The sequence below is a fragment of the Peromyscus maniculatus genome, chromosome 12, assembly GCF_049852395.1.
Source record: "Peromyscus maniculatus bairdii isolate BWxNUB_F1_BW_parent chromosome 12, HU_Pman_BW_mat_3.1, whole genome shotgun sequence".
Classification (NCBI taxonomy): Eukaryota; Metazoa; Chordata; class Mammalia; order Rodentia; family Cricetidae; genus Peromyscus; species Peromyscus maniculatus.
This window is the reverse complement of record NC_134863.1, coordinates 77,902,001-77,974,089: the sequence shown is the minus strand read 5'-3', so window position 1 is coordinate 77,974,089 and position 72,089 is coordinate 77,902,001. Positions and strand designations below refer to the sequence as shown.

Here is a 72,089-nt window from a genome sequence, read left to right as displayed (position 1 = left end):
TTAATAGGGCAATTGCACATACAACCTGAACAAACTCAAGATAGACAAAATCTTAGCACAGAGAGGATAAGTGGCATGAAGTCCCACCTCCCCCTAGGAAGGTATTAGAAATTGACAGCTTCTGGGAAAAGAAAAGTTAGTTTTCTTAAGAGTGTGGTCCTTGGTAAGTCTAACAAGCTCCAATGAATGGCCACACACTCAAGAATCTATAAACAGTAGTTATGAGAAATGATGGGTTTAATTTTTGTTCCTTTAAAGGACATAATGTTGGGTGAGTATGGAAAAGTAGAAATGGAGGAGGGAAATAAATACTATCAAAACGCAATGCAGGAAATTCTTAAAATATTAATAAAATATGTAAGACAAAAATTGAGTACTCATACTCAGGAGCATAAGTAGAGCAGAAAGAGTGGAGGAGTATCAGAAAAGAAGTTACGAGTGTAAGTCTGAATTCGAGGTCTTATTCCATAACTTATGGGGAGTAACCTCATACAAATTAACAATTATGGTCTACATCCACTTCTACAGTGAAAAAATGTCACACACACACACACACACACACACACACACACACACACACACACACCAGACACAGCCACTCTTATTTCTATTCATATTTCTCAGAATAATTAGATGGTATTATACATGTCAAGTTACTGGTAGACATTTAAATGCATTTCTCTCTTTCCCTTCTGTCTGCCTTATTTGTGTTGCCTCACTGACTTTATTGAGAACATTTTTCTTTACCCAGGCAGCCCATTTGGACTGACATTTCTCAGCATAGTGCTACACTTGCTTTCTCCTCTGACCTTAGTTTTGTTAGTATCTGGCTGTTGCCTTTTTATGATTTGATATGATATCTATCTTCCTATAGCATCAAACTAGAGATTAAAGGAGGTGATTCAGAGAGAAATCTCAGAAAATTGCTAAAACATTTTTGTTGACATTGAAGTTTAAGTCTAGGCTGGTAGCATGGAGCAGATCTGAGGCACTGATTTTTCTGGTCTGGGTTCATCATACTTCGACAACGGAGAAATTGAAATTTATTATCAATAATGAACAATAAGATGCAAAAATATGTCTAGAGGATCAGAAAAAGCTATGGTGAAGCATAGTTTCTGTTTTATTTCTTTCCTTTTAAGGATATACAATGATGACATCATAATTGAGAGTTAAATAGAATAAATTATGCACTGAGATGTTTAGCACAATGCTTGGTCCATAGAAACTGTGTTAAATATTATCCATTGTTGCTGTTATTTCATTAAGGTAGAAAATTATGATTCTGTATTCTGCTCTAAAATTAAGCATTAGACCATTAAATCTATTTCACTTAAGTTTTTGGAATAATGAGGAGAACTAGAAAGAATTTTAATAAAAGGTTTTGGCTTCTTGGTAGCTCTTCAGAACTTTCAAACTACCTTGAGGGAGTTAAATTTAGTGACATCATAGTTAAGAAGTTAATAATAGCCAGAAGTTCAGTGGTGAAAACTCACATTGTATGGTAAATACAATTCTCAACTTTAACTGAACAAATATTTCCTAAGGAAATGTGGCTTCTCATTACTAAGATCTACTGTCTCATGCATCAAGTCAAAGAGTCCTCAGAACTATTACCATAAACATTTCAATGCTTTATGAAATCAATATGTGCTTTCATGTACATAAATTTTGACAGAATCTCAGCATTACATTGAAGTATAGAACATTCACCAGCTTAGCTTGCATTCAATTGCACTGGTTAGTGAATACTTTATAATGATCTTTCTTATAAATAAGGCCTATGCTTTTCCCAGATGGTGTTTTTACCGTTCAAAGCACTGTGTTAATACTTACTTATTTTTTTTATCTTTCATGTGTTATTGAAACTTTTATTCTTTTACAATTTCTTACACCCCCTCCGAAGTACAGGGCATATTATGGGGGAGGGAGCAGGCAGGAAGACCATGAGCTAGAAGGTAGGGGAAGAATGCTATGAAATCACATCTTTCTGCCATAATGTGACCGTTGCACTCATAAACTCACAGCATCGATGGCCACCTGCACAAGTCCCGCAACAAGCTTGGGCCTGCCATTACCCATAGCAAAGAGACCCCTGAGGCTCCACACCCCCTCAAGGATGACTGGCAGTTAATAGTTGCTATGGCAGTGATGTCCTTCTCTTCAGCACTGGATGGCCACTAGGGTGTTGTCTATACCCCAGTAAATACCCCTCCTCTATTCAGCAAGGCTCATGCAAACCCTGAAGATTTTCAATTGTCTAAATAAGAGTTAATATGGGATGATGCAAAGATACAGAAATATCTGAATGTTATTGAACCAAAATGAAGAAATAACCCAACAAAAGAGGGTGTAGTAGAATGACAATAATATTTTTCTAATAAAAGTTACTTGTAAAACTGTTTGTTGCTGAAGTTGCTGACACTGAGTAACCTTACCACCTGTCATGGCTTAACTATCATGTATGCATGACTTAATCTGTCAATCAGCAGGGAAAATGCCTCTGTAAATCTAATTCTAAAATATGACTTGCTTTTAAATCACTAGGCAATTACTAAGTCATTGTTGTCATTTATAACACACACCAGCCTTGAGTTCAAGACTCTCTTGCTTATGTCTCCTGGGTGCGGAACAGCACATGTGTGTCACTATACTTCATTTAAATTGCTAAGGTTTTGAGTAACATCGATTAACCTTCATTATAGTGTGAGCTTTACCCTATCGGTTTAGAAGCTGTGGGTGGGGCTGTTGTGTGTATTGTTTGTGCACATATGTGTAGGAGTACATGCCATGGGTGTGCATACAGAGGCCAGAGGAGAACCTCTGATACCTTCCTCTAGCACTCTCAATCTTATTTCTATTTCAGTTTTTTTTTAATTCACTTCTTTTGTTTTTTGAAATTGCAATACTATTATATCATCTCTCCTTCCCTTTCTTCCCTGCAAATCTACCTACTCTCCTTCATTAATTGTTGCAAGCACACATGTATACATGTATACCTAGAATAGTCTGTATAGTGTTACTTGTATGTATGTTTCAGGACTGGCCAAACCTGAAACTTGCTGGGTGGTTTAGCTAGGCTTTAGAGATTTGCCTGTCTCTGTCCTCTACTGCCAGGATTATGGGTTCATATGGCACATGTATCCTAGGGATTTGAACTCATGCCCTCCTGCTTTTACAGCAAGCACTATTATCCACTGATCTATTTCACTAGATGCAATTTAAAACCTTAAAAGTAAGACTCAGTGCTATAACAGAAACCTGCCAAGTCCCCAACCTTTCCCTCTGTTCCTAGCATGCTGGGCTGGCCTGGTTGGCAGATTTCATATTTGGCATCTCTACAAGTGCATTGCCAAGTCCTTAAAATGACTCTCTATACACACTCTCTCCTCCCCACCTCTCTCTCTCTCTCTCTCTCTCTCTCTCTCCTGCCTTCCTCTCTCTCTCTCTGCAGTGGTTTTCTTTTTTAGCCTTACAGGAGAATAAACTAATGCCATTTGCAGGAGATGGAGGCAACCAGAGATTAGGTGAATTAAAGTCATCTCTAAAAGACAAATAGTCCTTGTTTTTATGCTTGTGTATCCTAAATTGTATGTAGATACATAAAATCATGGCTGTATGTATGGCACGAATGTAGATGCAAACTGTCTTGGGAAGTAAAAGGGCTTACAGGAGGGGAAGAGGTGAGAGAAGGGAATTTGGATGCAAGAGAAAAATTTGCTCAACTTATATAATTGTAGCAGGAATCTTAAAAGTTCTTATTAATAAAATCAAACCCGGGCCAGGTATTGGGGTGAACTGGAAGATCAAAGAACCAGAATAAGCCACAGCTACCTCACCTTGCCGGATCCGTAGCTGGTCTTGTTTTCTCAGACTAGAGGCTCTGAGTCCTCACCCAGAATGGGTCTCAGCTGAACTGTGCTGCTCAAAACCTAAAAGCTCAACCAGCCAAATGCTTAACCAGGCCAAATGCTTCTAGTTTCTGGTCTTCATGCCTTATATATCTTTCCTTTCTACCATCACTCCCTGGGATTAAAGGCTAGCTTTCTGGGATTAAAGGCATGTGTCACCATGCCTGGCTGTATCCTTGAACACATAGATTTCTGCCTAGCTCTGCCTCCTAAGTGCTGGGATTAAAGGCATGTGCTACCACTGCCTATCCTCTATGTTTAACATTGTGGCTTTTCTGTCTCTGACCCCAGATAAGTTTATTAGGTTGCACAATATTTTGGGGAATACAATACCACCACATAAAATCATATAAAAAATCTTTTCATACTATAGAACCATGTACAGAGAACATGCACAATGCAACTTTTTCAAAAAAGAAAGAAAATAGCAATATGAGGCACAGTTGGAAGAATGTATTGAAAGAACTCATAATCAGCAATTTGAACCTTGCTTGTGTAAGATGTACTTCAAGGGCAAGTGCACAACCTGAATAGAAAAAGAAAAGACAAGGGATCTTAACAGACATAGATAAATAAAAAAAATATAGAAGAGAATTATCACATGAAAAATATACAGCATCATTAGTCTTCACACAAATGCAAATCAAAACCACTATAGTATGCCATTACATGTCAACTTGAAAAAAACCAAACAATAGTTGTATTATTATGATAATTATTTTGCTAAGCAAGACATTGAGGACTCAGAATAACGGGAACTTTGAGGCATTGCCATTAAGAACATGAGATGTTACATTCCTGTAGAAAACGGTCCCCCACTTCCTTATGGTGTGAAACATAAGGTTACCTTAGGAGTCCCCAATTTGCTTCTAGGTATTTGCCTAAGATAAGTAAAAGTGTATGTCTACAAAAATACCTATGTCTAACTATTTGTAGCATTTGCATCCATAGTAACTCAAATCAGGAAATCACTTAATGTTCATGTCATAATTAGTGTGTATCTATGTCATACAATGTATATCCAGTTAAGTAGCACTAATACAACAAAATAAACTACTGAAACATGCAACATGAAGATGGATCTCAAAATTATGCTGATGTTTGCAAGATCCAACCCAAAATATCTTCATGATTTATAATTCCATGCACTATGAAACTATAGGGGTAGGTATTCAGATACATCAGAACAGACACAAAGGAGCCTGAGAACATCTTTCAGTAAAGAAAATAATCTTTCTTATTTGGTTCTTGGTTATATAACTACATGTGCTTTAAAGAACACAGTGGTACATCTTTAAGAAGCTAAATTTTCCACTGGGGAGAAATCATTAAATTGCCTCACAATCAAGAGGACCAATATTCATTCACCAGATTCTATGCAAAAAGTTAGGTGTAGTGCCATGCACTTGTAATTCAAATGTGGGAGAGGCAGAGACAGGGTGAGTGGGAGGCTCATAGCCAGCCATTCTAGCTGAGTTGATGACCCCCAGGTTTAGCAATTGTCTCAGAACAAGATGGAGAGAGATTAAGGAAAACACTTGACAAGCATCAACCTCTGGCATCTACAAGCATGCAAACCCATATGCACTATAGGAGCATACACACACATACCACATATACATATTCATACACACACACACACACTCACACATACACACACATGCATACACATGTACATACACACATATACACTCAATCAATGGTGTTTTCACTACATGGGAATTATAGCTAAAGAAAACTGACTAAAAATAAAAGTTAAACAAGTGACTAGAAAAGCACACATAGGAGATACAAAGTCATAAAACAAATAACTGTCCTTGCAGAAGACCTGGAGTCTGTTACCAGAACCAACATGGTCATTTACAAGTCTGTCACTCCAGTTTCAGGATATTTGACACCCCTTCCTAGCCTCTAAGAGCATCAGGCATTCACACGACACATACATGTACATGCTGGCACATATGCACAAAAGAAAAATAAATATATCTTTTAAAAGGTAGGTATAAGGAAGGAGTGCATTTTTGGAAAAAATACTTAAAACTAAAAGAACAAAATCTCAGTCTTGTGTGATAGGGTCAGGGTTCAAATCAGCCAGCCTTAGTTCACGGCCAACATCCTTCTGTCAGCAACAACAAAAATATTTAAAATCACAAATACACAGTGATCTCACCCTGGTATATGTGGCTACCCAAAGCAGAGAAGACTGAGGCACTCATGCACAAGCACAATCTAAAACAGTGGAAGTCAAAACCAGTAGGTTGATAAAAGTGTAAAACAAGGTGTTTAATGTGGGAGAACTCTATGTAGTAGTAGCTGGGAGAAGCTGATGCCTGCAATGCATCAAAGCAGTTCTTTGCACAGACTGCCAACATTTCAGTAACTGGGTTCAAATTCCATCTCTGCCACTAACTATACAAGTGACCTTGGGAAATTTGCCCAATCTGATTATGTCTCGACTTCTTCAAACAGAAAATAACAATAAAACAATATGCATCTTGTAGGATTGGTCATGGAAATTAAGCAGTGTGTGATTAATAATAAAATCTTAAGTGGTTACAGCTGATTCTTAAATATGCCAGTGTTATGATAACAAATAAATATAAAATATGTAAGTACATGTTTTAAGTATGCTTACAATAACTTCAATATGAAATGAGTTACATATGCATTCTAAATATGGAAGCATTATTATAAAGAAAACAACATTATCAACTGTATGAATCTATATATGCTTGTAAAATAATTTCCTAGAATAATGTACTGCTATTATTGTACCTTTGGAAGACTGAGAAAGAATCAGACTGAGGTTGACCTACACAGGACTACTTTCTTTAATGTCTAATCTATTTTGTTTAAAGGGGAGAGAGAAGATGAGGCAATTGAGATGAAACGCTGAAGTTTTGAGGAAATGATTTCCAGAAAACTAGACTTTGCTGTGTTACTCCATGGGATTTTATGTAGTCCTCTGAGTTTCTTCAAGTGACTTGCTTGATTTAAGTGTGGGCTCTTAGAAGCAGATGTGCAAAAAGAGAAGCTTGGAAACCAGTTACATTTTCATCTCAGACACAGTGGAGTGAGATTGAGGACATAAACAGAATCTGCTTGGAGCAAGAACAGCTACTGCAAGGACAAGGTGGGGGTGCCCAGGAGTATCTGAGAGGACCTCAGAGAAAGCCCAGGGTAGACCTGGGAGGGAGCACAAGGTCAGAGCCCGTGACCAGGCATCAAGACTTCTGCCTATGGTCCTTCATTCCATCTATGTCACCAGCTTGCAACAAATAACCCCTAGGGGACGAGCATGGAAAAAAACACAGTATGGAACCAGATGTGGTATGAGAAAGAACCTCTGGAGCCTGGGCAGCAAGATACTTCTCCAGGCCTGGAGAAGTCAGTTTTGAGGAAATAAAAGTGAACACAAGGGGAATACACAGGGATTTGAGCACAGATATTCTATTCTTTTCGTTATTGCAGAATTATGTTTAACTTGGAAGGTTTTTTTTGTTTAATTTCTAAATAATACTATAATAAGAAATTGTTGGATTGAAGGCTAAGTGGCTTGTGTAGTGATCTGGAAAACAACAATTTTGCAAATAGTTCAAATGACAAGCAATTTTCAACTAGGAGTACTGTGAAGCGTTTGATTTGGTGTAGTATATTGGTATTTCTCAAAAAACTGGGGGAAGGGTGAGGAAAAAAATGTTAACAGGGAGGGAGAGAGAAAAACAAAGCATTTTAATATTGCTCTTTATTCTCTGAGCATTTCATATTGCATACAATGTGTTTTTGATATATACTCCATCAGCCCTCCACTCCCCCAGACCGCCTTCCCCTATCCCCCTCTCAACATTATGTCCATAGTTACATAGTTAGATAGACAGACAGACAGACAGATCATTAAGTCCAAAATTAATGCTACCCAGATGTAGCATGTTCTCCTTACCTATCTAGAGGGGGATTGTTTTCCTTTAACATCTTGCCTGTGTACAGAGAAAGTGCAGAATGCTTTAGTGTTTCCAGGATCCGTTTGGGGCTCTTAAAGCCCCATTACTTAGTCCTGCCCTTCCCTCCATTCAGAAGGGCATATTTATTAGCACTTATGAGTTGTTTATTAGCATTTCTACCAAGTGTACATATAACTCTAATGAGAAATAATAATGTAATTACAAATGGGTGGAGGCAGCGGTAATTAGAATTGATTTATACCCAAGTAATCCTAGTGTTTATTCTCTGATATCTGTAGCTCCTTGGAAAGCAGGAACTTTGAGATATTAAGAATTCTCACAGAACTCATTCTCTCTCCTCTCCCTCTCTCTCTCTTTCTCTTTCTCTCATAACTTCTAATAAGAATAGAGAAATATTCTAGATCTAAAGGAGCTCACAGTTAGCGTGGGAAGGAGGGCCGCATGCTGAGAATGGTGCTCATTGCTTTGGGAAATACAACAGGTGTCCATTCATAAAGCACAGATTATTTCACTTAAGTGAGTCAGAATGATGGTCTAAGCATTGCACAAGGTCACTTTGCGTGATGCATGCCAACCTTTGGATTCTGCATGGGAGAGATAATCATAAAACAAAGTAAGTAAGTGCTCTGAAGAGTGTGCGTGCTTGGCATAAAGCAAGTTAATTCCCAGGCATTTAAGGGGCCTTCTACACAATGACAGTTGGGAATGTCATCTCCCTTAGTTAAGCCCCATAAAATGCCAGGCTCAGAAGAAGAAGAATGGATATGAAGCAAACAGGAATCCTGTGTCCCCATTAATCTGACTATGGATTTTCCGGTCATTTTCTGGCCGTACCTAGAAAATCAACTGTTCTTGAAATGTATAAAAATAACTTAGGCATTAGAATTCCCCTGTTGGACATGATTCAATGCAAATATTACCAGGAAAGGTAAATAAGGTTTTATATGTTAGTATAATCAAGCTTAATAGTTTACACTTTAAGACAAATGAGAGTTGAATCTTCAGAGCTTGAAGACTGGCTCGGCTTAAGGAAGCCACAGTTAAGGATTAAGTCTTCTGCCGTGCTGAGATGCCAGGCAAGAATAGTTCAGCTATTCAAAAACATGGTTAGCCAGACTTTGCTTGAATATCTACTTGGCTCTAAGAACTGACGTTAGTAATTTTAGAAAAGAAATAGCAGTCTCTAAAATTGCACTTTAAGTATACATAAATGATGCCATTCAAGAATGTTCCCTTCCACCAAAATAATAAAATAAAACAAATTTACACAGGCATATACATGATTAAGATTAAGGTTATAAAACTAACAAAACAGGCTCATCAGAAAAATCTATGAAGACATTTCCCTTTAAGTCCCACTCAAAGAGTGGTCTTTATTGTTTCTTAAGTGAACATGGTGTAAGAAAGCTCTACATTGAGGAAGATCATTGATAGAAATTCCACATCAAACCACAGCAAATTCCAGGGCAAAGAAACTATGAGCATCTTCTTACTATGTGCCACAAGTGATTAAAGTGCAATTAATGTATGAATGTGTGATAAATTAAATGTAATAACCCAGGGAAATATTTTCAGGTAAAGGGTGAGGAAGGTGAATGGAGCCAATGGAATGTGGACACACCCAACATAAGAGGATATATAACTTGAAGTTCAGACCCATGTCATTCAGACTCACTGCATTGTCCCATTGACACCCAGCTTATCTCCATCTCCTCTCAATATGTCCTACAGCTGCTGTTCTGGAAGCTTCTCCTCTAGATCCTATGGGGGCCAACTACACTACCCCTACTCTTCCTGTGGTTCTTCCTACCCCCGTCACCTGATCCACAGCACTAACTTCTGCTCTCCCAGAACCTGCCATCTGGGCTCCTCTCTCCACAGTGGCTGTCGTCAGAACTGCTTCCAGCCCATCAGATGCCAGACTTCTCATGTGGTGCACAGCTCCTGCCAGCGGCCTTGCTGTCGCCCACAGGTCTCCAGCTTCTGCAGCCCCTGCAGAACCACATACACTGGCTCTCTGGGTTTCGGGTCCAGCAGCTGCCACTCCCTGGGCTATGGGTCAAGGAGCTTCTACACTTCAGGATGTGGCTCCAGTGGCTTCAGACCTGTGAGTTGTGGAGTCTGCCACTACCCTTCCATTGGTTATGGTTCTGAATTCTGCCACCCAACCTATGTGACTTCTAGAAACTTCCAGTCTTCTTGTCACAGGCCCATCTGTGGCTCAGCCATCTAGAGATAAAGCTGCTGAACTTCCTGATTATAAGAGAATTGTATGAGTTAACATAGTGCTTTTCCAATAAGACTAATTAATCTCTCTCTGCATCCTTTCTCTGGCAACACTAGGTCTATTCAACTAAGAAATGAATGAATAACCAAATACAAATTCTAATGTCATTTGAACCAGTTGATTACATATTCACAAATTCTCGGACTGTGTATGGTAGTACAGTTATATTTGATCTAATAAAATCATTTTTCTTGCATATAATACAGTCTCTTGATTTTTTTGTTGACTCTCAAGTTTTGATTTGTGATCTATCTTTGAGACTAGGACCTTTCAGACTACCTTCCCTAGGAAATCCATTTACACAGGACGGTATATCTAGTACACAGAGATATATCTCTGAGCATTCCACTGACTAGAAGCAGATGGGTAAAAGCCTACTGGAATTTTTAGCAATATCATTGAAAATATGCCCACAGAAGAGTCAGCCAACTCATATTTTCAATGAGACATTATGCTGGCAATCAGAGTATACTTTTAGCTTACATGTTCTACACAACATTGATTTAGAGTTTCTCCAAGAAGCGATGGACTAGATAGTAAAATCTTAAAAAAAAATTAAAATATGAAACACAATGATGTATTCACATGATAAGACAAAACACCTAATGTAGGCAGTAGAAATGATTGTGTTTATCTTTAAATATACGAGAAAAAAAGAGTTTGCCAGGGTGTGAGAGACAGAGATAGACAAAGACAAGACTGACATAATGGTAAAAACTGACTAGGGAAGAATTGAATGGAGGCATATTTTGTCTTGGAGCAGAGAAGTCTATGCAGCTGTCCCTCAGTATCTGTGGAAGATGGGTTTCAGGAATTTAAATTTATTAGGGTACACAATATTTTGGGGAACACAATACCACCACATTTCCTCTTTTTTTGTCTAAATAAAAAAAACTTATAACTAATACAAGAAAAACTATCTTCAATAAGTATATGCAATATACAGTCAATATTACATTAACAATGTCTAGTCCATTAACATTTGACAGATTCAGACAAAAAACTCCATTATATATATTAACATTGTCCAGTCCAGTAACATCTGATAAACTCAGACCAAAAAAATTTCATTACTTATCTTATTTAAAACAAGTAGTTCCTTTTTAAAAGTAGATTCCATAATCTCCCTTTTTATTTTATCAGATCCATATTCTCTCTTTTTTCTTTTCATAATAGATTCAGTAGTCTACCTTTTGTCATTTTTATATATCTTCCCCTTTTTCTTCAGTGTAGATTCAGTGATCTACCTATTTATCCTATTATTTCTTTATCTTTTTTCTCAGAGTAGATTCGATGAATCCCCACAGGTATCAAAATACATTCATGATGATAATTCTCAAATAAAATGACGTTGTGTTTTCATAGAACACATATAGTTTTTCCCATTAACTTTAAATCAGATCTAGGCTATGCATAATACCCAAATGAAATAATATTAGTATACTTTAAGAAATTTATACAAGAAAAAAATTTAAGTATGTTTAACAGCAATGCATTTTTACATATTTAAATCCATGATTTTAAGATTCCATGAATATGAGACTCCCAGATATGGTAGTTATATTTAGAAATTATAAGTGTATACAATCATTATGATTTAAGTTTGTTTGGGGGTTATTGTGCCCCTCAGAACTGAGATGAATGGTTCACTCTGTTTCTGATTGTGTTAGGAGTAATATTGGATTACTTTTGATATTCTAAATCTAAAAAGTTGCCTATATCTCTCTGAGATCTACTTGGTCACAGCAATGAGAATAAAAATAAATAATTTTAGCACACTCTTGACATCTGAGTAACATCCTAATGATCCCTTTAACTTTAGGCAAGTTGTTCCTCCAGCTAAGCATGATGGGAAAATGAAATTGAAAGATTCCCTTGCTAGAGTTGTAATGTTATTCAGAGAGATGAATGGTATTATCAATAAAAAATCATTGACTATCTTGTGATTATTTACTGATTTGCCTTCTCTAACATAATTTCTTTAACCACTTCTAAATGGATCTTAGAAAAGAGAGCTGATTTTCTTTAATAGTAAGACAATAACAGGATAAGCACACAAACAAACAGAAGACAGAGACCAAGAGAGAGGACCATGACGACAGGAGTCTCTGCTTCCCTTGGCCCTTTCACTCATTTTTCATGGGTTTGGGTTTTTTGGGGGCCCAACAAACTCTTCCTTTCTTTTAAAATAATAAAAATAAGAATTTTCCAGTCACAAAGAGTTATATTTAATAAAATACGCTGATCAGTTTCTCATTGACTTTTCTGAAAATATGCAGTTCAAACTAACCCAACTAAGACAAATGAACAAGCCAAGGTCTGCAGAGTCTAAAGGATTGTCATCAGCTGTAGCTAGAGTTTTCCTGACTTGCCCACAGTCAGGACAAATCTTTGTCACCCGCCAGTCCCACAGCCACTCAGACCCAACCAAGTAAACACAGAGACTTATATTGCTTACAAACTGTATGGCCGTGGCAGGCTTCTTGCTAACTGTTCTTATAGCTTAAATTAATCCATTTCCATAAATCTATACCTTGCCACATGGCTTGTGGCTTACCGGAGTCTTCACATGCTGCTTGTCATGGCGGTGGCTGGTAGTGTCTCTCTGCCTCAGCCTTCCGCTTCCCAGAATTCTCCTCTCTCCTTGTCCAACCTACTTCCTGCCTGGCCACTGGCCAATCAGTGTTTTATTTATTGACCAATCAGAGCAATTTGACATACAGACCATCCCACAGCAATCAGCAGTGACTATGAACTAAAGCTCCCTCTTTAATGTACAAGGAGTAAAATCCGGAGCAAAGAAATATTTCGGGAAAACGAACTCAAATGTTTGATGTTAGATCATCACTGAAAAAGTCCTAGAAACTAGAAACCTCCAATATTTATCAAGAAAGGCATCAAGGCTAATTCTAGTGACTATAACAAACATAGCTCAAAACTAATAATAATTCCAAGAAAGAGAGGAATATTGAAGGTGGGATTAATAAAGCTCGAGATAAACACTACCACAACAGATATCCAAGGAACTGGAGAATCACAAATCCATACTACAAATATCTATATTACACTAAACTGATAAGCATTTTTTTTTGGTTTTTCGAGACAGGGAGCAATTATTTATAAAATCTTCTTACTATAAAAGCACAAGTTACTGGCACAACTATTAGGGTGTTTGGCCATCCCATCACCAGAGTAGGTCAGTCCAGGCTGTCTCTCGACCATTGCCAGCAGTCTTTTGTGGGGGTATCTTTGTGGATTTCTGTGGGCCTCTTTAGCACTTTGTTTCTTCCTTTTCTCATGTGGTCTTCATTTACCATGGTCTCCTATTCCTTGTTCTCCCTCTCTGTTCTTGATCCAGCTGGGATCTCCTGCTCTCTTTCCCTCGACCCTCGCCCTTCATTGCTCCCACTCATGTCCAGGTTGTTCATGTATATCTCAGCCATTTCTCCATCATTGGGCCATCCTTGTGTCTTTCTTGGGCTCCTGTTTTCCAGATAGCATCCCTGGTGATATGAGTAGCAGTCCAGTCATCCTTGTTCCACCTCTAGTATCCTCCTATGAGTGAGTACATACCATATTTGTCTTTCTGAGTCTGGGTTACCTCATTCAGGATGATGTTTTCTAAATCCATCCATTTGCCTGCAAACCTCATGATGTCATTGTTTTTCTCTGTTGAGTAGTATTCCATTGTGTATATGTGCCACAATTTATTTATCCATTCTTCAGTTGAAGGGCATCTAGGTTGTTTCCAGGTTTTGGCTATTACAAACAATGCTGATATGAACATAGCTGAGCAAGTGCTCTTGTGGTATGATTGAGCATTTCTTGGGTATATGCCCAAGGGTTGTATAGCTGGATCTTGGGGGCGATTGAGTCCCAATTTTCTAAGAAAGCGCCATATTGATTTCCAAAGTGATTGTACAAGCTTGCATTCCCACCAGCAATGAAGGAGAGTTCCTCTAGTTCCATATCCTCTCCAGCATAGAGTGTCTTCAGTGTTTTTGATCTTAGCCATTCTGACAGGCGTAAGGTGGTATCTCAGATTTGTTTTGATTTGTATTTCCCTGATGATTAGGGATGTTGAGCAATTCCTTAAATGTCTGTCAGCCATTTGAGTTTCCTCTGTTCAGAATTCTTTGTTTAGTTCTATAGCCCATTTCTTAATTGGACTGTTGGTCATTTTGATGTCTAATTTCTTGAGTTCCTTATATATTCTGGATATCAGTCCTCTGTCAGATGTGGGGTTGGTGAAGATCTTTTCCCATTCTGTAGGCTGTCGCTTTGCCTTGTTGACCGTATCCTTTGCTCTACAAAAGCTTCTCAGTTTCAAGAGGTCCCACTGATTGATTGTTTCTCTCAGTGCCTGTGTTACTGGTGTTATATTTAGGAAGTGATCTCCTATGCCAATGCATTCAAGACTACTTCCTACTTTCTCTTCTAGCAGGTTCAGAGTAGCTGGATTTATGTTGAGGTCCTTGATACACTTGGACTTAAGTTTTGTGTACGGTGACAGATATGGATCTATTTGCAGCCTTCTACATGTTGATATCCAGTTATGCCAGCACCATTTGTTGAAAATGTTTTCTTTTTTCCATTGTACACTTTTGGCTTCTTTGTCAAAAATTATATGTTCATAGGTGTGCGGGTTATGTCAGGGTCTTCAATTAGATTCCATTGGTCCACATGTCGGTTTTTATACCAATACCAAGCTGTTTTTATTACTGTAGCTCTATAGTAGAGCTTGAAGTCAGGAATTGTGATGCTTCCAGAGGTTGTTTTATTGTACAGGATTCTTTTGGCTATCCTGTGTTTTTTGTTTTTCCATATGAAGTTCAGTATTATTCTTTCCAGGTCTGTGAAGAATTCTGTTGGTATTTTGATGGGGATTGCATTGAATCTGTAGATTGCTTTTGGTAAAATTGCCATTTTTACTATGTTGGTCCTGCCTATCCATGAGCATGGGAGATCTTTCCATTTTCTGACATCTTCTTCAATTTCTTTTTTCAGGGACTTAAAGTTCTTATCATATAGGTCCTTTAGAAACCCCATCCAAGGACTGAGGAGTCTGGATGCAGACATCTACGACTAGGCCCTGGGTGGAGCTCTGGGAGTCTAATTAGCGAGAAAGAGGAGGGTTTATATGAGCGAGAATTGTTGAACCCAAGGTTGGATAAAGCACAGGGACTAATAACCAAATGAATGAAAACACATGAACTATGAACCAAAGGCTGAGGAGCCCCCAACTGGATCAGGCCCTCTGAATAGGTGAGACAGTTGATTGGCTTGATCTGTTTGGAAGGCATCTAGGCAGTGGTACCAGGTCCTGGGCTCATTGCATGAGATAGCTGTTTGAAACCTGGGATTTATGCAGGGACGCTTGGCTCAATCTGGGAGGAGGGGACTGGACCTGCCTGGACTGAGTCTATCAGGTTGATCTCACTCCTCAGGGGAGGCTTTGCCCTGGAGGAGGTGAGAATGGGGGGTGGGCTGGGGGAAAGTGGAGGGGGGCAGGAAGGGAGAGAACAAGGGAATCTGTGGCTGTTATGTAGAACTGAATGGTATTATAAAATAAAATTAAAAAAAGCACAGGTTAGGAGAGATTCACAACAAAATTATATCAGACCTTTAAAGAAAAGCTGCAACCAACACTTCTAAAGTAATTACATAATTGTTGAAAGAACACCTCCAAATTTCTTCTACAAAATTAGTATTGGGGGGGGTGGCAAAATAGCTTGACCACACAGCTGCCATGACAGGCTTAGAGGCCCTGACACAGCTTCTGACAGGCAACACCTGGACCCAGGAAAAGCCATTAGCTGACTCTACCCAGTGGGGCCTGCATCTAAGAGGAAATACCTGACATTCCAAACATTCTCTATACTCCTAGACAAATGTCAGCCAATCAGAGTCCTGAACCCTGGAAATTCCCTCATCCCAACATCTGCTTTGTTTAAAAAAAAAAAAAACAAAAACCTCACCCTGCCTGGCCTTGGGGCTCTCTGCTCTCATCCCTGTGTCAGACAGAGTCCAAGCTCTGAGCTTGAAAATAATGGCTCTTTGCTTTTACATATGGGATTTGGTCTCTGTGGTGGTCTTTTGGGGGTCCCTGCTATCTGGGCATAACAGTCGTGTTCTATGGTCCCAAACAAGTAAAGATACAACAACGAAAGAAAACTATATACTGCTGTGGGATGGTCTGTATGTCAAATTGCTCTGATTGGTCAATAAATGAAACACTGATTGGCCAGTGGCCAGGCAGGAAGTATAGGCAGGACTAACAGAGAGGAGAAAAGAAAGAACAAGAAGGCGAAAGGAGTCACTGCCATCTGCTGCCATGACAAGCCAGATGTAAGGTACCCGTAAGCCACGAGCCTTACTTATAGATTAATAGAAATGAGTTAATTTAAGATAAAAGAAGTAGATAACAAGAAGCCTGCCGTGGCCATACAGTTTATAAGTAATATAAAGCGTCTGAGTGATTTTTTTATATGTGGGCTGTGGGACTGCGGGGGCTTGGTGGGACCTGTAGAGAAGCTCTCCAGCTACAATATACTGTTGTCCCTGATAAACACAGGTACAAAATTTGTTTGCAAATAGAATGGTTCAACATCCACAAATTTAAAAATAATTTAATACAGCATAAAAATAGACTCAACGATATAAGTTATGTGATCGTTTCAATGAGTGCAGAAAAGATCTTCGGCAGTATCCAACATTACTCCATGATGAACATTCTAGAAAAAAGTAGTGGTAGAAGTGATATATCTATGTATCACAAACCACAGTCAACATCTTCTTAAATGGAGAAAAAGTCAAACCAACTGCCATTAGTTAAATCTAGGATGAACATGGGGCTGCCTACTGTGTAGACTCCTATGCAATATACTGATTGAATTTTTAGATATGCAAAAGACGGTAGAAGGAAATAGAAGGGTTACAACTCATACAGGTGTCTAGTGACTTAGAGAGTCTCCCCATTGTAGTGTAAAGATTGCGGTAGAAAAGTAAACTGAAATGAAATAGAGTAGATAGAGAAATGCATGCATTACAAGAGAACACTTAAGCATTTTCCAGGCAGGCTTTCTCTGTATAGTATATAGCTCAAGTGTTAGACCCCAAAATCTTGGGTCTCAAGTGGGTGACCCAAGAACCCAGACTCCGGTCCAGTTGATGCAATAGCAAGAGGTGTTTATTAATGCCGCTGTACAGTCGGGCAAACTCTGCTCCAAAGAGTAAGAGTCACATCTTACTGTAGCCACATGGGTGCTTTTAAAGGAAAAACCCACAAAAGCCATTGTTAGTTAATTGGCAGCGCTGTGCTCTTACCCTGCAAGGAAATGTCATGAAACACGACAGAATCCGCTAATAAGAGTTTTATTAAAGATAAAGGGACAGAGAGTGCGCAGGCCTGTAGGAAACACGTGTGTGGAGAAGAAGGAACCGAGAACATGGTGCCGGATTTTAAAGGCTGGGCATGCACAGGTCGACGTCACTACTCCACGCATGCATGTAGATCACATGGCCATGTTGCGCACCTACGTAGCCATGCCACGTCACGGATCCTGGTCACTCGAGACGCCTTGACCCAGAAATGGCTATCTTGACCTGGAACTGGCTAGGCGGAAGTGTCCGCCGGGCATATGCAAACACGCCTGACTGTGGGGGCTTGTTGTGAACCCTTCAGCCATAAGATTACAATTTCCATACAATCACGTTTCATAAGATCATGGTCTGATCACAGAGTGAGTCACGTCCGCATGTACATTCTTCCTGAAACCTCAAGGGGGGTATCAGGGTGGGAGTGGAGTTTACACAAAGGTCACAGTGGTCCTTCCTGGAACACTTGCAACTATCCCAGTCACAGTGGAGCACATCTCTTAACAGAAATCTTTTTACATTGTTACATTGTTACAGGGGTGGTTGAATAATGATTGAGTCAGCTTGCCCTTGGAACTAGATTTTTAGTTTCTCATTTCTGGGGCTTGGGGATGTAAGCCTGAAGGGTTAGGGTCTTTCAAAAGCATACTCCAAAAGGCTTAAACTCATGATCTTGCACATGCTAGGTAAACACACTACTACTGAGTCATGTACTCAGTCTCAGATGTTGCAAAGTACAATGTGAAGATGTGGATTTCCAGCATCAGACAAAATGGTGATATTTTGTGTCCTTCAATCTCTGCTTAATAACTACCTGGAAGCTCTCCTTAGGATCATTTTCCTCTAATGCTTGATGATTTTACTGATTTTCTTTCAGTTCTTCATTTAGTTAATCAATCTCTCTCTCTCTCTCTCTCTCTCTCTCTCATTTTCCATAGCCTGTGTTCTCTCTGCTTTGGATTGCTATTGCTTCACTGGCTGGTTGGATGATGGTGACAGAAATGTAATGGATCCATCATTCACCCAGGGAAAAATGTTTTCAACCCCATTTGAGTCATCTGCTCTTATTCTGACATTAATTCTCTTAATATATCAAGCAACGTGAGAGCTCTTTGTTCTGAGCTCAGCTCCTTCCATGTGTTTTGACTTTTAAATTTGTATGAGGTTCTTTTGTGAAAAGAGCCGGATGTTTAGCAAAGCAAAAGGTTTTGTCTTTAAAGGATTATTTCATGTCTGAGAGAAAAATAAGTTTTTCTCCTATTCTCTTGGTGTGAAGCATGGGTGTGAAAAAAGCTGGTGTAAGCAGCCACTGCACAAGAGTGATCACAATTACTTGGAAGGATATTATGTGGGTTCATGGGCAGGATATGACACGTTCCTTTTTGTTTTTAATTGAACTGTGAAATCTGGACAGCCAGATGCAATCAAGGTGTGATTTTTTCCAACCCAACAGACAGACCTGTGAAATGTTTGCCAAATTTTGACTTCTCCTTTCATTGTCAAAAGCACACCAACTAAGAACTGTACCCCCGACACCACTGCAAAACAGCAGGAAGCAGAGAGATGAGGGACTGGGTTCCTAACATCCTCTTCAAGGGCACACCCCCAGTGATGCAACAGTAGCAGCTACTTTGGGAATTGTTTTCATTTCCCCATTCTGATTTGCCTGAGATTGTGAATTCTGAAGAGATGCCAATTAAGATTTTATCTGTTAATTTTTCTTTCTTTCTTTTTTTTAGATTTGCAGAACCCACAATATCTGGTGATCTTCAGATAGTATCAGAGCATATTTATTAGTTCTGCTCACTAACATAAAGCCTATATATTTCTGTGAAGTTTCACTTTTAGAAAAATAATAAATTTGTTTAAAAATTACAGAACAAGTCTCCAGAACATCAAAACCATTTGGGTGAGTCCCATTAAAAAAGAGAGTAGATATTGAAGATTCTACCCAGGATGTTGTTTCTCTGGCCATTGTCTCTCATTAACATCTCTGCTTGCCTCCAAAAGCCTACTGCACTCCTGAGTTCAAACTAGAACTTTAGAACAATGACCTTTATTGCTGTATTTAAATGTCATAATTAAATCCAATGCCTTCCAATCAGCAATCAACTCACTTCCTGAATTCTGGCTTTTGAGTGGTGAGCAGCCAGGACCAGGGCATATAACATTAACTCTCTTCCTAGCAGGCCACAGCTGTCTAAGATTCCACCAGCTTCCCACAGCACCAGAGGAGAGCAATAAAGCCCTTGACACATGGCTTTGTGGCAGACATGTTCTATCTACAGAGGTTGTAATTTTCCCTGTATTGATTCTGCTTTTACTACCTAATTTGCTTACTTTTGAAAATTATTTGTAGGCTTTGTCAGGTACGCTGCCAATATATTGGGTACATGTCAACTTGCTGCACAGATTATTGGATTTCAGAACAAAATTTTTATGACTCTAACTCAAATTCTCCCTAGTCAACCATTATCAGATATGGGCATTTCCTTTCCCTACTATTCTAAGATATTACATATGGTAGGATAACTAACCACCTATTTAGAGTAAAAACCACCCTTATCTATTTACTCCTCTACTTTCCATCAAATTAAGATTTGTTTTAAATTTTACTAGCTTTTAATTTGAAGGTAAATAAATACTTTGTAGGATTCTTGAAGTAGGGTTTTCACGCAAGCAGGAAAAAAATATAATAATCTATTTAGGAAGAGTTTAATTCAGCTTTTTGAGGCATAATAGTTATAGTTGTAGATAGGTAAAGAATACAATGTAAAATTCTGAATATATATTCCAGAAAATATGTCTATTTTCTATATCACCCAGGTTTTCTTTTTATAGTTGCATTCAATTATGGCTTGGAAATGCTTGGATAAAATTTCTTATATCCTGTAAACATGGGCTTTCCCCATCAGTATTCTCCCAAATAATACAGTATAAAAACTAATTCCCTTGCAAAGAGGACTTTCTGTGGTGAGAGTTAAGGACTACCCTCACTGATCATCCAGTAGCAAATGGTCAGTCCTGAAAAAAAAAAAAAACATACAAATAACATTCTACAGACTCACTGGGCTGTATTTAGGAATTAATATATATATATACACACACACATATGTATATGTATATATGTATATATATATATACACACATACATATATATATGCCTGTACCTATACCTAAATACATATATATATACACATGATGCATGTAATAACAATGAAAAAAAGAGGTCATGTATTTGAACAAGGGCAAGCAGGGGTTCATGGGAAGGTTTGCAGGGAGGAAAGGGAAGGGTAACTGGTATAATTATATTATAATCTCAGAAATGAAACAAACAAAAATCTCATTCTGCAGCAATAACACTCTTCACTATCATAATAATTGCAAGATGATTTAAAACGTAGAGGTGGCTGGGTCAGGGATACATGCAAAACTGTGATGTTTTATATCAAGACTTTGTTACATGTGGATTTGGATTCCTGCCAGTGTCTCAGAACCTTACCTTATGGACACAGAAGCACAAACTGTATGAAATAATCATCGCAGTAAAACTAATTAAAAAAATTCATCATCTTGCAATTTCTGTTAGAAATATATTGATTTGTTTATTATCGTGGGCACATACCAATTCTTCTGGCAGATTTCAAGTGTAGCAGTGCAGTGTTAACTACAGCTTCTTGTTCTACATTAGGTCAGCAAATGTGCCTGCCTTATAACTGCAAGTTTAGACACATTGGCCAACAGCTGCCTGACCCCTCCTCTGACCCCCTGGTACCCACTAGTCTACTCTCGGGTCCATGAGCTCCAGAATTGAAACTCTACCTAAGACCTGGAGTATGCTTTTCTGTGCCTGAGTCACTTTCCTTAGTATACTGTCCCTTAGGAGTCATCCAGATTCCATGCTTTTTTTTTTCATATAGCTTCTACTGTGACTTAAAGGGAAAGGGACATTATTACACAGAGATATGATATTTTGTTTTGATCTTCATCTTATCACAAATCTCAAATATCATTGGGGGAAAAGGGATTCAATCTCTTTTCAATTATGTCTGTTGTATTTTTTTTTTCCATTTATCTGTTTCCCTTGGGAGTGTGATGTTGAAGATTGAACAAAGGGTCTCATGCATGGAAGGTAGGCACATTACTGCCAAACTAACCTCAACTCCATTACTAAAGTTCATAACTGACAAAATTAGATAAAATTGCACAATAATAATAAACATGAAAAATTTGGTTTTTGATTCATAACGACTATAGAGTGGTTATTTGTTACCTGAGTGTAGCTAGAGTTTTCCTGTCTTGCCCAGAGTCAGGACAAATCTTTGTCACCCGCCAGTCCCACAGCCGCTCAGACCCAACCAAGTAAACACAGAGACTTATATTGCTTACAAACTGTATGGCCGTGGCAGGCTTCTTGCTAACTGTTCTTATAGCTTAAATTAATCCATTTCCATAAATCTATACCTTGCCACGTGGCTGGTGGCTTACCAGCATCTTCACATGCTGCTGGTCATGGCGGCGGCTGCAGTGTCTGTCCGCCTCAGCCTTCCACTTCCCTGAATTCTCCTCTCTCCTTGTCCCACCTACTTCCTGCCTGGCCACTGGCCAACCAGTGTTTTATTTATTGACCAATCAGAGCAATTTGACATACAGACTGTCCCACAGCACCTGAGAAATTCTCTTTTTGTTTTTTCTGTTTTTCAAGATCTGTTTCAGTCCTAGATCTCACTCTGTAGACCAGGCTGGCCTTGAACTCACAGAGATCCACCTGCCTCTGCCTCCTGAGTGCTGGGACTAAAGGTGTGTGCCACCACCGCCCGGCTCCTGAAACATTCTTAAGTTTCAATTCTGGATATTTATCAGTAGGGCCTTTGAGGGAAGTAATTAAGATGTGATGACATAGTTAAAGTTGAGTGTACAAGATAGGATTAGGGCTCTTAGAAGAAGGAGAGGAGACTAGAGTCTTCTCTATCATAAGATGTGACAGCCTGGAGGTACTCGGCTGTGGTCCCTCACAGAAACCAAACTGATCCCGTCCTTGATATTGACGTTCTTTTTTTCCCTAATTCTTTTTTTTATTAATTAAATTTATTTATTTATTTACATCCTAACTGCAGTTTCCCTTCCCTCCTCCCCTCCCCTCTCCTTTACCCCCACATCCATTCTTCCTCTGTTTCTGTTCAGAAAGGCATGGGCCTCCCCTGGGTGTCAAAAATGCATGGCATATCAAGTTGAGATTGGACTAAGCTCTCCCCTTGTATTAAGGCTGGAATACTGACATTCTTTTTTCTTTTCTCTATTAAGAAATTTTTTATTCATTTTATATACTCTTGCGGGCCGCAGAAATATATCATAAGAACTCAGCTGGTTATGGCAAAGTCACTACCTGGAGGGATCAGGGAATTCCTCCAGAGGAAGCCAAATCCCAAGGAGTTTTTGGTGTTACTTGGCTTGTTATATATCAGCTGTATTCTGTTATGAAAATCATGTGTGCCTTCATAGTTTTCCCAATTGACTTTCCCCTAAGAAGGACTAACAGTGTAGACTGATCACTCTCTGGACATACACATTCCAGGTATTTGGAGAACAGCCTCAGGAAAGGCTTTCTCTGGAACCAGTTATCTCCCTTAGCCACTTTCAAGGACTACAAGGAAACACCACCCAGGTGGACGCCCAACTGCCAAAGACTAACAATGATAACAGCCCACCTGAAAGTCTCCTGACTTAAATTCCACAAGGAGACACCACCCAGGGGGGCGCCCAACTTCCAAGGACTAACAAGTGATAGCAGCCCACGTACAAGTCTCCTGACTTACAGTAAATTCACAAGAGGACGCCGCCTAGGCCAGGTGGACACTAAGTAATAGTTTTACACAATTTAGCTTAGGCCCTTCTTTCTTACAGCCTTACTAACTTTATAGACCTCTAACTACTTACCTAACCACTTCTAGGAATATTTAGATAAACTTCTGTGCTAACAGCTATGCTCAGCCAGAACTCCCAGTTCAAACCTCCCTGTATCACCAGAGGCATCTAGCTGTACACAGGTTGCCTAGAGACTGAGCACACTTTCCCCCACCCTGCAGTAAATGGCAGACAGCTTGAACAGATAGGAGCCACAGGAAAAAAGAAGACAGTTTTATTTTCTCCCATTGACCTAGCAACTTATAGATTTTTAACATCCTTTACCAAACACATTTAAGGTTATAGTTGTGCACATAAGACCCCTCTTCTTAGATATTACCCATATTTAGCCTTTAGTTAATTCATTAGTCACTTCCCCTTTGGGTCACAAATGGTAATTAACAACTAGTGCCCCTCTTTGTAATTCTTATCAAACCTCCATTTGATCCTGATAGCGGACAATCACTGCCTGAGGAAGTTCAGGCTGAGTGTCCTGGGTGGAGGGGAGGATCGTGATTTTGGGGAGATATATAACTGTAAAGCAGAGGACAGGGGAGGGAAAGAGAGAAGAGAATGGAAGAACGAGATGGGTAAGAACTTGAGAGGAACAAGCTGAGATGGGGAAGAACTAGATTGAAGAGCTAAAAGAGAGGACTAGAGGAACGAGATGGAAGATGAGGAAGAGCCAGATGGGGAAGAACAAGATGAAGAAGAGCCAGATGAGAGAGAAGGAGACAGGAGAGGAGCTGATAGGGGAAAGAACTAGATAGATGAGAACCTAGAAGGGACAGAACTAGATGAAGGAATTAAGATAGAACATAGAGGGGACAGTAGATAAATATAGAGAGAAATCAGGCAAGAAAGGAGCTAGACATGAGAACAGAACTGAAGCAGTGTATAAAGGATGTTATGCCAGAGGAATTAAAGCGAATGGATCAAAGAACTCTGAGTGCGTAGACTGATTTACCGACCCTAAAGATTCTCTGCTGGTTGATAGAGCCTTCTGCGGACCCTGGGAGGGGACTATCGAGGGGCTGGACCCCCATAGTCCTCGTTAATATACCAACCACAGATCCCCCTCTCATCCCTCCTCCTGTTCCCCCTAGCCTTCCTCCCCCATCCCCTTCTCAGAAAAGGTAAGGCCTCCCATGGGGAGTCAGCAATGGCTGGTACAATCAGTTGAGGCAGGTCAAAGTCCCTCTTCCCAGCATCAAGGCTGTGCAAGGTATTCCACCATAGGTAGTGTGCTCTAAAAAGCCAGCTCATGCAGCAGGCATGAATCCTGATCCCACTGCCAGAGGCCCCTTAAACAGACCAAGCTACGCAACTGTCTCACTTATGCAGAGGGCCTAGTCCAGTCCCATACAGGCTCCACAGCTGTTGATCTAAAGTTCATGAGTTCCCACTAGCTTGGTTCGGCTGTTTCTGTAGATTGGCATTCTTGTCTTCAAAGCCTGGTATTTGAGCCATTCACTAGGAATTTTTTAAATTACTTGGATAGTTCTGCTTTTAAATTTTTCTCTTGACAAGCTGACCAAGAATGGAATAATTCTCTAGGCAGACCATGACAGTGACTAAACAAATCTACACATGAAATAAATTATATGCATTCAAATAGATGCGGACATACACAAAGGCATGCATGTTGAGACTTAAAAAACACAGTCAGCCCGAGTTTCAGGTAATAGTGTTGTACCAATGTCAGCTCTCTCCTTTTGATATTGTAACAGTTAGGAAATATGTTAACCATGGTAAAAGCTGGGTGCAAGGTTGAAAAAACATTCCATGTGCTGTTTTTGCAACTTCCTGACAGTGTACAATGTAATAATTTCAAAAATAAATTTTAAAGAAAGGTAGGTTAAGAATAAAAGTAAGTGTGTTAGAAGGTTTGTAGGGGACATTTCTGGAGAGTAAATTCTGTTAGTTATTGTGAGAGGACATAGTTCCCAATGACTTAGAGCATCTCTAACTGCCAAGGTGGCATTGAGAGGTAATGAGTCAAAATACCATAGGCTGACCTCTTCTTTTCTCCCACATTTACCACAAGTTACAGATGGTGTCAATTCTCCTTTAATCCTTGCTTTGTTTTATGATGGGATTTGTAAAACTGTTTTGTTCCAGTCCCAAATGACTAATGACTAAGCCTACTTTCCAACACTAATTACTTAGAGACATTACATAGTATTAAACGTAAATTTTAACTTGTTATGTAAAATTTAAATTATATTCCTAATTGTAGTTCTTCCATAGAAATACATGGGGATGATTCTTATTTATGACTCCTGGGCCTTAACTTGGCTTGTTTCTAGCCAGCTTTTCTAACTTAAATTATCCCATTTCTCTTCAATTACATTTTGTCTCTAGGCTTTTACCTTTCTTTATCCTATGCATCTTTCTTTCCTTCTTATTCCATAGCTGGCTGTGTGGCTGTGTGGCTGTGTGGCTGTGTGGCTGTGTGGCTGGCCCCTGGCATCCACCTCTCCTCCTTTTCTAGCACCTTCCTGGCCCTTTATCAGATTTCTCCTCCTATTTATTCACACCCCCCCTGGCAGCCCCTCCTATCCCTCTACTGCCCAGCTATTGGCCGCTGGGCTCTTTATTAGACCATCAGGTTTTAAACAGTGAAAGTAACAGCTTCACAGACTTAAACAACTGCAACGGAAAGGAGTTCAGCACATCTTTGCATCATTAAACAAATATTCCACAGCCTAAACAAATGTAACGCATCTTAAAATAATATTCCACAACACCTGTTAGGTGTTATTAATTATAATTAATTATTAATTGACTAGCCAAGCTAATCAGGTTTAGGGTGCTCTTTTAAACTTCGGTTTAAACATTTTTTAAAGTATGGCCCAGTCTTTCATTATTTTTTTCCAAGAGAAAGAACAGAAAAGATAATGCTTTTTTTGTTTTTCTCTTTTTTTCCAGGCAGGGAATTAATTCAATTCCCCCAAATTTCTTAGAACTGGATAATATTGTAATTTTTAGTTAAAATCATTTTTTTAGTCAGAATCTATATTAAAAATAGGGAATTATTCTCATTTTGGGGAAAATCTGCAAAGGGAGAAAAATCTGAATTTGCCCTTACACACATTTTTGCTACCTTATCAGCAAAATAGTTCTAGTCATGTAATTGAAGGGGAAGCTGTTATCACACTGGCAATCATAAAAAGAAGTGACTAATAGCTGACTCTGTGCTTTTAACAGCTCACTCTTCCTGCTGGGCAAATGACCACAGGGGTTAATGTCTCCACTGTAAAATTGATTCCTGGGACTTCACTTTCATGCCCTATAGATATTGCGAGGTGAAGAGGTGTTATTGGTTCTTCATAGTCTCCAACTTTCAAGCCAAATTTGAAAAATGCTTTAGCTCCAACAATTTTAGGGTGATTTTCTATGGTCTATTAGCACACCAGAAAGAGTCGGAACAAACAGTCAAAACACATTTAGCGCACATCTTTGGGAGCTGCAAATTTATTTGGGGAAAGCAATGTGGAAACATTTTCTTTTTTTTAATTTTATTTATTTTATTTTATTTTACAATACTATTCAGTTCTACATAACAGCCACAGATTCCCTTGTTCTCCCCCTTCCTTCCCCTTCCCCCCAGCCCACCCCCTATTCCCATCACCTCCAGATCAAGGTCACCCCCGAGGACTGAGATCGACCTGATAGACTCAGTTCAGGCAGGTCCAGTCCCCTCCTCCCAGATTGAGCCAAGCGTCCCTGTATAAGTCCCAGGTTTCAAACAGCCAACTCATGCAGCAAGCCCAGGACCTGGTACCACTGCCTAGATGCCTCCCAAACAGATCAAGCCAATCAACTGTCTCACCTATTCAGAGGGCCTGATCCAGTTGGGGGCCCCTCAGCCTTTGGTTCATAGTTCATGTGTTTCCACTCGTTTGGAAACATTTTCTTAATCGATGGTCAACACAGGGGACAGCAATGACGGTGCAGCAAGCCTTCTTCTACAGAAGTTACGAAATGGAATTCTACTCAACAACGTTGTCGTTTTCAAATTGTTGAGAGAAGAAGAATATGCACGATTCCAAATGACCTGGCTTTTACTTTAGTGGTTTAGTGCTCATTGAATATTCTCTCTCTTCTCTCTGTGTCTCTGTCTGTGTCTGTCTGTCTGTCTGTCTCTCTCTCTCTCTCTCTCTGTGTGTGTGTGTGTGTGTGTGTGTGTGTGTGTGTGTGTGTGTGTGTGTCGTACATTGGTGGTTTTCCTCTGCTGGTCTCAGCATTATTGTCTTGAGCCACACTCTCTCAACAAACAGGAAGCTTGCCAATTCAGCTAAGCTGGCCAGCCATTGAGCTCTTGGGTTTTACCCATCAGCGTTTCCCACAGCACTGGTGTTACAAGTGCTGTACAGCCATGCCTAGCTTTTTACGTGGATATTGGGATTAGAAGTTACGCTTCAAAGCAAGTACTTTCCTTGCTCACAGAGCCCTCTCCCTAGACATATCTGTAATGGTTGTGCCCCCATTTTCTTCTTGTTTTAATGCTAAATGCTTTCTTTAATGCCAAATCTTTAAATGATAAATGATATATTGATTAAAAACTTATCTAAAACATATGTTCGATTTTTATATGTTAGCTTTGTTTAAGTGGGTCAGGACTGAGGCGATGGCTCAGTTAGTAAAATGCTTTCTGTGCATCCTGAGTATCATACCCAGCACCCAGCACCAGCACCCAGCACCAGCACCAAGTTGGATGTGATAGAGTGTGCTTTTAATCCTAGTTCTGGGAAGATGCAGACAGGAGGATGTCTGAGGTTTGCCAGTCAATCAGCCTATCCTACTTAGTGAGCACCAGGTCTAATTAGAGACTCTGTCACTCACAAAAACAAACAAGTACATAAATCAAGTTGGCCAGCTCCTGAGGGACAACTATTTTGGAAATTTTCCTCTGGTCTCCACATATATGTGCACCTCTGCCACATGAACATGCACACCACACACACACATACACACACACACACACACACACACACACACACACACACGCAGATATGTTGCAGTGTGTGTGTGTGTGTGTGTGTGTGTGTGTGTGTGTGTGTGTGTGTGTGTTCATCAGTTTATTGCCAGCCTGGCCTGGGCTGAATGGGGAGAATCTGCCTTAAAGCACAAAACCAAACCTTGTATAGAGAGTTGAACTGTGTCATGGAATATGTTCAGACAGACACAGTCTCACTTCCTGGTACTATAAATTTCTATGAAGATATTCTTAAACAAATTGAGTGTTCTCTATTTTTTTCATTTGAAAAATAAAAATAATACTTAATGCACATGGGAATTGTGTAACATAAATTGAATGGTTCTGGAATTTAATTTCTCAAAGGTGCTGTGCGTTATGCAACTTTCAAAGTACCATTTCTCTGACATAATTATAACAGGCTTGCAAATTATTGTTGTATATACATCTCCTCTGAGTGAGCAGGACAAGCCCAGGTTAGAATGTGATTATTACTGAGGTCACAATCTGAAATTAGGAATTCAAGCAGAAAAACAGCCCCTTCCTTCTTTGGTATGGTTGAAAATAAACTTTTTAAAGTTTATTTGTAATAAAATTGATCTATAGTCTTTTCTGACTTTTCTGAATTCTCACAGGTAACTACCTTAGGTCATAACACCCCAGGTGAAATAAAAACAAACAAGTGTTTGAAGAAGCGTTTTATTTATTGAAACATTACCCAGGAGAAAGCCCTATCCATTACGGCAGCATGGGGTAAGAGCTCATAACTGTAAAGTTATGAGCAACTCATGCTTTGGCTGGAGTACAAAGCCTATTCCTGATATTAACAGACTCAGATAGTCAGTTATGATTTGTTGGAAATAAATTTATCACAATATTTTAAATTGTGTGACAATTTCATACAATGTATTTTAACCATATTTGCCACTCCCATGTCCAAATGACCCCTTATATCCCCCAACTCTCTCTCTCTCTCTCTCTCTCTCTCTCTCTCTCTCTCTCTCTCTCTCTCCTCACCAACTACAATTTGTGCAGTTGAAATATTCTTGGGTGTATAACTACCCATAGGAATGTGGATTACCTACCAGGAGCCACACTTTTTTTAGTCATAATTTTCTAAACTCCAAATAAATATTCACCACTTTGGACTCTTTGTCTGATGCATATTAAAGTTTTTCTAATGTGGGTATGGAATGAAGACACATTACCCTGAACCTGGTATCATGCAGTAATCATATTGTCCAAAGAAGTCCTACCTTGATGAGTAGGGACATGGTGTTCACATAACTGGGAGTCCTTGAGGATACACAATGAAGTCTGAAATAACCCCTTCTCCACATATGGAGGCACCACTAGGGTATTCTCAGGACAATGATAAGTACAGTAGGTATGTATCCAGCCAATAAAAAGAGAGATGAGTGTGGGGTCCTGGTCTGTTAAGCCACTAATAAGTGATGCCTGGGTTCCTTTGTTGTCCTCCAGGGGACAGGATGTTTGGCCATCAGAATGCCACACGCATTTGCTAATTCAGCTTCTCTACCTGTTAGAATTTTTGAGATATTGTGCTTTAGATTGTTGTGCTTTATTCTTTTGAATATTGAAGCATGTAAATAAGATGTATTTGCATTTTACTTGTGCGCTAGTCTGTCTGCCCTAACAGTGAACATATTAAAATCACTCAAGCATGTAAGTCCAAAAAGGAAATGTATTTTGAAATTCCCAACTCCAGCATTATGGCATTTGTCTTCCGCACATTATGGAACATTGCAAAAATCCAATTTCTAGAAATGTAAAATAGAGGTAATGATAACAGTTCTATCACAGGACAGCATGAGGAAAAATGATACATGAAGCAACTAGGAAAGTCTCTTAAATACAGAAGTCCTTTATAAATGTTAACTGCTGGTAGACTATAAATGTGTATAACTTGGGGCCAAAGCTGAATGGTCATGAACGCCTTGACCTGATCTTCTGGATGAGCTATAAATAAATTATTTTATGCATTATATGGCTAACTATTATTCCCCAATACCCAAGCACTTTAAAGGTCTACTGAGACATACAATAGTGTGTACCATTCACTGGCAAATGTCACAATCATATAAATACATGATTTAATCTTCATATTTTTATGTTTTTGCCATGAATCAGTTCCTCGATGCATTTTATCATATTCATTCATGGTATACGTGTGTGTACATGAATGCAAGCACATATACACATGCACTTTGTGATTAAATGGTCACCTTCCACAGTACCACTCTCAGAAACTGAACTGAAGTTATCAGGCTTAAAGCAAGCAGCTTTACACTCTGAGAGCCACTGCACCAGCTCCCATAATGCTCTTATCTCTCCTTGAAATATTTTTGCTGTGTGTGTTTATGATATGTGCATATGTGTTTATGATGTGTGTGTGTGAGAGAGTGAGAGTGAGAGTGAGAGAGAGAGAGAGAGAGAGAGAGAGAGAGAGAGAGAGAGAGAGAGAGAGAGCACATTTAGGGCATAGACACCATGGTAAATATGTGGAGGTAAGGAGACACGTTTGTGGAGTGGTTTCTCTCCTTTCACCTTTACAAGGGCTCCAAGGTTTGCATTGGAAGCACCTTCATCCACTCCACCTTCTCATTGGCTTATCCATTTGTAAAAATATTTCTTTTAGCCCTCTGGGTTATATGAGCTAAGCTCCTAACCAGTGTCTGCTCTTCTTATATTAGCACACAGTATGGTAGTTTGAAAGAAAATGACCCCCAAAGTGAGTGGCACTATTAGGAGGTGTGCCCTTGTTGGAAGAAGTGTGTCACCGTGGGGGTGGGCTTTCAGGTTTCTTTTCTTCAAGCTTCCCTCACTGTGACAGTCAATTGACTTCCTATTGCCTGCAAGATGTAGCACTCTCAGCTCCAGCACCACATCTGCCTGCACACCACCATGTTTCCCATCATGATGATAATGGATTGAACATCTGAAACTACAAGCAACCCACAGCAGTTAAATGTTTTCTTTATAAGAGTTGCCATGGTCAAGACATTATTTCACAGCAATAGCAAACCCTAACTAAGGAAAGGGACTCCTAATAATGTGTTTGGAGGAAACTGGACTTTGATACTTTGGGTTATGAAAGCAGTAGAATGCTTTAAGCACTGCTTACTGGACCATACTAGTAGGAGCATTGAAGACAGTGGTGCTGTAGTTGATTTGAACTGTGTCAGAGTGTGGGGCTCATTCAAGAAGTTTCAAATGAGAAGAATTTTAGTATGTTGCCTAGAGATTGTTCTTGTGATATTTTGATGAAGAAAGTGGCCACCTTTTGCCCTTGTCTGAAGAGTCTGCATGAGGCTAAAGTGAAGAAATTTGGATTATTTTTATTGGCAGAAGAAGTCTCAAAACAGCCTTGTATAGACTCTGTTATGTGGATATTGTGGTAACTCTAGTGAAGATTTATAATGAAAAGGAGCAAGTTGAGCAAGGAAAATTATTTGAGGAGGAAAAAGGGCACCAGAAAGTGGAATGGAGTTAAATCATCTCTTCAAGGAGATAAATGGATTAAGAAATGAAATAAAGAGAGTGGTGACCTCAAGGTAAGATCTCATCCAGATAAGTTTCTAAGAAAAGCTTAGAGCTGGGTGTGATGGGGAACACCTTTAATCCGAGTACCAGGGAGGCAGAGGTTGGTGGATCTCTGAGTTTGAGGCTAGCCTGGTCTGTAGAGCAAGTTTCAGGTTAGCCAAGTTTAGGCAGCTAAAGACAGAAAGCTGGTGAAGATGTAACTAAACAAGGGGGCCATGTTCCAGCCCCAGCAAGGTGCAGAACTTTGCAGCTTCAGCCATGTGGTTCTGGCTTTAGAGTTCAGAAGAAAGAAGTTATGAAATAAAGCTGTTGAGGCCAGGCCTGTGTCAGGGGGGCTCCTGGAGGCCTAGTGAAGAGGCCAATATGTGAAGCTGTGAAGTTGAAGCCTGTATTGCCTTGGAGAATTCAAGATGCTGGAGATGACAGAGTCATCACCTGTCAAGAAGCACAGCTAACAGGGAGTGGAACAGGCACAAGAGAAAGAAGTATGTTGCAGTCAAACCTGAACTGAGTTGGAGAACAGAAGAGCATTTTGACATGGGACATGGAGATGCAAAGTTTGTCCAGCTGGTTTCAGGTCTTTCTTTTGTCCAATATTTCCTTGTTATGCTCTGTTCCCAGCATTTTGGAATGGTAGTGTACATCTTGTGCCATTATATGTTCAACATATGTGATCTGCTTTTTTATTTTTAATTTTACAGGAGGATTACATTTAAGAGATTACCATGTGTCTCAGAAGAGACTTTGGACTTGAACCAAGTTTGAAACTGTGATAGATTATTGGAACTTTTGAAGTTGGACTGAATGATTTTTTTTATTATGATAAGACTATAAGCCTTTGGAGACCATGGAGTGGAATGTGGTGGTTTGAAAGAAAATGGCTCCCCAAAGGAGTAGCACTATTAGAAGATGTGGGCTTGTTGGAGGAAGTGTGTCACTGTGGGGTTCGACTTCGAGGTCTCTTTTGCTCAAGCTTCCATCAGTGTGACAGTCAGTTGAGTTCCTGTTGCCTGGAAGATGTAGAACTCTCAGCTCCAGTACTATGTCTGCCAGTATGCTGCCCTGCTCCCTGTCATAATGATAATGGATTGAACTTCTGAAACTTTAAGCAAGCCACACCAATTAATTGTTTTCTTTGTAAGAATCGCCATGGTCATGGTGTCTTTTCACAGCAATAGAAACCCTAAGACATATGGTTACCTATCAGTTCACCTTAGATACAATATACATTCTCACATGGCATGGGAATGTGACTATGCTTCTACTTGTTTCCAGACTTTTTTATTTGTTCAGTAATTTTCCTGGCACTTGAAAATAATTTGATATTTGCTTTACTGCTTATAAACACAGCCCCCAAGGAGCCATTAAAAATTCACACTCTATAAATTTGATAGCAGATTACATCCTTAAGTATTTGGGCCAGAATTTCCATCTTCTTAGCTGATATAATTTAAGCCTACTTACATGAGGCATTCCATAATCAACTGGTAAAGAGAGTCAGGCAAATTATTTTTCCATAAAACTCAATTGATTCCTATGGTGTATCATGATGTTATGGTGATATCTTTATCTTTAATGCACCATTTATAACACACATACAGTTTTAGATGATAATGAGTGCAAGCAAGTGCTTTATAATGTGGCAAAACATGTTAGGAATGACAGAAAAGAATTCCAATATGGTATAATGCTGTAAGCAAGGAGAGAGCAATGAACTGAGTCTCACCATCCATTGTTGGATCTTCAGTCACAGTCTAAGCTGCAACTGAAGGCCAAGGTCAAATGCTTTGAATATTCAACCCTCCTCTGAAAGCAAGCAAAAAGCAGTCAGCTAGCTTTGGGGTATGAATCGTAGGTATCTGATTCAGTTCAAGTTAGACAACAACACAAAGCTTGTATGTAAGTTGTCATGCACAAAGGTATCAAAGCAGGCTGTGGAGGAAATCAAACCCACAGCATGAAAGCACATCCACTTCTAAGTCAGCATCAAGTGTTCATGTCCCTTTGGCACTGACAACAGGGTAGCAAAACATAGTGATTATACATTGTACAGTTGCTACATTGGACACCTTGCCTACTGTTCCCTTACAGAGTTGCTAGATGACTCTCTCTAATCTTTTGTCTACTTTCATCTCAGCTGCATTATCAATCCTGATCATCTTCTGGGTTCCACCAAAATCCTTCCCTGGTTAAAGACTCTCAGACATGCCATTTGAGGTCCATCTGCAACCCCCATAATGAAGCTTTTATTCCCCAGAGGATTTCTACAGTACAAATTCAATGTATACCTATCTCTACACTGCATATCTAGTGGTTTCAAAACTTGAATTAAAGTCCCACCTTCTTGCCATAAAACCTGCCTTGACTAAAGATAGCCTGTCTCGAATTTCTGTAGGTCAACTTCTAAGTCTGACTATGATGCAAATAGGAGAATTTATTGTAGCATAAATCTTAAAAGGTCTTATTAATAAAAAAAAAAACGCAGAGCGAGGTATTGGGGTAAACACTGAAAGGTCAGAGAAACAAAACAGGCCACAGCTAACCTCACCTCACCTACTTCTTAGCTGATCCTGCTTCCTGAAACTGGAAGTCTCTGTGTCCTCATCCAAATGGATCTCAGCTGAACTGCTGCTAAAAGCTTAAAAGCTTAACAGGCTCTGGTTCCTGGTTTTCACGCCTTATATACCTTTTTGCTTCCTGTCATCACTTCCTGGGATTAAGGGCATGAGTCACCATGCCTGGCTGTTTCCAGTGTGGCTTCAAACTCACAGAGATCCAGACGGATCTCTGCCTTTGGAATGCTAGGATTAAAGGTGTGAGTGCCACCACTTTCTGGTCTCTGTATCTAGTGGCTGTGCTGTTCTCTGATCCCAGATAAGTTTGTTATGGTGCACAATATTTTGGGGGAACACAATATCACCACAGTTTATCTATCCTCTTGCATATTCTACAATATACCATGAATTTTTCTCTTTCATAAACTAACCTTTTACATACTTGAACACAAGCAGTATCACTTGACATCTTATTTATTAACTTAGTGGTTACACTTTTGAGTATGACAAATTACTATTGGTATAATTTGGGTTTTTGTTTGTTTTGTTTTTGTATTTTTTTTAATTCTACAAAAGCAATCTATAAATCACAGTAAGGGCAGGATATTTGCAGAATCAGGAAAAAATTGTACAACCTAATATACCTTCTAAACATAGAATTACTATTCCTTATAGAAACCATTACTAGACTTTAAAATAGTTCCAGAGATGTTAAGGATCCAAGACTTTATTCAGCTTTATATATTGGCTTAAGAATCTTTCAGAGTTTAAAAAGTGATTAAATTTAATGGACAATGACACCCTTTAACTCAAAGTCACTTTATCTTAATATATTTCTCATTTTGTAGAGAAAAATTGGGGGAGACCTTACTCAGTAACACAGGTATTTCTTAGTCACCCCACATGCTCACTGTAAATCAAAGCACCTCTACTCCTATTCATCATAGAGGAAGAGAGGGGGTATGATAATAGTGGGTAATCAGTTGTTGAAATACAAATGGGACAGCTAAAATGGCCTCTGACACTGGATATTTTTTCACAGCTTTCCTGTTTTGTTTTGTTTGTTTGTTTGTTTGTTATGTTTTTTCAGGCAGGGTTTCTTTATATAGTCCTGGCTGTCCTGGAACTAGCTCTGTAAACTAGACTGGCCTTGAACTCTACCTTCCTCTGCCTTCCTCTACCTCTTGAGTGCTGGGATTAAAGGCATGCACCACTACTGCCTGGCTGCTTTCTTTTATTTTTAACACAGTTTTAAGTTGACCTTATTTGTTGACTTTCCTTTTTCAACCTTTTTGGGCCTTTTCCTTCTTTGTGAGTTTCTGAAATTTACGATTTTCTCAAAGAACCCCCTCAATGTTCTCATAAAATTGTGCTTGTGTTTCTGATTTAAATAATACTACTATATAAGGCAGTATAGTATTGTGGTCAAGAGCACAGTTTACCAGATCACACTGACTGGGTTTGTACCCAGGACTCAAGCTTGCTCCTATGTGGCATTCTAATCTACTTTCCAGACTTCTGGAAGGGCCATGTTCTTCTGTGTGGTAAATTTGACCTAGTAATCTTCATATTAATATCTGTAAATGTGTCTTCATTGTTACATATTTAGATTCCCTTATTGAAACCGATGAAGACAGATGTATTTTAGAATGTAGAGATTTTTAGAGTTTAGAAAGATTATATAGCATATAAGCTATACATTATTTAAAAAGTCAAGAGTTATCTAAGATAACATCCCTGGATCAAAAATATTGATCAGTTTTTGGTACAAAATAAAGACATTTTCACTAATGACAGAAAAATAAAAATATTCATATTTTTCAGGATGTTGAGTTACACAATTCTGCTTTAAAGAGAATAAGTAATGTAATATTTTACTACCAACTTACTTTTAAAAACATGTTTGATTTTCAGAGTTATTTTTGGAAGTTTTAGAGGAGAATGTTGCTATTGTTTCTTTGTTTGTTTATCCCAGAAGAAAGTTCATTTACCCACTATGGGTTCAAGTCTCACTGTAATCTGTCATTAGTCTTTCTGTTTTTCATGTCTTCTCTTCTTACACTTTCTTAATGATGACTTTGAAACTCTTGGCTTGATTTAGTCCTTATTTGCCTTCAATATTGGCTGAGCCAAATCAATAAGGTACCTTTTGATATTAAGTTGAGGTATTGTGCTGGCCAGTCTTATGTCAACTTGACACAAACTAGAGTCATCAGAAAGGAGGGAACCTCAATTTAGAAAATGCCTCTATGAGATCAAGTTGTAGCAAGTCTGTCAGGCATTTTCCTAATTAGTGATTTACTGGAGAAATCTCAGACCACTATGAGTAGTACAATCTGTGGGCTAGTGGTACTAGTTTCCATAAGAAAGACTGAGAAAGTCATGATGAGCAAGTCTGCAGCATCCCTCTGTGGCTTATGTATCAGCTCCTACCTCCAGGTTCCTGACCTGTTTAAGTCCTTATCCTGACTTCCCTAAATGATAAACAGTGACATAGAATTGTAAGTCAAATAAACACTTTCCTCTCCAAGTTGCCTTATTCATGGTGATTCATCACAGCAATAGTAACCCTGACTAAGACCAGAGTACAGTCAGAAATTGGAGGTCAGAGCAATAGACATTCATGATAATCAATTTGATTGGCTTGTCAACTTCAGCAGCAGATGCATGTCTAGTTATTTCTGATAACATTTCCTAAGAGGAACAACAGGAGATCCCACAATCCATGCAGGTGGAATCTTCCAATGACATCATAGATATAAGGTAGTCTAGGAGACTACCTTATATCTATGTTTACTTTTATTCCTGTTTCTGAAAGAGTATGTCTATCATTGGCTGCTACATTCTTCCTTGACATCATACTCCATTCTCATAAGCTTTTCAATGTGCACTCAGACTACTGACTATTGAAGAAACTCCCAGGCTCTTAGCACAATTCAACTAATGATACATTGAACTTGTCGAACTGAAAAGTTACTGTGTCCTGTGACTGCAGAGTGCAGCTGGCCATTGTTGAACTACTGCATGCATGTTGTATAAGTAAATACAATAAAGTGCATTAATTATGTGGGTAATCAAAATATATTATTTATATTTGTATTTATAATATAAAATATATGTCGAATATAATATATCATTTAATACAAAATATATTTGTAGTATATATTATGTGATAGATATCATTATATATGTGTATAAATGCACATACATATTATATATACATACAACATACATACATATGTATATAAATATGTATAGTATATATACTATATGTATAATATATAAATTATATGATGCATATGTTATAGAGATATATATGCTATTGATTTTGTTTCTCTAGAGAACCTTAAGACACACATGATACTTAAGAAATTACATTAATGTTACAAAGACTGATGTAGATGTTATAAATTCAAGAGAAATACAAAGGAAATAGTGTTGAGACGGGTAAACTAAATGACTTAAAGGACATTGAAGGTACCAGCAATTATAGAAGCAAAATAACTGAATTAGAACCATACAAGATAGCTGCCAAGGAAACAACTATTCTCAACATGCTTTAGGGGTATACACGGCCTACAGTTCTCCTAGCTTGGGGTTTTGAGTCAGTGATGCAATCTTCCGTGGATATCTTCCAGGTGTGCAGAATCACACAGGTGGCACAAGGTGACCAAAGGATGCTAAGCAGCAGTTGCAGGTTGGGGCAAGGTGATTCTGAGAAGAGAATGGCTAAGAAGCTGCTGACGGTGCTGTTTGAAAACCTCCAAGTGTTGTTGTGGAGAAACCGAGAGAAAAAGGAAATGTTGATTCATAATAAACCCATCAATTTTCTCAATTATATTAAGTAGTTCTTGAGCAACATCTATTTACTTTGACTTTTCTTGAACTGAGGACTCAGTATGGAAGAAGGAAGAACAGAGTCATTTTCTGACTAACACTCCTCTTACTGACTGTAACTCAGAAATGTGCTCTCACAGAGTAGATCTTAGGTAAGAGTGATTCAATGGTGCTATCATTTTATTCAGCTGTGGCTAAAGGAAGAAATGCATTCCTTTAGCTTACCAATGCTGGCTGGAAAACTATTATAGATGACCTTGTTGAAATAACCATGTTCTAGATTAGAAGATAAAAGGGATAAGAACTTCTAACATAGGAAGCCAATTTATCATTATATGTGGGTAGGAAGTAAGGAAATGCTTAATGATTTCAGGGGAGAGCAATCCCAACATACTTCTCAAAGCCACAGCATGAGTGCCCAACTTTCTTTAATAGGCCTTACCTCCTGAAATTTCTACCACCTTCCAATAGTACAAGCATCCGGAGATGAAGTCTCAAACAAGGGATATTCCAGACCAAAATGATAACATACCTCTTCTTCATAAAAATGTCTGAACCTTCCCAATATGAAGAAGGAATTAATGAAAATTAGATACAAAACCAGGACTTTGAAGTGGATCACATATGAGTATGCTGCAGAATTAAGGACTCACCTTCACAAGATTAAAGACTCAGACACCAGCATGGATGTGGCTAAATGGTCACCTGCCATCGTCTGCAAAATGACCATTGTAGTCGGCAGCTCAAAGCCATGACTGAGTAACCAGGGTAATGACAGAAGAATGCTAAATGGATAGAAATGCGATGGCTATTGGAATGGATTATGAAGAGAGAGAGTTGAAACTTTGGTTGCTAATGCTAGAGAATATGAGTTAAAAGAAAACAGTTATATAGTCATGAAGAAGGAGATACTACTTAAACTTCAGAACAGAAAGAGGTTGATAATATTTGCAAGGCTGAGTGGGGGAATTAAAACCAATGCAAATGAAGTAACTGGAACAGGAAAGAAAAGAAGACTCCAAAGGACATTTTGTCTGCAGTATGGTCAGGAGCAGAATACAAACATCATTTCAAAAGGCAACATTTGCATCGAAGTGTGATTTTGGAAATATACATTCATAATAAAAATTAGTAAGGTCAGACATTTTAAACAAGACATTTAAATAGAAACCCAGAAAATCCACTTAGAAAAACATAGTATAAGTGAGATGTTTGGTGGAAGTATTTATGGAAATGAAAAGTGAAGAGAAAACAAAATTTCTCTTGAGGTGTGTATAGAAGAAAGATCCAGAATAGAGAGTCAATGACCACATTTTTCTTCTCGAAGCACAGTTTGCTCACTGAATAAATGCAGCTTTCATATGTGACAAATAGTTTCTTTATGTCATGACCTTCAACAGTGTCACACATGTGTAATGAAACATTAGTATGGAATCTATGAGAGCACTTTCAGACCAATACTTATTCATCAAAAGGCATCATGAAGCCATGCAAAATATTTGACAAAATTCCTTAATTTGTTAAAGGAACAAATACAATAAGTGACTTTTTCAGGTTTGAGGATAAATATATATATATATTCATAATAAATTGAGTATGTTGTAATTCTTAGAGGTGTGCTTTCTAGTTTACTTAATAAAAAAAATGATGCTCAGTTTAAGAGGTCCAAAATCTGCTACATTATGTTAACAAAATTTGTCTGACAAATTCAATTTCTTTGATAATATAACTTTTTCTATTTTCAGAATACTATTCATTGTTTCAAGAGTGGTATTGGAAATGTTAGATATTTGAAAACTGAATTAACTGGTAGTTTTTTTTTTTAAGTATGAAGTGTGAGAAGTCATAAACCCACTAACAATAAAATAGCTGTGGGACACTTCTGGAGAGCTCAGTAAAATAGCAGCCCTGATAAGTCTCCACAGAAATCAGAAGTGAGACCATCCCAATATCACAATGACTTGGTTGAAAGTTTGCTATAAGGGACGTGTCTGACTAGGATAGAGGGAAGCTGCATTTGTGACATGGCTGAAAGAAGCCATAATGCAAGGCCTACTGGACTATGAGTTTCAATATGGACTTCTCGGGAAGGCAACCGACTACCTCTTTATAATTATGGTTTACCTAATCAGTTGTTTTGTGTAACAGAAAATTCAGTAAATTTTCATGCACCAAAACTTTAAAAATTATCCTAAAATTTTAAGGAATGCTACCCTAATTTTTACCTTCACATCCATTTTCTAGGAGACTTAGTGGTTCAGAAACCTATATTCCTTCTTATGATTATCTTGGAATAATACAATTATGGAAAAAATCATATGCACTTACTACTACATTAAAAATTATTCTATGGTCGGTAAAATGGCATAGCAGGAAAAGATACCTTCTAAGCAAGCCTGAAGACCTGGATTCAGTCTCTGGACTGGCATGGTTGAAAGAGGGACCAGATTCTTACAAATTGTCTTCTGACTTCCACTGATCTACTGTGATATGTGCACACCACTACATAAATGTGAACATGCACACTAAAATGTAATAAGATGTTCTAAAAAAAAAAAAGGTTACCTTAAAAGTAAAAATAATCATTATGTATACTTTTCTTTGGGATAAAAATAACAGTTGGCTCCCTATAAGTACTAGATTTTGGGTCCAAAAGACTGAACACTGTTGCTGACTTTGCTGAACTTCTGCAAACTGCATTGATTTTATGAATGTCTCCTTCCTGCATCTTGAGATCCTACTAACATGCAAGGATGGATTTCAGTAGGTGCCATTTTTATTTCACCCATTGCAATGGTGTGTGTGTGTGTGTGTGTGTGTGTGTGTGTGTGTGTGTGTGTGCATGTACATGGTATTTATGTGTGTGTAGTGTATATGTGTGTATGTGCACATACAAATCCATATGGTACGTATGTCTAAATGTGTGTACAAACATTTACACATGTGATGTATATGCGTAAATATGTATATAAGCAAACACAGTGGGACTGCTGATACTGACACTCAGATGTTGTAAAAAGTGTTGGCTTCTCACTTGGGCACACAATGTATCTAAAAGCAGAATGCAAACCAGTTATCTCTGCCTTCACTCTACATCTCTCTTTTACTTTTGCTGAAGACAAAGAGAAGTAATTGTCCTATATATCAGTCTTTTTATAGTCCTATAAGAACAAATCCTAACAGAATAGAACATGTCCTATGTGAGTCTAATTATCCTTGAAAGTGAGACTGAGTCATGGAACATAACTAAGCATCACCCAATGGTCCTCTGAAGTGAGGACAGAGATAATGACCTCTTTGGACCACATTGAAGGACCAGAACCAAGACAATTTTCAATGAGCCCATACCTTGGCCATGACTGCTTAAGGACACGTGACTCTCACCCTTCTATCTTAATTCTTCCTTTATTTATGTGAACCTCATGTCAGTGACCCCAAAATACACTGCAACCCACGAAACTCTGTATCAGTCTCTCTTCTCAGTTCAACCACATTGAGTAAATTGTCTTCCTCTGATTTTTGTCCTTTCTCATCTCTGTGTCTGGAGTGTGAGGATGGGTGGCTGAGGATTTTACATCAAAAAAAAAACTCCAATTGCATCGCCTCATGAAACTTTCCTTGCAGCTAAGGCCTCATAAAACCATCTGGGGTCCATCATGAGGAGTATAACTGTGGGTTGGAAGAACAGGAGTGACAAAGAGTGATAGAAGAGAAGGTATTTTTGAATTGCCTGTGGTCCTTTGTATAGGTTTGAGGTCTGATAGTCTATCTCCGGTCCATTTTGTTCTATCTGTTGATGTCATCCTTTTCTCGGCTCATGTTTAGGCAGCTAGCACATGAACTGGTTATCCAACACCAAATGGTCACCCCTGAAAACATACACACATGTAACATGATACAAACCAAGCAGGTGATATCTAGGAATATTTTTGCATATATACATCTACATTTACTTATATAACAACAATTAATGAAAAATAGACCATGAATCTGTAAAAGAACAAGGAAGAGTGTATGGGAGAGTTTCGAGGAAAGAAAACAAAGGGAGAAATGATGTAATTATTCTATAATTTCAGTAATTACAAATGAAAAAGAAAGTAGTAACACATTTAGTCAAAAAGGTATAGGCAGTCAGCACACAGAGTACTCCACTGGAAGAAAAAAGAGCTTTACAGGAGATGACAAAAGCATGTCTATGAAACAAAGCAAAGTGATCAAATCGTATAAATAAACAGTCTGAAAGATGCTTAAAAGCAGAAGTTGGATATAATTACAGGTAGGGAGAAAGACACTATGAATTCCACATTTGTTTTTTACATCACCAGTTTTTAGAGTACTAAGGATAATTTTAAGCGTTTAATGTGAGAGTAAATTTGATGCTGCTTTGTCTGTCTAGAAGGATGAACACAAAGAGAAGCTCAGCAGGGAGTGAAACAATTCAGTCTTCGAAGCACCAAATTTCTCACTCCCAGCTGAGCTGGCAAAGATTAGCATATTATTAAAATTCAAGTTTGGATAGTATGTGTTATCGGTAGTCAGCTCAGTAATGGTGCCACTCGTCAGCCATTTTTCCTAGTGATCAAAGTGTTTGCCAAAGAATTTTGTCTGACCTGGAAAAACAATCTACTAACTCCACAGTGGATAAGACTTAAGTGGCTTAAGTAAGGTAAGCTAAACGAGAGGGCCAGTTGAGCACAGGTTGTAATGAGCATCTCCATGGTAACTTCAAAGACTAAAAAATAAACCAAAAGCAAATAAGAAACTGTGTCTTCAGTGGATAGAATTGGGGACTTCACAAAAAAAAATGATATAACATATGAACTACAGATAGCATCAGATTGAACACAATCTCTCTTGAATACTTAATTGCTCCTATGTGTCAAGGTAACCTAAAGCAAACTGGAGTAGTGTTGGCTGAGGGCACTTAAAATGGAGTTGGGAGTCTGTTACTAATCAATCCTCAGATAGTCTGTACCTGAGGCACTAAACTAGGGTGCCTACTTATGTAAACTCAAAAATGTGTTGACCCATGAATTGAGACAAGGTTATGGCCTAGAATTTTTTTAATAGACTTCAAACTTTTCTAACCTATGCATTAGACTCTTTCTCTCACACTGCCAGGAGACTGACACCACATTCAATCCATTCTCACTGAACAACTTAACTTTAGCTGACACCAACAAGGCCTGACCAATAATTCACACATGTAACATGACAGCCAGGCATCGTCTTGAAAACAATGCCTGACCAATAATTCACACATGTAACAAGACAGCCAGGCATCGTCTTGAAAAACCTTAAAAAAAAAATCAAGATAGTTTGAATGTCCACTCTCCCAGATTGCTTTCCCAGGGAACTCCAAATATACCCAATTTTCTTTGTTTTCCGTCAATAGGTGATTCTGCAAGGAGAAAGAACCAGCTTCCCCAGTTGTCAATAAAGCATTGTGGTTTCTACTGGCTTTAGAGTTAGACACACCTGAACTATGATCTGTACCAATGACTGCTTTGATCTGTTGCTTGGAGAATATATAACTTCCTCGGCCCTCCATGACCTCATTCCTGAATTTTTATAACAATTTTATAGCTTTTACATGTTAACATCATTGCAAAGATTAAATCATGCCATATTTTAAATTTTTTATCTAATAAACATTTATTAAATTATATACTAATAATTCAGGGATGGTTACCAATGACTGCTAATGCTGGTAAGAACTATACACACTCAGGTCAAAATTTACATCATCAAAGTCAGTGGAGAACAGATACAGTATAGGCATTTTGACCAAGGTGGTACAAACTAAAGGATGCCTTATTTTTGGGAAAAAATATGGAAAGAGAATTCAAATGGGTGATATAAATCAAGAGTGATTAAACTGAAATCAAGGCACCTCCATTACTAAGTAATAATTATAAGGGGAGTTAATTGATCATTTAATGAAACACAAGCAAGGGAAGGGGCAGGGCCTCTGACGCCGCATCTCATAGAGCACAGAAAGAATATATAAGCATCGCGAAGGTAGGGACATTAGAGCATCCTGTCTGCTGGAACTTGGCTGAAGACATACCTCCTCTGGATATATCCTACAACTACTTCCATGGGAACTTATCCTTTTGCTCCTGTGGGGGTAACCTGCCCTATATCCACTCTTAGGGGTCTTTATATCCCCACCACCTAGTTCAGAGTACTAGCTTCTGCTCTCCCAGAACCTACCATCTGGGCTTCTCTCTCCACAGTGGATGTCATCAGAACTTCTTCCAGCCCATCAGATGCCAGACTTCACATGTGGTGCACAGCTCCTGCCGGCGGCCTTGCTATCGCCCACAGGTCTCCAGCTTCTGCAGCCCCTGCAGGACCACATACGCTGGCTCTCAGGGCTTTGGGTCCAGCAGCTGTCACTCTCTGGGGTATGGATCTAGAATCTCTTACTCACTGAGCTGTGGATCCAGTGACTTTAGACCCCAGAGTTTCTTTTCACTGGCTATAGATCTGGATTGGCCACCCATCCTATTTGCCTTATATCACCTTCCAGTCTTCTTGCTACAGACCAAGTTGGGGCACTGGATCTGGATTCTACTGATCATCTTACTGATTTCCAATCTTGCTGTTGTTATCTTCCTTTGACCAGGAAGAATTAGCCTCTCATTCCCTGATTGCCAATTCCTCACTTTCTCTCTGACTCCAGCTACTGGCTAATGGGTGTCCTTTGAGAACTCCATTATTATATTAATTCAAAGTTTAAGACTGCATTGCAAGTGGAATTTATAGTGTTGAATACCTTTTTTTCTAAATTCTATGAAAACTCAAAATTTCATGTTATAGATTTACAGGTATCATGCTTAGCTGTGCTTGGTTTTCTTAGCTTCTTTGTGAATTAGCGTTTAGTTGTTTGGCATGAGAAAAGCAATTACTAAATGAACAATATCCATTTGAAGATAGGGTTCAGAACCATATGAAGCTGTGGAATTGGATAAACTGTCAGGGGCTCTGGGTAGTTTTCTTTCTCCAAATACAGACAGTAAAATGGTGTTGTTTGACTATATACATTTGTATTACTTCAATCTAAGATACAGGAATTAAACTTCTTCTTCAGAACGTGGATCTTCCAATCCATGCCATCAAGTCTATCCTAGCTGACTCAGTGAGAGTTCTATTTGGGATGCAGAGAACAAGAAACTCGGTAGAGCCAAGCGTGGTAGCACACGCTTGTAGTTCTAGCACTCAGGAGATTAAGGCAGAAGAGTGGGGAGTTTGAGGACAGCTTGGGCTACAAGAACATGAAACAAGCATAGTAAAGCCATACAAAACCAAACAAACAATCCTAAGTGTTTAGGTCTACATGGATGTCATGGGTGTGTACTTCCAACTCCCCCTCCTACTCTTCGTTATCTCCTTTCTCTTCCTCTTCTTCCTCCTTCCCCTCCACTTTCTCTTAATTATTTTTCTTTACTTTTTGCACTCTCTCCCAGTTGTCCTAGTGTTTAAATCTCGTATAACTAATTTGCAATTGACCAAGGATTATTCCAAGAAACAAAAATGCTTAAAGGTATCCTTGGAGCTGGGCGGTGGTGGCGCACACCTTTAATCCCAGCACTTGGGAGGCAGAGGCAGGCAGGTCTCTATGAGTTCGAGACCAGCCTGGTCTAAAAAGCGAATTCCAGGAAAGGCGCAAAGCTACACAGAGAAACCCTGTCTTGAAAAACCAAAAAAAAAAAAAAAAAAGAAAATATAAATCCTTGGAGAGCAAGTGGTACTGCTTAGGACTCCTTTTTGCACTTATAATAATTTTTCTGACTTATTTTATTTTTAATTATGTGTGCACGTGTGTATGTGTGCGTGCATGTGCTCAAATGAGTACTCTACCTGAGAATGGCATCAGATCATGTTGGAACTAGAGTTACAGGCAATTATGAGCAGTCTCATATGGGTGCTAGGAACTGAATTCAGGTCTCTGTAAAGGCAGCAAAGCTGTTAACCACTGAGCTATCTCTCTAGCCCCTATTTTTATATTCTAAATGGTTTATTATCCACAGACACAGATAAAGTTAACATAAAAACATGCTGATATTTAACATAATATCATAATTTTGAAATGTCCCAGAGCCTAAAATGATTTTTTTTTTTGTTTAGACATCACAGTGTCTGAGAGGGTTGCATTGTATTCTCCCTATTTTGTGTATGGCAAAATTTAATGATTCTTTGAGGAAATTCCTGTGGTGTAGATCAACATGTAACAAAAGAAATAGGCTTATTTATTCTCAGGTGCTGCAGTCCAATACTAGATTATTTATTACATGGTTGTGGGATTTTACCCACATCCATAGCAACTGATAGTGTACAGACTAAAAGTTCTGAATTTAGCTGAATATGGAATGGATGACCGTAATTGAAAACAAAGATTTCATTTAATTCTTAGACATATCAAGATGGCACCCAGTATCCTTTCTAGCTCTATGGCATCAACATGTTGAATGAAAAGTGTAGAATGTGGCAGCTAGAGAAGACTGTATCAATGCTAATTCAAACTCTCTTCTTGCGATATGCATGGAGGCAGAGGGGCATGTCCAAAGGAGAGGAAGCGGCAGGGCCAGAAGCCATGTCTGGAGCCTGTGGGAGAAGTGTTGCCACACTGCTGAGCAATGATGCTGTTTCAATGCTTTCTAATTGGAGGGAAGTCATTAGTGGAATGACACTCAAGAAGGAAGAAAACTTCAGAGCAGTTCTACAGTAAAATATGGGGCAATTCTAACTATTTAATCATTTTGTACTTTACCTTAACTGAACAATTTACATTGTAAAATACAATGTAACAGAGTGAACATACAGTACAGAATCAACATAAACCATCCAAATGTTTAGCCCTAGAGAGGTAGAGACAAGATCAGATTCCATCTTTCATGGAAAAGAAAAGTACAACCCACCTCTCAAAAGAAAATGAATGGAACATGAAAAGAAAGTAGACAGAAACAACACCCTAAATATTTAAAAAAAGTTTATGGTCCTTCATAATTTTATATAAATCCCATATGAACACTATGAGAAGTGACTTTGTCCACATGAAGACCCTTAACATTTTTTTTTTTTTGAGACAGGGTTTCTCTGTGTAGCTTTGCACCTTTCCTGGATCTCACTCTGTAGACCAGGCTGGCCTCAAACTCACAAAGATCTGCCTGACTCTGCCTCCCGAGTGATGAGATTAAAGGCGTGTGCCACCACTGCCCGGCCATCTTAACGGGTTTTTTAAAATTGAGACTTTTAGGTGTCATGAAATGTAGTAATCTAATAATTATATATGCACATATATTCTCATATAATAAAGTAAACAAATTTGCAATGTTGTACCTCATTAAAAATAAAGAAACAGAGGCATTGGAATATTAAGATTATTGAAATTTCTGATTACAAGGCTTGGTTTACCCTTGCCCGTTTGCTTGTGCCAGATGTTGATTGCCTCCCACACTCTGGTGGTCAGGAGTTGCTGTGCACCTGCTACCATTTATGAACTTCAGGGCCAGGTAAACCAGGGAATTGTTCACTCATTCAGCAACACAGTATCCAGTCCCCATAAATAGTTAAGTACCTAGTTCTGATTCTCAAGAACACTCTTAAGATATGTTTCATAATTATCACTGCCTCCAAAGCTAACACAAGTTTTTAGTAGGCTGTGTAGAAGCAATTCCAGGATGATCAGTGTTCTAGCATACGTCATTCTGTAGTAATGAGCCAGGTAACTCCCTCTATAAATTCTGCAGTGACTGAAATCTGTAGCAGCTCATTGAATCAAAATTATATGTTGAAACACCCATTAATTTAGCACTCAGTTCAATAGAATATGCAAGCCAATGCTTCCTCCCAAAGAAAAAAGAATTCATAGAATGACCCTGTTTACAAGTGACAGACCTCACATCTCCATCTCAAATGCAGTAGTCAGGAACTGCATGGGTCCACACTAATTTACCACATGGTGGATGGGTTAGAAAAAAGGCTGGTTCCTGGAGACAGGTAAGAAGTCTAATCTATATGATTCCTTGCTTTGTCTACACGTTTTGGCAACAGGACTATGCATGGGCAGTAAAAAATAGAGACCTTTTCACGGTAAAAGCTTTCTAAAGCAACCTATGGAGAACCAAATATCACCCCAGAGTAAGTGATTCAGACTATGCCATGCTAATAAGAGGCTTCCAAAATATTGTTATCCTTTCTTCACAAAAAGAAAGGCCTAATTATTTGCTTTCATTTGCTTAGGCTAAGGACTCTTTGCAGTCCTTGAACACTTGGTATGGGAAAGCTTGAATATAATACGCTGTCAGAAATTACTTACATTTTGAGCACATTTTTATTTAACACACTCTGTTGTTAATTTTCAGAATACGTTTATGGAGATCTTATTACATGGCTGGTAGTCACTGTGTGACTCATGGCTGGAGAACTGACAGTGAGAAAGATAGAGATTTTTCTTGCCTTCATAAAAGTTGTAGGGTAGTAGCAAAGTTAAACAACAATGTAATCCTAAGGTCTTTTTTATGGTTGATGGAGATTTTCTACGTAGAAAACTAACTCCAGCTGAACACCAAAGAGAAAGAAGAGAACAACGCAGAAAGAAAGAGAAGAAAACAGTGGAGGTTAGTGCAAAGGTGTAGCTGCATCTGCAGAACACTGAGTCAAGGGAAGATGAGACATACTCAAGGGGCATAGCTAAGGCCTTTGAGTTTGGTGTAGGTGTATTTTTCTGTCCCACCTGCCAACTCGCAGATAACCACACGGTGACTTAATAATTATGAAAGCTCGGCCAATAGCTTAGGCTTGTTTCTAACTAGCTCTTATAACAAAATTAGCCTATTTCTATTAATTTACTTTTGGCATTGTGGCTTCATTACCTTTACTCTGTACTGCCCATGCTGCTTCATCTCTGGCTGGCTGGCACCTCCCTGCATGTCCTTCCTTCTTTCCAGCATCCTCTCTGCCCAGAAAATTCTACCTAACTATGGGCCATTCAGCTTTTTATTAAACCAATCTGAGTGACAAATCCTTACAGTGTTCAAAAAGATGATTCCACAACAGTTTGGAGCACGTCGGGTAGAGGACCAAGACAAGAGTTTGAGTTACAAAAATGAGACCAGTTCTGGTGAGGTACTACAGATTAGGTGAAGGGAACAGATCTTACTCTGATTGTAGTTATATTAATTTAATCACTTCGAGAAGAGTCAGGGCTGGAAAGAGAAGTCAATTTTGAGTGTACAGTATGCACAAATGAGGATCAAAGTTAACTCCCAAGAGCACGTTTTAAAATATTGGATATGGTGTCATAGGCTTATAAACCACGCAATTGGGGAGGCAAGACAGGCTGACCCCTGGGACTTTTTGTCCCGTTAGACTGACCAACCAGAGAAGTTATTGTATCAAAAGTAAGGTAGGTTGTGTCTAAGGAACCACACTGACCTCCATCCTCTCCCCCCCCACACACACAAAATACACACACACACACACACACACACACACACACACACACACACACACACACATACAAAGGATGATTAGAAGTTCCAGTGGAAACCGCTATAAAAAAATAGAACAAATAAATACAAGAATTTAATGGCTTATTGTAGTGCTTATGTGGGGAACATGATAGGATCCCAAATTTATGAATATTTTTTTCTAAATAATAAAACTTCCATTTGTTACAATGGTTTCAGAGGTATCTTATAAATTTAGTATGATAGCCCTAGTCCCTCAAATATTAAAGATAGTTACTCATTAGGGTTACTCAGAATTCCTGGGTAGTCTTGGATTTCTTCAGACCTATATGCAGGAGGCTGGAACACTGTCCTAAGAATATATTCCCTTTCTGTTTACTCTATAGTTGAGCTCAGTCAATTATAGAATGTGTTACAAAAAATTACCTTGGCAGGCTCTGTATTATGAGTATGAAACTGCTTGTTAGAGCATATTGGTGCAAAAACTGTAGGAGTGGATCATCTGTCCACACCAAAAGACAAAACAAAGCACAGAACTGGAGAGATGGATCAGTGGTTAAAAGCACTTACTCATCTTCTAGAACACCCAGGTTTGGTCCTAGCACATACCTGGTAGCTTAAACTGCCTGTAACTCCAATTCTAAGGGATCTGAAATCCTCTTTGAGCCTCTATGTGAACTGGTGTTCCATGGACTCTCTCTCTCTCTCTCTCTCTCTCTCTCTCTCTCTCTCTCTCTCTCTCTCTCTCATATATATATGAGACAGAGACAGAGAGACAGAGACAGAGACAGAGAGACAGAGACAGAGACAGAGAGACAGAGACAGAGACAGAGAGAGATACACACATATATATTCTGATATATATCTCTCTATATATATCATATATATCTGGTATATATTTTATATATATGCCAGAATAAAACCCCAAAAAGCATATTGGGAAGAGATTTGCTACAGAGGAAACAACGTTAATCTTTGGGAAGTATGATGACATGTAGACACTGCCTGATGAAAAAGTTAGTAAACTAGAAAGGGTTGAAATTCACTGGCATGGTCATCATTAGAGCAGATATGGAGAAGCTGAGAAGAGAACAATGAGTCAACAGTGAAACACAGCTAGATAGGAGGAATTTGTGCTGCTGTTCTTTTTAGCACTGGAAGATGAGTCTGGCCTACATAAATCCTTGATATTATTCAAGTTGAACAAGTGTACAAGTTTTCATATAGAAACAATAGATGTTTGAAAAGATGGAATGATAATTATTCCAATATGGTCATTATACAGTGCCTACATGCAACCAGTTATCACACTATACTACATAAATATGTACAAATATCATGTCATAAAATACGCAATGAAAATTTGCTTTGTAACCTTGAATCCAAGGTGATAGATGAATATCTTACATATTGCTTACATAATTTTGGTATCTTTTATCAATTTCTTTATTTCAATAGTAATTCATCTTACTTGTCAAAGCTTACTGAATGCATACAAAGGGAAAAAAGTGGAGATTACATTTTGCATTAAAAAATAATGTGCTGGTGACTCAGAAAATATCTTAAATGGGAAAATAAGAAAGTTTCATGTGAAGATGTCAAGGAGATTAAGGGAACAAAGGGTGAGATAAAGAGAAAGGAGCAGGGGCTGGGGAGATGGATAGTGGTTTGAAAGTCAATGCTGCTTTTGCAGAGGAACTGAACTCAGCCCCCAGAACCCATGTTGGGTTACTCACTTCTGGCCATAACCACAGCTAAGTTCCAGGGGATCTGATATTATCTTCTGGTCTCTGAGGGCATTTACACTCACATGCACACACTGCATACCCAGACATACACATATACACACAACTGAAAATGAAATAAACATTTTAACAGGTACAGAGAAAAAGAATGCTAGGGCCATGAGCACATTTGATGGTTTTGGTGAATAGTGAGAAGAAATATTATTGTATATTATTCCACTTACATGCTGATGAATTAGAGGTCAAGACCTGGTGATGGGCTCAATTGGCTCTACTTCTAAGGATAACATAACAACCTCTTATCACAATCTTGAACAGATTGGTACACGGAAAACTCCAGTGAAGAATATTAAGCAGTATTCAGTTGACTATTCACACCCACACTCTTTGTGGTCCACCTACCAATATAAAAATTCATCATAATAGTGAGCTGGAATGACACGTTGGGACTCCTATTTGACTAACCTCACCTGCCCTTATGAGTCAGCTATGGAACTCACATGAAAGCCATTTTGAAGACTAACAATTGGACTTGCATCTTGTTAATAAGACATCATTTCACATAGAACTAAGCAAAGCAATAATAAGATGTTATCCTTCAAATTAGCTTCAGCAATGAGTGCAAAGGAGTCTTAAAAATAAAAGCCAACACCCAGCTTTCTGAGAACTATATAATGTCCCCAGCAAAGATATAATATCCACATCTTTAAACCTGACATTTGACAACTGGAGCCTTTTTAGCTGACTTCAATTAAGGGTTTGGAGGATATGCCTCATAGTTACGGCCCTTCACTCAGGAGCTTGGGTAAAACGCCATCACTCTCTGCCCTCACACACGACTCTAATCCTAAAAGCTTTGAAGATGGGATTTTCTTGCCCAGCAGTTGGCACAGCAGAACATGGCTCCTGGACAACTTTCAAGAAACCTACAGTGAAAGCTCCACTCACCAACCAGCCACTTATGAACAGCACCAGTGCAAAGTGGACCCTTGTGTACAAAGTTCCTGGATCTCCAGAGCTGACCAAACAACTTGGTCCAATTCCAAGACCTGTGAACGAACAACATGCCAGTCAAGAATCTCTCCAGCTCTGACAGCGTGTGCTTCTCAGCCCTGCCAGTCAAGAAGTTGTCGGCAAGTGGGATTTGCAGTCCAGAGCTATCAACCTGCAAGTTACATGTCCAAGTGTTTGCCGCTAAAGTCTACAGTGTCTGAGAGTTGCCAAACTGTGGAGTTTGAAACCAGCCAATGCTGTTCTCAGGTTCCTGACTCCAGTTCCTGTAACTCCTCGAGCAATGTTGTCTCTGAGACACAACTCGTGGAATCTTCTAGCACTTATGAGCCAGAGTGCTGTGTGACAGGCGGTTCACAACTGTCTAGTAAGTGAAGACTTGAGAGACGATATGGTTGACTTGAATTGATTTTTGTATACTTGGGAACTCCATTTCTCTAAATATAAAATAATGTGCTTGTGTTTGAGAACAAACTTTAATTCTTTTGGGTATTTCTGGTGGTAATCTGGGATCATAAAGCATGCTAACCATTTAAGTAAATAAAATACTATTTATTGTTCAACAGGGAATAACCACTGGTCCTTGAAAAGACAACTTTCATGCTAGGTATTGTCTATGAAAATATTTAGCAGAAGATATGGCTTATTAACTAATGTGATTATATCAGAAATCTATGAAATACTGGAATTCATAATGGATGCTCAAATTGCTATACAATTTCTGTTAGGTCCAACTAAACCAGAAATCAATAGGTATTCAATAACATCAGAAATACTACTAAAACTGGGTCTACTTGCTAACCAAATCAAAACACTTGTAAATAAGAAATGGAGTCTTGTATCTGAAAAGTACAAGAAGTTTAGATTTCACCTCCATGAACTTCATAACCATGCAGTATCTGGTGGTCTTTTAACAGGTAATTCACAATTAGAATCCTCATTCTATTTTCACTGTTCTTACTTTTCTCACCTCTTTTTCCCAATTATTTAGGGATGGAAAAATGTGATTTCTCTTAAGTAAAATAGACTTATTATAAATCTAGTTGTCACACTATCATTTTTCTTCAACATTTTGGTGAGTATTTTTAAAAAGTGTGTGTGTGTGTGTGTGTGTGTGTGTGTGTGTGTGTGTGTGTGTGTTTGTGTGTGTCAGATTCCTTGAAACTAGTTTCAGGGTTTTTTTGTTTTTGTTTTTGGTGGTGTTGTTTTTTATGGGTTTTTTTGTTTGTTTGTTTGGTTTTTGTTTTTTGTTTTTTTTGGTTTTTTTTTGTTTTTTTTTTTTTTTTGTTTTTTGTTTTTTGAGTTGCCTGACTTAGGTGGGAACCAAATGCAGCTGGTCCTCAGGAAGAGCAACAAGTACTCTTAAGTTCTGAGCCATCTCTCCAGATCCCTTTGCTGTAAGTTTTATATTAGAGTTTTGAAGGCTGCTTTGATGTGATAAAAGCAGTACACATCTGAAAATTTAAAGAACATGTTCCCTTACCCACTTTTTAGGGAAGCAGCCAGAATACGGTATCACATTTTTGGTTGTTATAAAAAGATAGCAAACATACTCAATTTAAAGACCATGAAATCTTGGAATCAGAATAGAGTATGGATATTTGAAATGCAATAGATTTATTTAGGTAGCTTGGCTATTTTCAAGCTTTTGGGGCAGTCTTAAATGGATCTCTCATTTTGGAAGAAAATAAAAGTTGGTTATTAAGGACATGGTTTGTGAAGACAAGCTTCTTGAAGTTGAAAATTCCATGTTTGTTTAAGGCTATTTGAACCCCAACTGGATGATTAGATGTAATTTATGTAACTATTCTTCAATAATGTATTTTGTTTTCAACTCTAAGCTTGAGACTACAAGGATGAGGCACTGTGAGGGTTAAAAGTGAATACATTGAAAGATCAATCATCTTGTATAGAGTTGATGCTCAATAAGATACAGCAAGCAGTCTTGCTAGCAGACACAATAGGCTGCAGATAATGGAGATTTGTAAATAAACCCAGGGATTCGTGAAAAAATGAAGGAAGCTGATCATGCCACAAAGGCAAAAGAGCTACTTTAGATGTTTTTTTAAAGGAAAGGATTAATAAATGCACATTGCAAGGGAGGAGGTATGTAGCCAGAGATTTCTCCAGTCCTGCCAGGTCCTGCAGCCACTCAGACCCAATTAAAGACACAGAGACTTATATATTACTTATAAACTGCTTGACCATGGCAGGCTCCTTGCTATCTTAATTTAACCCATTTCTATCAATCTATAAGTTGTCACATGGCTTGTGACATACCAGTACTTTACATCTTACTTCTCATGGCAGTGGCAGCTGGCAGCATCTCCTTACTCAACCTTCCTGTTCCCAGAATTTTCCTCTCTACTTGTCCTGCCTATACTATACTTCCTGCCTGGCTACTGGCCAATCAACATTTTATTTATCAACTAAATCAGAGCAACACATTCTCAGCATACAGAGCGATCGATACCCACAGGAGAAGTGGGGCTGAAGAGGTATAGAGGTTAAAGGCACTTGCTGTTCTTGCAGAGGACCTAGGTTCAGTTCCTTAGCACCAAAATGGTGGCTCAAGATCAGTTGGAACTCCAGATCCAGGGAATGTAGTGCAATTCCTGGCCTCTGAGGGCACTGGCTATATAAACATTTATGCAAGCATAATACCCATACCCAAATAAAAATAAAAACAACAAAACCCCTACACACTGTACCTAGCTGAAGCAGGCTAACACATCAACCCTGAAATACTGCCAAAGCTAATGTGCCTGCCAACTACCCATCAGCCTGTGGGTGAGTGTTTTGGAAATTACACACATCAGGTGGATTAAGCCAAGTGGAACCCAGAGAGAATATCATTTCTGGATGACTGTGAGGGTTCTCTGGATAAGACTGGCATTGAAATCACTGAACTCAATCAATGACCCTTCTCATGGAGGGTTCTCATTATAAATGCATTGATGGCCCATATACAAGGAAACATGGAGGAGTAAGAAAGTGCTCCTTCTTGCTTCTTGTTTTTATGTTCATCTTGGACTTCAGTCTCCAACAAGCTTTGGGCTGTGGCTTATACTTTCAGCTCCCATGGTGTTCAGGCTTTCATTCTTAAATCAAAATGATCTTTGGCTTCCCTGGATATCCAGGGTATGTAATGCTGACTAGGAGACTTCTTCATCCTAATCTATAATCATGTAACTATGGAAGAGTTATGTGAGACTTTTATCTTTATAATTAATTTATAGTATAAAAATAAAACGTGCTTCTGTTCTTTTTAATAACCCTGATTTAGTGTTGTATAGAGACAATGAAGAAGGCTTGAATTTAAATTCTTCAAGTCCACATTTGTTCAGATGCATTTTGGAGATGTGGCTTGAACAGATCCTGAGAGAGTTGTACAAGAAGGAGGCTGAATACTATTTGATTTTATCAATGGAAGCACTGCTTGTGGACACAGAGGAATATTCCTGAAGCCAGATGTTGCTATACTGCATCTGACCACATCTGTAATGCTAGCAACATAGCTTTGTCAACAATAAACACTTCATCTCATCCCAGCCTCTTTGGATTTCAATCCAGTCAACATGTGAACGTGGAAGAAATTTATCCCCAATGAAAATTTTTGTCAAAGTTCAAAGAAGTTCAAATGAATCACCTGTGGTGAATTAAATTCATATGACTGCTGTTTATTGTATATTCCTTCACATATGTGTTCCTGTACTTGGTATAACTTATATGAAAGAATAATTTAATAATGACTATATATGGTTAGAGAAGCATGGGAAGATTAAAAATCCCAGAAGAGAGGAATGACTTTTAAACAAGTTTTATTTTCATGTCTACCATATTCATCACTTTAGGCTAATAACTAATTCTTTTAGGCTAAGCTTGGTCATTTTCCCTAAAAATTTTATCTGAAGAATGGGCCAGTCCATGATGTAACCCAACATGAAACACATGTTAGTCCCTCATAGGGATGAATCTTGTGACATCACACAAGACTTTCAATATTTGAATATGAAATGGTATGATTTCAGGAAGAGACCTCGGAGGGAAATTTATTGTAAGGAGAAGATCATGAACAGGTTATGACTAGATCTTCCTCAATTTCAAATTCTGTCAATTACTAGCTGTGTGCCCTGGGACGATTTGACATTTCAGAGACTCTGTTCTTTCACTATAAAGTGGATAAAGTGCTGCCTAATGTAGTAGATGATTGTGACAGCTCAATGATAAAGTTCCAATTAAATGCTTAGTGGAGTGTTTAACACGTGGCAAGTGTGCAATATACGCCAGGTATCATTTGACACTTCATTTGCTATTTAGCTCTTGGGGCTCAACCTTAGTTTATGATTGAGTGTGCTGTACTGAAAATACAGGGCAAAGACCAAGAAATGCCTTCCTGTAGCATGGGAAAGGACAGAAGCAGTGTGGTACATGCTGGGTACATCATGAGGAACTCACATTCTATATATTTCAGAACACTTTTTGTAAGTCAAATGACTCATTTCTTTCTAAAGAGAAACTGTAGTGGGATCTATGCATTGGTGTGTCAGAGTCATCAGAACATAGGTATCTTAACTACATACTTTCCTGTTTAAAGTCAAGCAAAATGAATATCAAGAACATTTACTTGCTTTTACAGTAACGTGCCATGAGCTAGACTCAACAAACCTAGTACTATCAGAGCATTTAGTATTTATCAAACATTCTGTATATTCTGTATATGTCTTATCATAATAACTGGATGGAAGAATCACTATTTTATTACCCCATTTTTCCAATAAAGAGGAAGGCTTGCATGAATGGAGTTGTCAGACATACGTAACAAGCATATAACAGAGATTTTTTATCATATAAAGTGGGTTTTAAAGTATAAATTACATGACATTGCTGGTCATCAGGGTAACTCTAAGTATAAGGTACATCTATGTGTTGCTGGAGGGCTTCTCTCCAGGTTCCACCAAGCCCCGCAGTCCCACAATACATGTATAAAATAATCACTCAGACGCTTATATTACTTATAAATTGTATGGCCGTGGCAGGCTTCTTGCTAACTGTTCTTATATCTTAAATTAATCCATTTCTATAAATCTATACCTTGCCACGTCGCTGGTGGCTTACTGGCGTCTTTACATGCTGCTTGTCCTGGTGGTGGCTGCAGTGTCTCTCCCTCCTTCTTCCTATTTCCCCAATTCTCCTCTCTCTTTGTCCTGCCTATACTTCCTGTCTGGTCACTGGCCATCAGTGTTTTATTTATATAGAGCGATATCCACAGCATCTATGTTATACAGAAGGTCAATACAAACAATTTAATTGAAAATGATCAGTTCAGCTAATCACTGTAAAGATCTAGAGAGGAATTCCAGAGCAGTAAGTATAGTTGACTATTTGTCTTATTCATAATTCAGGAATGAATGCAATAGATGATACACATTTATTACAGGTTTAAAATGTGCTATATACTACAAACATTTTAGAAACAATATGAAATTGGTTACATGATATGGGTGAGGTAAGATATGTATATGGCAGGAAGTGAGACTTCTGAACAATATAAGAGATTGTTTAGTCTTAATATCAATAATTTCATTTTCCATTACCTTTATCCTCCCACTTTATCTAAATAAATTTTATTTTGAAAACCTTATGCTCATTGTAGACACAGGAGATGAAGAGAAGACTTGGTTGACACTGATTGAGAATCCTTTACCCCTTTCTTTGACAACAGCTTGTTCTCACTCTTCTTCCTCTGAATATTCAGGAGTCCCATTCACACCCACAGCTTGTCATTCTTTCATGTAAAATGTTTCCAATCTTTCTACGTGCATGTAAAATAGTCAACTAAAACAGAATATCTCAGGAACAACCAGCGTAGAGCAACTGTTGTTAAACCTTTTGAAGTGATACCTTGGAGGTAACAAGAGTGTCATACTCTTCGGTGCCCTGGTCTTCCTTTGACCCTGATAAGGGATACACTGCACCATGGCCTCAGAGGTGCAGGTAGAGTAAACGTATAAAACTACATTAAAAAGAAACCTTTCTGTTGTAGCATAGTTGTAAGCAATTTGCTTGACATTTTAATAAAACTTTCTCTAGTTTTGTGGAAGCAAACTCACTAATAAGACTCAAAGAGAGCTGTTCCTTGAAGCCCAAGGCAAAGCCAGTGTTGTTGCCTCTGCACATAAGAACAAAGAAATCCCAAGGGTGAATAGCTGAAAATGGCTAAGTCAGTTTCTATTCTTCCATTACTCAATACAGCCCTGCTTCAAATATGGGGTCAATGCTCCTGCAAGAGGTCAATACCTACTAATTGACAAAGATAATGAGAAAAGAAGATTGAAAATCAAAGGCAAGCTGATAACAGTAGTCCTTAGGATGTACCAAGTTGTCACTATTTAAAGACACTTGCTTCCTCCTTACTTACAATGACTGTGCAGTGGAATACCTGGATTACAAACTCCCTTTCAAACTGTGTAAGAAGTGATCTCAGGATCACCCATGGATGCTGTTTTTTGTTGTTTTGTTTTGTTCTTTTTTTGTTCTCTTGAAATGACTTATTATTTTTATACTCTATCCTATAGGACTAATTTCATAGTGTGTGTTAACACCGTCAAGAACAAACTTACTTCCCTAGGTCTCATATTTTGCTAAATTATAGCACAGAGTAAAATAAATTGCAAATTTTTGTTCAATTGATGTTTACATGCCATATTATAACACACTTATAAGATGGTTAGTTTTATAGCAAGACTCGGTTAAGGCCTGTCGGAATTCTAAGTGTTACTTAGTTACCAGGTGTTACTGTTAGAGCATCTGTTGCCTTGGAAAGAGTATATCTTTCTGAGAGAATAGAAACAGGCATCAAGGTGATTTCCATTGTTCAGGCTTATTTGTTCAGTAGGATGTCTAAAGCAGGTCTGCTCCTGGTTTCCCATGTCCCGAAGGCTATAGCTGATGGTAGCTTGGTCCCCAGGACTCTGGTTTAATTTCCTGTAGTGAATGGATATAGAGATCAAAGCATTGATCTTGAGAATAGTCCTGAGGGAATTCTAATATGAGGCCAGTGCTCTGGGACCCTGAAGCTGCTAATGGAACTCTAAGCAATCAAAAAACAATATTCTGCACTGTGGGCCATTGAACTTTCCTGTGAGGACAAACACTAGCCAAAGCTATATTTCACCCTGAGAGATGTCCAGTCAGGATTAAGTGCCTCCAAGATCTTCCTCTGGATGCTGAGTGAAATACATATAGCCTGTGTATTCACAACAAAGATCAGCTGTTTATTTTGATGTGTTCTTCATATGTGGCCTCACTTTTATCTTCAGTGAGCCTCACTCACTAGAGATGAACAAATATGCCTGCTAACATTAAGTGACAGACTCAAGTCCATTTTAGCTCATTACCAAGAAAGTCAGAGCTAGAACTCAAGCATATGACTCTCATTCCAACGTTTCCTTGGCTGTGCATTACTTTACCATTCATGATGAGCTTCTTTTAAAAATGTGTTAACCACAAAATCTTTAATGAAACCTACATGTGTACTAACAGTTCTATAGGAGATATAAAATAATCTTTATTAGATCATAAATGTGACTTAAGTGAATATACTTGTGTAATAAACATATTTTCATTTACAGAGTTTTAAATATCCCTTAATGTAAGTTGGAATATTATTTTTATAAATGTAAGAAAACCATTGGTTCTTTATTTCGGAGATGCAGCAAATACTTTCACATGCTTGTAAGTGGTTATCATCCCTGCCATCTAAATGATTGGGTTGCATTCATCACCTTCATAGGATTATAACACCCATCCATCCCTAACATTTCCTGAGGTCACAGCAGAGAAAAGGGGCTAGCACTCACTCAGGGGAGGAACTTTTCTTAACGAAGGTCATCTTGTCTTTCAATAAGTGCTTATCTGAAAACACTGTCACTCCCTCGGGATTACTGCCATATTTCTGTCATGTCCTCTAAATAGCCCTTTCCTCCACAGGAGCTTCAGAAGTCCCCTCTGCAAAGCCAGCAGCAGCCATGGCAGAGAAGCCAGCTCCTGAAGGATTGCCAAGACACCAGAAGGGAATTGCCAGCTGCCAACCAGCAGACAGTATGCTCAGCCTTTATGAAATTTTCCCTACCTGACTCTGATTTGTCTACAGAATTGCCCTCAGCATTTTCTTCCTAAGTCTTTGGAACTTGCCACTTAGAAACCTGCACTCAAAGTCCTGGGCTTTGTGAACAGGTAACAGTGGATGTCCCAGGATCCCACAGTGGTCAGTTGTGGATTGTACACGCACGTCTTATGCTTGATTGGGAGTTAGCAGCTGCTGACCTCTAGTGGACTCTGTTTGCATACTGACAACATAACCACCATGTTTGCCTTGACTTCCATTGCTTTTTCAAAAACCCCTCACGTTTCTTAACAAAGTATGTAAAGGTTGCTTGCTGGCATCGCTAAAGGAGGTGGTAAATCTCATGAAAGATTATGTTCTGAGGATTGCATTAAAGAAAAATCAGATGTCGGGTGCTGGGGAGGTGGGACATTGGGTGAGAACACTTGCTACACAACCATGAGGACCCAAGTCCAAACCTTCACCACCCACCACATAAAATCAGGTGTGCACACACACACACACACACACACACACACACACTTGTAATCCCAGTACTATTGTGTATTGGGTAGTGGGGAGCTGGGAGGCATGGAGAAAACAGAATCATTGGGGCTTGCTGACTGCCAGCCTGGCTCCAGGTTCAGTGAGAGACCCTTCTTCAAACGAATTAAATGGAAAGTGATATGCTTCTCTGGCTTCTGCATATACACAGGCAGAGGTACACACACACACACACACACACACACACACACACACACACACACACACCACTATATATGTGAGCATACATATATATATATATGTATATATATATATATATGTATGTATAAAGATGAATTTCACCAGCTTGTTTTTTTGCTCTGTGTCTCAGCTTTAAGATTATTTGTTAAGCAAACTGTGGTTTACATTTGTTCCCTTTTCTTTGGCCTTTTCTGTCAATGCCCATTAAGCCTCCCAGATGTATTTTTATGATGGCATCAAGTTTCTTTATAACTTGAATTATTATTATCAGCTCTCTCTTCATAATTTGTTCATTTTATTTATACGTTACTCTAACTATTGCATCACTACTTGTATTTCTGTTTCTTATTAAATGCTTGTCAAAAATAGCAAAAATAAGTACTTATAATGATGAGAGGGCTATCTCATAATTTCAACTGGCAAACAACAGCTTGTAGGAAGGGACTTTGAGAACCGTGAGAAGTCAAGAGATGTTACCCCATTTCCATGGTAACAAGTTAACCCGTTACAGTATCGCAAATGCTAGCAACAGAGAGAAGACACTTAGGTCAGAGACAGAGATGGTTATTATTCATGGCAGCAGCAGAAGCCAGGGTGTTAGCATTTGCCTCAGTTCCATGAGGGCCAGGTGGCAGCTGTGTTCACACTGTCTTGTTTTACAAAAGCTCTGAGCTTCTAAGCTCTGGCCAATGCATGTGATAATAGGCTGTAGGTATGGCTGCCATTTTCCCCAGAGAAAACACTATATGTATTGTTCTATTTGCTCCACAAGCATGGTTGAAAAGATATTTCAAAACAGAAGGAACTGGTGAGTCTGCCCTAGAGACAGGAATGCAAGTGCCTCCTGCTAAGGATTTTCCCCAACAGCATCCAATCATTGTCTCTCCCCTGCACTGCTTTGATGAATGTCTCTATGTTCCAGCCCAGTGACTACCCAGAATCTGCCCTCAGTAGATTGTACTCAATCCATTCATGAAGTCTCAGACAGCACTCAATAAAGCCACTATAATGAGAACTCCAGTATCATCCAACAGACAGAGACTGCCTCTGTTTGCCAAAGGTTTAGTTCAGCAAAAATCATCCAAGTGAGTTGTAGCTCAAAGGGTCCCAAGAGGCACTGTTACTTCTTTTTATGTAGCTTTTAGCCACCAGGAGAATCCACTTTGCAACTTACTGGTGAGCAAATATGGGCACATAGTGCTGAGGATAAAAAAGTTCTGAATTGGCTCCATGGGCTTTCCACGAGTTCACCTTCTGGTCCTCCTTTCAATCTCTGCTAAAACTAATGAAATTGTATGGAATTCCAAACAGCCCAATGTTCTTCCTTGGTTTGCTTATTTTTGCACTTATACCAAAGAACACAAGTTCTGCATGCTTCTTTCCTTGAAATCACCCAGCGTATTTGAAGATAAGCTCCTATGTTCGCAGTAGACAGAGGGTTAATATTCTACATCATCTTCTTACAGTAGCTAATGCCCTAATGCAGGAGCAAGAGGTAAAGAGAGAGAAGAGAGAGAAGGGAAGGAGAGGGGAAGTGGGGGTGGGGGGTGGGGGGTGGGGGGTGGGGGAAGCAAGATTTTCTCACCCAGGTTTTAAGAACTCGTATTTCTAGTCCACCTGATGTCCCATGGTCATTAGCAACATCTTAAATATTTATGCCAGAGAATATTAAATAGACTCAAAGGTCTAGTTCTACAATTAAAGCAGTTTCTCTGCTGAAGAACAAGGTTTGTTCTTTTGGGGTGTATCAGGCTGCAGATACACACAACACGGAGCATTTTTGTTACTTGTTTTGATCTTTTTCTGGAGCACATAGTACCTCATTGTGCAGAAAAATTAGTCGCCCAGTTTCAACATAACTGCTGCAGAAGTTTCCCAAATGAATTGAGGGAATATGCCTGAAAATTTCAAGGACTGAACTGAGAGATGGGCTGCCAGCCCCTTCCATCCTTCACAGAAAGGAATATCCCACTTGCTTACCTTCACAAGACCCAAGATAAAGTTCTAACAATGTAACTAGACCCTGTTTATATCAATGATGAATCTTCTGTACTTTGAGATCAGCACATATGCAGAGAGATCTCTGTAATCATTTTAGAGGAAACTCTACTCACCCAGTTAATCCTTTTAATTAGCAGTTTGAGGTGTCAAACTAAAAGCTGACTATTAGATTAAAGCAGAGATTCCCTACTCACTCTGGACTTTGTTTTTCAGCTGTCTTTGTACCTCTTCCTTAGGAATTGAATTTTAATCATCTCCTCAATCCCTTCTTATTAACAGACAATAAATTGAAGGGCCATATATTGTTTCAGATTAGTCAACATGAGCACTATTGGTTCTGGTGAAATTCCCTCAAATTTGACAAAACATTTTGCAACGTTCTCTGACTCTTCCAAAGCAGCTTTTACTTGTCAAAGCCCCAATATTGATCCCATACTATACATGGTAGTGTGCCTCTTAAATCTTAGTATCCCTGTGAGATATGTAGGGGCAAACAAGAGAACCTGTCACCAAAACAGGGAAGCTGAAGACCAATGACCTCAGGCTTTCAGGTTTGAGACACCAGTCCTAACTCTATTTTCTCTGTGTATTCTGCTGGAGACCTAATATGATCAGTGGTTTCCTCCACCTGCTCTGTGCCTTCCCAAACATGATGGGCTGTATACCCTCAAACTGTAAGACAAACTCAGCTCCTCTTTTTCCTCTAAGTTGTTTCTTGTCAGGTAGTTTGTTATATCAATGAAGACCATTTAATATAGTTGTTACTATCACCTTAAATAGGTATTTATAGCCATGAGATATTTTATGAAATCATCATGGTGATTCCCTCCATGAAAAGATTCTGTGGTGAACTCACAAAGGGAAAACAAATCAAGGTATAGAGCCATGAAAATAATATTAACTCAATAGTGACAATTACAAAGGAGAAAAAAGAAATTAAGTAAGAAAACAGCAAGATGTAGTCTTTTGTTATTGATAATTGCTTTAAGTATAAATGGATTAAATTCTCCAATCAAAATGCCATATCACTCATAGATTACTGAAAAAACAAGTTTCCTTTTTTCTTTTTTTAATTTTATTTTGAGTACAGGCCTGTTTAACATCCATAAGAATCTTAAATGAAATTCTTTTTAATACTTTTAAACTCATTGTCCAGGGTCACCAGTATCCTGGGTTTCACTCTCCAGGAAATGATAAAACCCTTCTGTGTCTTCTCTTGTCTTTTGGGCCTTATTGAAAGTCACTTGGCTCGGAGGCCTGACTGTGATTAAAAAGGAATTAATTCTCTCTCTCTCTCTCTCTCTCTCTCTCTCTCTCTCTCTCTCTCTCTCTCTCTCTCCAATGAAAATATTTTTTATTTAAAAGATTATTTTTTGCATTTTACATACCAACCACAATTCCTCCTCCCTCCCCTCCTCCTGCTCACCCTCCACCTTTCCCCTCCCTTCCCTTCTCCCATTCTCTCCCCCCTCCCTCCCATCCCCCACCCCATCCACTCCTCAGAGAGGGTAAGGCCTCCCACAGGGAGTCAATAAAGTCTGGCACATCAAGTTGAAGCAGGACAAAGCCCCTCCTGCCTGTATTGAGGCTGAGCAAGATAACCCACCCACCAAAGGGAATGGGCTCCAAAAAGCCACTTCATGCACTAGGGATAAATCTTGATCCCACTGCCAGTGGCCCCATAAACTGCCCAAGCCACACAACTGTCACCCACATTCAGTGGGCCTAGTTTAGTCCAAAGCAAGTTCCCCAGCTGTCATTCCAGAGTCAGTGAGTTCCAACTAGCTTGGGTTAGCTGTCTCTGTGGGTTTCCTCATCATGATCTTGACCCCTTTGGTGAAAAAACAAGTTTCTTTTATGTAGTCATGGTGAGCTTGTAGATATGACATATACCATGGAGACATCATTTAACAGCGCTGTATAGTATAGTTAAAATTCATCAGATGAATAGATTGTAAGTGTTCACATAAGTAGATCTTGGCAACTGATGGCAGCTGGGGCGGGGAGCGTCATTTCTTTTTGGGGAGTGACCATAGATTGTCTGTGCTTCAGTGGATGACTCCACACTTATGAACATGCAGACATTTCTAATTGGGCACAATAAGACAAACAAAAAGAGGACATGAGGTTTGGGGGGTGGGCATGATGAGAGAGTTTTGGGAGACCTGCAAGGGAAAGTAGGAGTGAGATGATCACAACCATTGTCTACATCTATGAAAGTCTTAAAACATAGTTTTTTTTTTTTTTTTTAAAGAGACAAAAATGCTAACTGTGTGAAGTGGTAGGAATGTAATTTGTTTGATTGCTATTGTGGCTTCACAATGCATATGTGTAGTAAAAGATCATCATATTGTAAACTTTAACCATATGTATGTAAACACACAGTTTCTATTGCTCAGTTTTATCTCAGAAAAACCTAGAAATGTTTAAATAAAAGTCTTTTACATTTAATATATCAACATATAGGTAAATGAAGAAATAGTTCAAAGGCCTAATGCAGACAAAAGAACACAGTTCAATGACTTAATCATAAGAATGGAAAAAATAGATACCTCTATGTTTCATGTCTTTAATAAATTATGAGAGGAAGTGTTGATTTAAATGAAGCATGTTTTTTTTTATATCATGTAGGATTCATTAGGGCATGTGAAGGAAGAAGATAGGAAGGTGTGAAATTCCACCATAATTTGTATAAACTAATTTTATATAAATATATGATATATTTCTGTAAATTAAATACATATGTATTTCAATACTTAATATGCACAGCACAGCAAAAATTTAATTAATACTATATTATGTCCACACAAACTGATTCCAAATTCTACATTGCTGGGTAGGGGGTTAACTATGTAATGGCCTGCAGTTGAGTGATTTTATAAGTGACAAAGTACAGGAGGTGTTTCATTTAGGTCATGTAATGTTTCCCTAAGCCAAGCTAGGGTGACCATTAGCAAAAAATTTTAGAACATGCACGTGAGAATCATGACAAAGCATATGAAGCCTTCTTGCCTTCTTACAGTGTTTTTTAAAGCAAACTGAAGTTTCTCAAGAAACAGTTTTAATAAAGATTTAAGCATGTATGTTAATGAGGACAGGAGAGAGAGGAAGAGAGACAGAGATAGAGATAGGTGGATTTAGGGAAAGGGGAGTGCATATTCATGATGTGAACATAAATTTCTCAAAACAGGAAGACACTTTTCTGCTGTTTTCAAATTCTTTACATTTTCAGTAAGCTAAATTTTCAGGTATATATAGATAAAGGGTAAAAAAAAGTACATGAGAGAGATTATTGAATAAGTAAATGTTAACTTTCATTTGATGAAGAAAACCAAGGGCATATTTTGTGATTGCTATGATGCTTATTAGGAATATTTACTAATGATAGACTAAGCTCCCCATAGTGATCATGCCTACTCAAGTAGGGATGTGATGAGAATTAAATTAAGTAATACCTGTAAAACATATAAAATAGTGTCTGGTATGCGATAATGACAGGAAGGCCACAGTAAGTGGTAGCCACGTTGAGTCCCATATTACAGTTGGGAAATAAGATGAGAAAAGCTTTGCTTACAAAGTAGCTGCCTATGCTTGTTGTGAGAGGGAGATAGCATGCACACAACAGAGGGAAAAAAGTAAATAGACACAGGCAGCAGGAAGTTGGCCAACACAGTTGGTAAGAGGTTTAAGTGATGTTAAGTAATGGTAATTACATGGTGTTAAAGACTAGAGAAGTCTAGTTTGGCAGGAACAGCCTGAGAAGTAATTATGAAAAAGTAGTTAAATTACTTAAAGTCCAGATCAATGAAATTGGAGTTTTTCCCAAGGGCTGGATGGAAATGTCAATCCGGCACAAGACATGGAAAGAGGAAGTGATGTGAGTGTAGACATGAACAAGCAAAGCAAGAATGTCTATGAAACTCACTGGAAGCAGAGCAGGGTGGACCAAGTGCCTGGCTTATTGTGTATGGTCAACTGGAAATTGTGATGGTTTGGGGGAGAGTTTCATGACACAACTAACTTTGGGAATGTAATTCTAAGCACAACAGGAAACAGATAAAACAGAAGACAGTGGGGCTAAGAATTACAGATGGCAATGAGGGATTCATTCACAAAACACAATATAGATGACAGCACGGATTCCAGAATCAGAAGATGGATGAAACACATGATCTTGGAGATGTGAAAACACACTTTACTGTTAGCATCATTTTCTGAAAACCGATGCTTGGTTATTTCTTTAGAACAGAACATTAACTCATTCCCTAATGACACCAAGACATTCAGCTAGCCAATCTAAATTTAGTGACACTGTTGGAAACCTCCACTGAAAGAACTGTGTTGTCAATTTTCTTCCAGTGTTTGTGTCTTTTCCTACTGATGAATTGTTTCTCTGTTTTCCAGATTCCCATGTCATTTCTTTCTATCCATAAAATTTAGTAGAATTATGTCAACTTTCAGTCAAGCTTGGTAGATTCCACTTGCCTTCTCTGTGCATCACTTATGGGGCTTATTAAACACTGCTGTGGCTGGTCCACCAAAGAAGTCTACCTGAGACAGGAACTACTTTTATCTTGTGTTACTGCTTATCTCATTCTGTGGTATATATCTTGGATTCTTGATAAATATTTTTTAAACTAACTAATGGGTGAAACAATGAATGTGTGTCACTTATTGGCAAACCTTCATTGTTGAATGTGCTGAGGATTGTTTGTCCAAGATAGAAATATTCATGATATTCTCTATAAAGTATAAGTGGTAAGGTTCCTGATTCATTGACTATAAAGCCATAGTGTGGATTAATCTTGGGGACTACATGGTTTCTCATTTTCTTGGATTCTTTGGGATCTAGGGTTATATGAACTTGACTGTCTGTAAGTTATGGGAGCCTTACTTGGGCCAAATAAAACCTTATAGTAACATAGCCAATATGAAATAGCATCATTCAGTCTATAGGAATTACTTTCAGGACACTGTGTTCTCTGAAAGTCTGTGGAATTTTGTAGGAATATTTGTAGGTAAAAGTGGTACTGATGTTGACAGAAGACACATAAATTAATTAATGTCCAGACTTATACAGTTATTAGGTGATAGTATCAATTCATTTCTATATGATTCCATATTAGATTGTGGGAATAAAATGTTTGGAGATATAAGGAATTTTTATTTAATATGCTTCTCTTTATGTCTATTACTCTAATGTTCTATATTTTTGATATGAATACTTGAAACAGTAAAATTTTGTCTTCTAAAATTATAAGGATGAATTGTCAGCAGCCATCTGTACGTCTACGCCATCAGGTATGTTATGGAGTAAGTGCTGACTAAATGCTCATTACTCTTAATTCCATAACACTTCCATTTAGGAAGAAAAAACACCCATGCATACATAGGATACATATGGGACCCATGCACGCATATACACACCTTGGTGACACACTGATGACACAGGCTTGGCTCTTGGTTATTTTAGAGATCAGCACATCTAAAAAGCATCTAAACATAAATTTGATAAACATTCACCTAAATGTGAATATCCCTATTACTAATGATACTCAGCATATGTGTCCAAGTTTGTAGAAGACTCTAGCCACTGTGTACAGAATATCCAGTGATGAGGTTCTAGGATGGGGTTCCTTAATCACATCAGGCACAAACCATCAAAGACTAATAGCCTCTGATGTCATGTTCTGAGATAAATTCATTATAGGTGTATAAGACCTCAGAGTCTATATGACTTCATCGTCACACATAACCCTTCTGGTAAAAGAGACCTGTATTGCTATAGAGAAACCAGCGTACTAGTTCATATTTGCTACTCTCCTGGGCATAGGGAGACTTGATAAGTGTGGCCATGACCATTGAACATTAAAGTAGAAGAAAGTGCTGTGATTTAAATTGAATTTTTAGCCAAAGGGGATGGAATTGAGATTCGACAGATAATTTAAATTCCCATTAAAATAGCCGCTGGAGCTACTGGATATGCCAGTGGGTGAAAAAATGCAGTGGAATAGTGGAGGCTGGCCATTTTCATGCATTTAAAACAAGTTTGTAGAGACATACAAGTTTCTAAGTAGGCTTCCAAGTGCTCAAACCTAGGGAAAGTTTGTATGTATTCTATCATTATTTGTGCCAATAATGCAGGCAGTCCTTTTTGAAAATTGTGATCAGATGTAATATGGGAAATAAAACACAATACTGTCATGGTCATCATAATAGACTTTTTTTTATCCAGAAAGATATTTCTCAGTGGTAGTATGAATAACATTGAAAGACATACAGCCTGTTGAATTCATGATAATGCCATTTTGTCCAGGGTTCTTTTTGGAATTCTGCGTATTTGCCCTTGTTCAATCTGGAATCCATCATTTTAACTGAACTCGACCTCATTACCTATATTCAAAAGTATCACAGACAAAATACAATCTCAATGACTGTTTATTCATTTACAGAAATTAATGAAGCAAGCACTCATTTTCTGAAATAACATATTTTCAGGGGAAATCATTTTATGTTCAGAGGTTGAAATCAAGGAAAACACACAGGAGTCTTTCACAGCATGGCCTTTAAAATTCTTTTGATTATAAAAGGTGAAAAATTTTTAGTTTCTTTCCAAACCTTTTGCTTCCTAGAATTTTTTTGTCAATGTACAAAAAGAATGGAATTTGCTTCTCAGTGAGTTATGTATAACTTGTCATTATTCAGAGTAGTTTGCTTCAACTTTCAGAGGCAATTCCAAAAGAGAACGCTAAGAAAAATGTTTACGCACCGGTGATTAGAACTAGTGAGTCCATAGCCTTCTAAAGTGTCTGTTTGGGTTGGTGTAACTTGACCAAGGCCCCTATTAAAACCCAGTCACACTGATTTATAGTTATACTCAATCGATGGAAGGTATTGCAGAGATCATCCAGTTTTATGAGAGGTAGGAGCCCCACTTCCTGGGTATAATAGAGTTCAGATGCAGCCTCAGACAACAAGGAAGATGAGTCTGTATACAGAACTGCCACCCTCTGAGAATATATAAAGGGACAAGACGAATGAGTGTCAGAATCACACCGAGCTTCTCTCGTCTTCTCTTAGACCGCCAACGCTCTCCGACGCTCACCATGGCTAGCCGTAACAACTGCTCCGGAAACTGCAACTCAGGATCACTCAGAAATTCCTGCCATATCCCAGCCACCCCTTCCATTGCCCTCTGTTCTACAAACATGGACTGTGGAGAGGTCTTCTGTGTACCCAGCAACTGCCAAGATCATACCTGGTTCATGGACAACTGCCCGGAGACCTTTGGAGAACCTTCCAGTGGCCAGCCAGGCAGCCATGAAGCCAGCAGCTATGAAAACTCCTGTTGCACTTCTGCATACTATGTGCCCAGACCCTGCCAGGGCTCTGGCTATCTTCCTGCTTCTGTCATCTCTGGTGTCTGCCTCCCAGCATCCTGCAGGCCTGTGAGCTATGTGTCTAGCAGCTACCGACCAGTGAGTCCGTTCTTCAACAACTGCCAGCCTATGGGCTGTGTGTCTGGTGGCTATCGCCCACTCCCCTGTGTATCCAGTAGCTGCCGACCCCTGAGCATTGTCCCTTATGGGTGCAGGCCTTCGGGCTGTATGTCTTATGGCCCTCAAACCATTCACATTGTGTCGAACAGCTGCAGACCTCTGCGGCCTGTCTCTGGTAGTTGCCAACCAGGGACCCGTGTGTTTGGCACTTGTCGTCCATCTTGCTCTGCACAAGGAGGGCAGTAGCCTCCTTGTTCCAGTGAACAACAACGATGAGGAGCCAGGATTAAAATTGCAACTCTCTGGACTTTTGCTTCTATCTGAGTATCAGTTGCTTCTTCTTGTTTGCACTGTGTCCTGAGTTAATGCAAACTTCCTTTCTCATTGTGACTTGCTTTTTATCTTTCCTTCATGTAAAAATCGCTGGCTACTTAATGTTTTTCAAGTGGGAGGACTATGTACCTAATATGATCCATATTATAATAAATGAGATTTTCCAAATTAATAAACCAGTGCGTTGATTTATCTTTCATGACTTCATGCAAACAGAAAAATGAGCACCCTCAGATACTTGCCAGGTGATGCTCTACCATCTGCTCCTATCTGACACCTGGGCAATGGTTGAGCATTTTAGGGGTGTAATTGACTTCAGACAGATATGAGGGGCCAAATAATGACCTTTGTGTAAGTTATGGTCCAAAGGGGAGTTCAACGGTAATCTCTTACCTCTGACTTGTAGTGCACATGTGCCCACGTCGCAAGACCACCGCAGAGCCAATATCCGATGCAAAACATAAAGGGGTTTATTAATAACAAGCAAGCTCAGGCTTGGTCCACGCCCAACATCTGACAGCAGGTTGGAGGAGGATGGCCCCGAGCATTCACTCAAAGGGTTTTATATAGGAAAGGTTTACATGCAGCTTGGGATTGGATGAGGGGGCTAGGGGTGAGGTAGTTCTTTGAAGTTATTGGCTGAACTGTAAGCATGAGGTTACTGATGGCTAACAGGATTCAGGGTATCTATAGAGGCATACATTTTTACTCCCTATGTCCTGCTTTTGTGGAACCCAGAATATATACATTCAGTTTTATTGTTCCAGTCTTATTTTCCCATGAGTTCAACTTCT

The 72,089-nt window shown here is 38.8% G+C and overlaps 3 protein-coding genes and 1 pseudogene across 3 annotated transcripts; all 4 read left to right on the top strand.

Moving 5' to 3' along the window:
* Positions 1-9,593: 9,593 nt before the first annotated feature.
* Positions 9,594-10,106, top strand: LOC102927050 (keratin-associated protein 13-1-like). Its single transcript, XM_006987956.1, has one exon. The coding sequence runs from the start codon at positions 9,594-9,596 to the stop codon at positions 10,104-10,106; it is 513 nt and encodes a 170-aa protein (XP_006988018.1).
* A 19,064-nt stretch (positions 10,107-29,170) lies between these two features.
* On the top strand, positions 29,171-44,961 carry LOC143268044 (keratin-associated protein 13-1-like; annotated as a pseudogene).
* A 7,407-nt stretch (positions 44,962-52,368) lies between these two features.
* On the top strand, positions 52,369-52,986 carry Krtap27-1 (keratin associated protein 27-1). The gene has a single exon (XM_006987920.2). The coding sequence runs from the start codon at positions 52,369-52,371 to the stop codon at positions 52,984-52,986; it is 618 nt and encodes a 205-aa protein (XP_006987982.2).
* Positions 52,987-70,569: 17,583 nt separating this feature from the next.
* Krtap26-1 (keratin associated protein 26-1) lies at positions 70,570-71,208 on the top strand. The gene has a single exon (XM_006987921.2). It carries the CDS (start codon positions 70,570-70,572, stop codon positions 71,206-71,208), a length of 639 nt encoding a protein of 212 aa, XP_006987983.1.
* Positions 71,209-72,089: the final 881 nt, after the last annotated feature.

Coding starts and splice junctions, on each gene's coding strand:
- LOC102927050 (XM_006987956.1), top strand. CDS start 9,594: ATGTCCTACAGCTGCTGTTCTGGAAGCTTCTCCTCTAGATCCTATGGG.
- Krtap27-1 (XM_006987920.2), top strand. CDS start 52,369: ATGCCTCATAGTTACGGCCCTTCACTCAGGAGCTTGGGTAAAACGCCA.
- Krtap26-1 (XM_006987921.2), top strand. CDS start 70,570: ATGGCTAGCCGTAACAACTGCTCCGGAAACTGCAACTCAGGATCACTC.